General features: G+C 38.0%; 1 pseudogene; it reads left to right on the forward strand.

Moving 5' to 3' along the window:
• The first annotated feature begins 2,869 nt into the window (after positions 1-2,869).
• Positions 2,870-45,394, forward strand: LOC112653501 (probable ATP-dependent RNA helicase DDX10; annotated as a pseudogene).
• Positions 45,395-72,089: the final 26,695 nt, after the last annotated feature.

A 72,089-nucleotide genomic window follows, 5' to 3' on the forward strand; every position in this document is an offset into this window, starting at 1 on the left:
GTAATTTAATTGCATTTGTTTTATGTAATTTGGTAAAGGCACAATAATATTATTCATAGACTTGAGTCCAATTGCTCTGTTTCCCAGGCCACTATTACCTGCTTTTTGCCATCCAGTATTTTACTGTGAGTCCTGCAAGGATTATAGATCCTGAAATGTTCAAGGACTGGAAATACCAAATGAGAACTTGGGGGGCATTATATCAACCAAATCACTATTTTGCTTGGAAAATTTAACTTAGTCAAACCAAATGGTAATATAAGATGAAACCCATGTGTATTGAACTGCCAAAAAGTCTGTTTGTTTTAAATGGCTTTTATTTCCTCTAATAACACTCCTGGAATATCACTTATAGTATTTTCACTTTTTTAATTATAGTATTTTTAGTTTTGAATGTCCTGCAGATATACATATATATATACATATATACTATATACATATATATATACATATATATATATAACTAATTAGTCCTCAGAGTGTATTGATTAAATTCATTTACATTTAATAGTTCTAGAGAAAGAGAAAAAAATATTAGTGGTGGAAAGTTATTTCAAAATACTGCACAAAAAAATGAACAAAAATGAAAAAAAAAACAGTTAAAATGCTCAGTGTAAACTTATTGTCAATCAATTTTAACATATTCTAGGATAAATTATCCTATTTAAAACTGTGCCCACGGATATTTTTCTCCTTTTAGCAATTGCCTTTGATTGTCTCAGTAATTTAAGGTGGTAAATATGTTAATATTACTGATTTAACGTAGGCTTGTCCGTAATCCCTGAACTATCTTTGTAAAGGATCTGGTATGCAAAATATCACTTACAGACCTGTTTATAAATTTTTAAGTGCTATGGGTCAATTCAACAAGCATTTAATGTGAATAATTACTCCAGCTATAATTATGCAGGGGAATTATATGCCAGACATGTCTGATAGACTCAAGAGAGTCAGAAATGAAGTGACAGTCAATTTGAGCTCATTGACATTGGAATGAGATAAGAATTTTGATGATATTGAGGCGGTAAGGCATAAATATCACTATGATGCATAAAGCCCTATGATGGGAGCAAAATTTTTTTGTTTATTTATTTATTTATTTATTTATTTATTTATTTATTTATTTTAAATGTACTTTTATTATTTATTTATTTATATCAATGGGTAGCTTACAATGCCATAGGGTACATTAAGATTGTACCTTAGTTAAAGAAGATTGGATTTTTCCCCTAATAGATCCCATCTCCCTACCAGAGGGGAAGGAAGCCATATTTCTAGGACCTCACCAATAAACGGACATCTTTTTTGTAGCTCCTTTGGTGTCAGAGTTGTTAGTGTTTTTGAAGGAACTCTGGAAGAATTGATGGCAAACTTTTTAAAGGGAGAAAAACCCAATGAGTGTGTTGGCTGTATCTTTCTCAGAGAGATAACTATCTACGGCATTCTGGTGTGGTCATCCATAGGCTAAATTAAATTCCCTGTTGATGGAGCTCTTTCTTTGAAGGGGTTTGGTATTTCCGCCATCAGTCATCAACCAAAGATTTAGAGGCTGCATTCATTTCCTAAAACTGCTGTAACAAATTACCACAAACTTCGAGGCCTATAAAGACAGAAATATATTATCTTATTGTTCTAGGAGTGAATTGTCTAAGACGAGTCTCACTGAGCTAAAGTCAAGGTGTCAGCAGAGCTGCTTTCCTTCCCAAGGTTCTGAGGGATAACCTGGACCTTGCCTTCTTCAGCTTCTAGAGACTAGCTGCATTCCTTAGTTTGTGTCCATTTCTTCCAACTTCAAAGCCAGCAATTCAGCATTTCCAAGTGCCTTTCTGACTCTGATGTCCTCCTATGACAGCACTTCCAAATCCCCTCTGACTCTGATGGCTCTCTTCTATTTTGAAGGAACCATCTTGTGATTACATTAAGCCCACCCAGGTAATACAGGATTATCTCTTTAAGTCAGTTGATTAGTAAAACTAATTACATTTCTATCCTTAATTCCCCATTGCCTTGTAACCTAACATATGAGGTTCTGGAGATTAGAATATGATCATCTTTGGGAAACCCTAATTCTACCTACCACAAATGTTTGATCAAAAATCTCTGGGGCCCCTATTCTTGGCTGTCGTACTGATTTGTTCGGGAAAAGGTTCATTCTTGAAGAACAACTTTTGAGACGGTAGGGTACTGGCATTTGTCTACACTTGCCTTTGTTCATTACTTGTCAGTATTGGAGAGAGAGATGGTTTGATTTTTTTTTTTTTTAATTTTGGCAGCTTCCCTTACATGCAATAGTCTAAAAGTGAATCAAACATGATGTAAAAAGTAACTAACGGCATAGAAATACCTATAAAGTACCATGAAGTAAGAGTAATGAAGCTTTGTGGCAATAAAGATTCCCTGTATGGAAATTTCTAGTGTTTCTCCCTTTAGTTATACTCATGGATACTCTTACTTGATGTACTAACTTAACTTCACTGTCATGATCAATAGGTCCTTGTTTCCAATTGTCTCCAATTTCACTCCCTTCTGTGTATTAAAATTGTCTATCCATGTCCTTTTTCATATGACTGTGTGGTGCTTCCTGGTATGAACAGAGTCTGTGTTGCTGCTCTGTTGATACTGGACTCTGCCATTTTACTTATTTTGGCTAATTAATGGAACGTGGATGGAAATGACAGTATGTGTGCTATGTGCCTATATGTTAAGAGGTCCTGCACATTTCTGCTTATTTTCCTGTGCTCCTGCATTTTTTTTTATGAAAAAGGTAATGTTCCAGATAGCATCTGATCCAAGAAGAATGAATGACATGTGTGACAGGCTTGAGCTTTACCCACAGCCTGCAGCCCAGCTAAGCCAATCCTATGCAAGCATGTACTCACGTAAGCAAGAAAAACACAGGTTTAATTAGTCAGAGATTTTGAAGTTCTTTGTTATGCAGTATTATGGAAGGCCACATCTGATTACTACAACATCCAAAATTGCACCAAACAAAATTTTCTGTTGATTGTATCATCATGTTCTCAGTAATGCAAATCAAAATGAATCATCCTTGACTCTACAATTTTTCTCAACTTCCATATATAATTAGTTAACTTGGTCCTATACATTACCCCTATTTAATTTTTCCATATTTGTTCCTTGCTCACTAATCATCTGCCGCTGCTATAGATCAGATCAGTGTCATTTCTCCGCCTGGTAATAGCAGCAGCGTCCTAGCTAGACTGCCTTCATCTCAAGCATCCCAATCCATTCCTCACAATGATCTAGAGTCAGAGAGCGCCAGAGCCCTGAATAGAATTTGAAACTGCCTCTCTATTCCCTATACAATGAAGGTCAAACTCATTGTTGTGACATACGCAGCCCTTCATCATCTGACTTCTGCTTATCTGATTACCGTGTCATTTTCCCACATTATCCTATGCCCAGCCACAATTGTCAAGTCCCTCAGGAGCCCCTTGATATGTGATTTATCAGTCTCATTCTTGTCCTTCTTCGAAAACAACATTTCCTTTTTCAGAAATGTGCTTACTTGATATATTCAAAATCATCAATTAAGCATGCTCTAAGGTAGAACAAAAGCCCTTCATTAGTAAAATATTCCTTGGCTTTCTCTGTCCAGACAAAATCAAATGTTGTATTCTTGGCTCCTATAACCCTTTGCATAGATTATGACCATAGTGCTTATTGTACTAGAACTGACAGCTCATCCAGAGCCACTGTAACATCCTGAATTTGTTATTCTTTGTGGTCCTAGTGACTTGGACAGTGCCTGATAGATTACTTTATGTATTCATTTAAAAAATACAAATGAGGAGTCTATATAATAGGTGATGCCTTGGGCATTGTGGAAAAAACTGAATGAGATAAACAAAATACTTCTACCATTTCCATGACTACAGGGTGCAAGCACAGTATTAAACACATACATATATTAGGTGATTTAATTTTCTCAAACACTTTGAAAATTATGTAGCATCCTTACATTACATGTAAAGACACTGAAGCTCAGAGAATCTAAAAAACAGTAAGTAACATGATTCTTCACTTCATGTAATTATTCTTTGTCCATTTTTCCCCCTCACCTAATATGGGCCAGTAACAAAATTCTGTGAATGCTATACCATAACTACGAAAGACATGTTTCGATTATTGGTTGTTGTGAAACTACTCCAGGACATAGTGATATAAAACTATCATTTTACCTTTGTTCTCAGTTTTGGGAGAAAGGGAGTCAGATGGTACATCTCCAATCCACATAGTGACGGTTATGCCTAGAAGGTCCACTTCCAAATGGCTTCTTCACTCATGTTTATTTTAGTTCATTTTGATGCCTCTCTTGCTTCCCTTCCCTTCCCTACCCTTCCTTTCTTCTCCTCTTTTCTCTTCTCCTCTTTTCTCTTCTCTTCTCCTCTCCTCCCTTCTCTTCCCTTCTCCTCTCTTCTCTTCTTCCTTCCTTCTCCTCCCTCTCTTTCCCTCTCTCCTCCATCTTTCTCTCCCTCAGCCCCTCTCTCTCTTTCTCTTCCTCTGAGATATCTCAATCTCCAGGCCTCTCACTACCAATTGGACTTTCTCAGAACATGGTAGTTCCTGAATAACAGCACCTAAAATTGATGTCTTCCTGACATGTGTATCTCAGTTTCAATGTCAAGACCTTAGAGAAGTCTTTCATAGCAATTGATACAGGATAAGCCAGTCATTATCAATTCTTTCATTCAGTATTAATTCTCTCCAGAGAATTTATCAGCATCTTACATATTTATTCATTCATTTCTTTCCCATAATTTCCTCTTGTTTATTCATTATTTATTCAATCAATATCTATTGAGAACTACAAAATATCAACCAAGATTATAGAAGTTCAGCAAACATTAGGAGGAAAAACAAAGCAGTAACAAGACCCTTGATGGCGTGGTGTATCCCCACTAAAATGTGTGCTTCACGAGGACTGCAATCCAGGCTGTCTTATTAATAATGATCTATCCAGAGCCTAGAGACATGTCTTCCTTGTGATAAATGCCCACTAAGTATTTTTGACTGACCAAATGAACAAAATCGTAAGCTTAGATCTACTATGCAAAGGTACAGGAGGAATCTTGGGGTGGTATGAGAAGTACAACAGGGAAACTCATTATTCTTTGAAAATCATAGGAGACCTCTTTGTAGAAGTGATAATGAGGCTCAGAATTGGAGGATGAGTTGAAGCGGTGGCAACAGCAACATCAGTGGAGACAGGTTTTTCAGCAGAGTGATCTACCTCCTAGTGATAGAAGTTAGAACTGAGATTCAAGTGAAATGGGGAGAATAATGGGAAGGAATATGCAACTTTCTCTTTGTGAGGTGGGGGGTGTTAAAGTGAAGATATATACTCATTTTTATATTAAAATCATTGTAACTTTATTCTGAACCCCTAACTACTGAAAGCATACCTTATAATTACCTAGTACGAGGGACGAAGGTCTTACCAATCACCATAGTGAGTTGACTTTAAAAAAAAAAAAAGATTTTTAAACTTATTTATTTGACAGAGAGAGAGCAAGAGTAGTGGGGAGGGAATGAAGGAGAGGGAGAGGCAGGCTCCCTGCTGAGCGGGGAGCCCAACATAGGGCTTGAACCCAGCATTCTGGGATCACAACCGGTGCCTAATGGCAGATGTTTAACCGATTAAGCCCCCCAGGTTCTCCTGTGTTGACTTTTCAGTGAAGGCTTTTTAAGTTGATGCTCCCAAATGTTCAACCTGTTTTTGAATTAACATGAATAGTTATTTTCAAGCCACAACTAGTAATCTTCTTTTAATCATGGATTCAAGATGTATTGGAATTTTACTGAGGATCTTCAACAACTCTTTAGTATTACCTTGAATGATGTATGTTTCAGATCCCTCTTTACCCCCAAGCTTCCTTTCTCAATTACCTTATATCCACAATGTCTTTATAGGCCTCTCCTAAGTCCTGCATGGGTTTGCTGATTCTAAGACTCCAATTTCCTCCCTGTCCTTGGGATGTCTTCTGTTTTAAAGATATGACAACCACTCTGACTCTGCTCTTTCAGGATGAGAAAGAAGAACGCTATTTCAAGATTTATCCACATTTGGTTTTGCCTTATGTAACATCTCACTACAATAATTTTTAGTTTCAGAAATAGGTTCATCTATAAATTATGAAACCACCAGGAAATATAGAACTTCATAAATTTGATAAGTACTCAAACACTTGGATATGTTCACGAGAGCGTTAATATTTAATAGCACAGCAAACAAATCAGAAGTTAAAACCAGAAGTTGAAACAAAATAAAACTATATGCTTTTATGTATGATGTCCTCAGATCCCTGCTCCTGGTCCTTCATTAGATGGAGTCACAAGCTCATCCTCCTGATGTCTCATTTTGTAACAGGGGTCTTATATTAAGACAGCACTAGACTCTCATTGCCCCTGTATTCTCATGGAGGAATGTAACCTGGTAAGTTAGGGAGAAGTTAAGTGGGCAGAGCTCGACTCACTACCCATTCAGTTTTAGAGTCCCCCTTGATGTGGGTGCAGGGAATGGTCTTTTGTTACCACACAGTGACCCATTTCTCTAACAGCTCCATCAATTATGTGAATGATATATTTGTCTCCATATGACAAAATCCTTTATATATATATATATATATATATATATATATATATATCTGAACTTGTTCAGAAGTTGGATAGGAGATAAAAAATGTATTTTATTCAGACCCTTCAAATATCAACACAGTAGGACTAATGTAGGAAGACTATGGGGCGAATGGTATCAAAGTTCCACAGAACTGGGGGGGGGGGGTCCTTGTTCTTCTTTTACAATCAAAAGGTCATGTGCTCTTGGGTAAATCATTTAGACCACAGAATGTTCCATACCGTATCCATGTGCAGTTGTCCAGAAAACGTAACAGGGATGAAGATTCACCAAACAAGCTCTACACGCTGGTTACCTACATACCTGTCACCACTTTCAAAAATCTACAGACTGTTAATGAGAACTAATTGCTGATTGTCAAATAAAGGTATGAAATTGCAAAAAAAAAAAAAAAGTTTTTCAGTTGCAAAACTGAGAAGGATAAGCTAAGTTCATGTTTTGAAATCCTAAATTATTGACAATCCCAAGAGGAAAAATGGAGGGGGTCCGAGTGGAGAAGTAATTCTGGAGTTCCCATATCTGCTTTAACAAGGGCAGCCCTACTTCTAGCAAATGTTGAGCTTCCCAATAGGACTTTACAACTAAATATTTGAAAACCATTCCACAAGATGATTTCTATTACTTCTTCCATTTCTGACACAGTGTGGCTCCGTGTAAAATTCACAGGCAATGACTTAGTATAACAGGAATTATGCAGGCTTGGGAACAAAGGTCTAAATTAGAATCTTGACTCTAACATACACAACGGCATTGGACAAGATGAACAATAAAATTGTTGGATGCATGGATAGTTAGCTAGATAGACATATGCTGTTCTTGTTTACATTAAGTGGGGTGGCAGGTGGGCAATCTCTGAAATCAAGGAGAGTGTTGGGAACTCATTCCTATTCTCCTTGTTTCCATCTTTCAAAGGGAAAGGAAAGCTTGTTCAAACAGTACTATCAATATTTATACATGATTTTAACCATTTTTACACACGCGTTGTCTCATTCGATTCACATGGTTCTTCAGTACAAGTCTACATTAACTTCCTCCTTTCTAGAGTGAGGAAACCAGCTTAGTGTTCTGCTCAAGGTCATGTAGCTAATAAACGGCAGGCCTGGGGTTTGAACCTGGGCTCTCCAATGCTGAATCCATGCGAGTGCCTCCGCGCTAATAAGGCAGCTCTGAATGAGTCATACATATTCAGTTTCATCTACCATCATCACTTTTTCTGGTTCAACTCATCCATGTGACTCCTGTAAAATGAAATTGGCAATTGTTTATGGCACCGGCAGTGGGTTGTTATGTCAGCTCATCTACTGAGGCAGCCATTGTGAAATAATGTGTGCGGTGACCCCTCAGTGTGAAGTCTAGCACCTATGTCATACTTGTCATTGTTCAGCACTAATATCTGCCCTGCTTCTTCTTAAATACACTTCCCGAGTATTCACATCAAGGTGTTTGCTCTCAAAGTGATCCGACTTTCAAGTTTAGGAAAATTACAGACCAATAGGCACGGCTTTCTGTGTGCAAGCACAGTACTGCATCTTTACTCCAGGTGAAACACTCTTGAAAATAAAAACATTCCGAAGGAGAGTTTTGGATAGACAAGCTGTTATTACCGCTTTGAGGATGCTCTGTTGATAATTATTGTTGATTTGGTTATAATCGACCAAATTCCAGGATAACTCAGTTCTTCTATTTTCTGTAATTTCTGCCTGTGTGACAAAACTGTTTTCCAGGTGAAAAACGGATCAAGGAATAGGGCGCTGCTTTCTGGGGTGATATTTTTGTTGCAAGTCTGCCAGGAATATAGCTTTTACAGTTTCTTTGAACTGACCCCCCAGTTCCAACTCATTTCGCTCACCCTTCTTACTCTTTCTATTCTTCTTCAAACCACTCACACAGAACAACTAACAAACAGATAAACAATAAAAACAAAGTGAACAACAGCAGCCGGTATCCACAAGGCCGGCTGGGAAAGGAATGAGCATGATGTATGACCTGGTACGTTTTAGACTTGTGGTTTACACTGATCCCTCTCCTCCTTGCACACCCTACATTTGGTCCCAAGTCAAGTCCTATCATCTTAACCTTAAAAAGCCAGAATTTAATCTCTCCTTGGTTATTTCGATGGCCTCCTAACCGACATTCCCACATTTTCTGTCAACAGCGTCTCATTACAATACAATAGACGAGGTGATTTTTCTTATAATGGAAACCAGATATCGTCCTTCCTTTGCTCGGCACCCTGCCATCTGCCCATCTCCCTCAGTCTAATAGCCAATGTCTTCCCAATGCCCTGTGAACCTTATAGGTACTGGCCCGTTGTTACTCTTCTTGTTACTCTCCTCCCATTCCTTCTGCTCTAAGCACACTGATCTCCTTGTTGTTACATAAACATACCCCTGGCCCCAGACTACCTCCTGTCTATGGCCTTTGATCTACAATTGTCTTTATTTGGAAATCCTTTCTCTGAGATCTCAGTGGGGCTCTATCTCTTCTCTCCCACAGGTCTTTAATTCAATGTTACCATTCCAGTGAAGCTTTCTCTGACTACTCTAAAATTGCCCATAATGCCCCTTAGCCCTCTTTCTACTCTATATTTGTTCTGAACCCTGGCTACCACAAACAAACTACGTATTTTGTCATTAAGCTTGTATACTCTCTGCCTCTCACATCTAGCAGATAAGCTCCACAGAGACAGCACTGTGCCTTGTATCGTTGAGTGCTTTATCCCTAACAACTCAGCCAGCACCTGGTGTTTGGTAGGTATCTATCAGGAATTTGTTGAACGAGCAACTCTTTCTGCCATTCATTTTGCAGACCGAGCCCTGATCACTTCAAAGGAGCTAGATCTCTGTAATGCGTCGTCTTCAGAATCTTAATAGTTGAGCACATGACTTCTGGCTACCTCAGCTGTGTGACTTTGCACAGGCCAATCAGCTTTATTTCTCTTTTAGTAAAATGAAAAAAAAAAATCATACACAAGTCATCCGGTATCTGTTAAATTTAAATGAGACAATGTGTAGGAAAATAAGGTTTTAAAGTTTGGTGTAAATATTTATATTGTTATCATTGTATAAAGTTTTATTGCATTAGCTATTCAGGATAATTTTCTGACACAGTGGTATGGATGATCCCCCAGAGCATGGAAAGACTCTTGATTTGGGGTCAGTTTTTTTTTTTTTTTTCTTTTTCCAATCTTACTGATTTTAATAAACTTGTGTTTGTTTTTTCTTCCACCACTCCTCCAATCCACATCCTGGTACATTCAATATCTATTTACTTTTCAGGTTTCAGCCAAAATAAATTACTCCCTCCACAATATCCTCCCTATCTTCCACACAGATTAAATTGGATTTATTTTTTATGTGTTTATAGAGGATATCAAACTTTATCATTCTCAATTCCATAAATGCAGAAATTTTTTCAGTGTATATCTTCTCTATTGAAAGCACCATAAAGACATGAACCATATGTTTTGTTGCCAATATATTACATTCTGGATAGTTTTTTTTTTTTTTTTTGACCGAACAATGCATTTTTAGAAAAATTTAAATGTCACTTACATATCTCAACTTTAAATCCTTATAAGACAACCCACCTCTCCCTAAAGATATTATTATTTTTAACCTATTATTAGACTTTTTTGTATATATGGCTTAACTACTACATTTTTTGTCTGTATGCCTTATCAATTTCATCTTATCCTCCATATATTTAGCAAGCATTCACTACAATAATTTTTTGATCGTATTATGTAGTACAAGCTATTCTAATTTGTTTAATTTTACATATTTTTATTTCATGCTGCATGTAGCAATTCTCATGGTATAACTAACCCGATCTATGTGTAACTTCTCTAATATCTATTTCCATTTTATAGGAGAGAAATCTAAGTTACTGGAAAGTCAAATATCTTGCCTCAATTCACATAGAGGGCCAAAGATTTTAACTCAAATAGTGAATTTCCAAAATTTATATCCTATCAAGAACACAGAGAAATGAGTAAGAAAGTTCCTCAGACACTGAGGAAATAAGTATTTAATGACATGCAAATAAAACTTAATTGATAATTTTTATGTAATTGTTGCTGATGGTTAAACTGCCCACTGAAAATAATAAAGTCTTGATACTCAGTAAATTCTAAAAAAAAAATTGTTTTAATAAATAATGTTTTGGTTTTAGTACATAATTTATTGGAACTATTCATACTCCACCACACACACACAAACTCATAGATATTTGAGCAGTCTTGTTGACTAAAACATCTTGTTGACTAAAAATCATATATATATATATATATATATATATTCAAGTTCACAAAAAAGAATAATACACCACTGTCACTTTGGAACAGACCTGCATAGTTTGTGAGCTACAGCAAAAAATAAATGTGCTATACTCCACTTAGAGACTTCACCTTAAGAAGAAAAGTATTGTCTTTCTTTTCAGTTGTAAGGAGATTCAGTATCTATATCAAGTGTCCTGATAGCTACATCCTGGTTCTTCTATCCTTGCCTCCTCCCAGAGCCCCACCACCTGGGTTTGACAGCAGCAGAGGATGAGAATGGACATTTATAACAGATCTGTCTGCAAGAGAACTGTGGTGCTATTTGCTACTGCTATTTTAGCAAGGGTCTAGACTTCCTGGCTAGGAATCGGGTTCTTCAGTTTGATTGTCCAGAAAATACTAGAACACATATCGAGGGCAGATCGAATGGCCAGGTACAGAAAGGATAGCAAAGCTTTATTAATTTTGCTTCTCTCAAAACAAAAAGGGATTGTCCAGCAACTTCTCCAGAAGAAAGTGCCTGTGAAGGAAATCAAAATCAATCCAGATAAACTTATAGATGTTTAGAGAAAAAAAATGATTGTTTTTTTATACAAAGATCAAGATTTAAAAGAAAAAGCTCAAAGATGTTTTGTCCCCTACATACATTCAAAGTAGCTGATGAAGGATAAAGAGGTATTTGAAGTAAGAAAGTTACCTGTACCTGAATATGGTCTGTCTCTTGGTCCTGCCGTGACACCACAGGTAGGATTTCTTCAGAAAATGCAGAAACAACCCACCAAAGAATTATTCATGAGTTAAGATAATAAAGTTATTGTGCCAAGAATTGTTCCCTCACTAATGATGAAATGAAAGAATTTAGAGTCCACTTCACTGAGAAAATGTCCATTCTTCAGGAAGGTGGGATAGGACCAGAAGGGTCAGAGTTCAGACTGGCTAGTGGTATTAGTGGTGGAGAGGAAGAAGAGAAGGTAGGCGGGAAGAAATGTCAAAAGAAGCTGGGAAAAACAAAAGGGTGTCAATCTCAATCTGTTGCTAACATTGATGAAGTACAGAAGATCAAGGAAGGTCCTACACTGTTCTTGGACAGAGATGAGGAGGAGGAAGAGACTCAATACTGATTTCTTCAAGATGAAGTGGCACAAGGTCTTTCGGGTTGGACCTTAAAGAACATAAAGCATTATAGAAGAAAACAGCTTCTAAATCCGGTGTCAAGAAGAAAGTGACCATGGTTGCAGAAGCAAAAAATATATATATAATGGAGAAATATATATATATTATAATATAATTATATATTATATTATGATAGATATATATATCATAATATAATTATAATTATATTATATTATGATATATAATAATATATAAATGATTATATAAAGCGAAAGATTATATAAAATTACAAAAAATGTATTTGTTTAATCAATTGACATATACCTGCATTACGTGTGCAAATGACTGGGGAACTTATGTGTGCAAATGACTTAGTTCACAATAGCTTCTTAACTCTGTGTGTAGTGTCTGCAAAGTATGTCGAAGGAGTTGTTAAATTTCTATAATCAAAAACATAAATGCAGCATGAAGAGTCCATATTTCACAGCAAATATGGAGCTGGGAAGAACCTTAAAATATAGGTGGTCTCTCCTCAGCTGAGAGAATGGAGGCGCAGAAAGGTTAAGTGACCTCACCAGCATCACACAGAGCACTGATTCCCAGAGGAGTGCTGGGACCATGTTACTTCTCCATTAATTCTCCTGTGAATCATTTTATGGCTTGAAGACTCCCTGTGCAATAAAAGTTTATTATCCGTGTGTCAGGAACTTTGCTAGGTGCTGGAGTTACAGCGATTTATGAGACATAGCCTGTGCCCTAAAGGACACTACAGTCTAATGGTAAAGGTAGACACAAAACATGCTATAGAAACTAATAAGTGAAATGCATACAGAAGAGAAACATGTAACTCAGTCTGGAGGGGTCATGGCAGAGATATTGGAGAGAGTGGCCTCCAATCTGAGTCTTAAAGGATAAGTAGGAGTAGAATTTTTCCAGATGGGATAGGGGAATGGGGGTAGGAAAAGCCCTATGCATTGGAAAGGATTAGCTAGGCAGAGATACAATAAGCAAAAGCAGTTTGATATATTGGGGAAGGGTTGAGGTGTAGAGAAAATATGAACAATTCACCGCTGCTGGAGTTTGAAAGATGAAGAGGAAGTTAGTAGGAAGTAAGTCTGCACGAGAAGGTCCAAACCTTAAAATGCCTAGTAAGTCACAATTAGAGAATGTGGAGTGATTGGAGAATTTTCAATAGGAGTGTCATATTGGGTTGTATTTATGGAACTCCGGTGCCAACATGATCTAAGGAGTCAAGGAAAGCTGGTAGATTAGCTAGGAAATTGGTGCAATAATTCAGTTTTGAGGTGCTGGAGACATGATTTAGGACAGAGAAATTGATATGAGGGCAGAGGAGACAGATTTAGAAAGATAGAGATATGTAGACGTTGTGAAAGGTTGGGGCACCTGGGTGGTTCGGTCAGTTATTAATCATCCGACTCTTGGTTTTGGCTCAGTACATGATCTCAGGGTCATGAGCTGGAGCCCTGCATTGGGCTCCATGCTCAGCTCAGAGTCTGCTTGGAATTCCTTCTCCCTTTCTCTCCCTCCCCCTCCGGGCCTCCCCCTGCTTGCATGTACGCTCTCTCTGTCTCTAAAATAAATACATAAAATCTTTTTTAAAAAATGCTGTAAAAGATTTCTTACTCACATAATGAGGTTTTCTAGGAGACCAGGGTTTGATCGCCCAATGGCACCAAAAGAGAAAGTAGGCTCTCTTATCAGCTTGACTAGATGTCGGAAAGACAGGGACAATGGGGTGTAGACCTGGAAATCTGGCCTCAGTCAAATATTAAACATGGAGCCAGTCCCTTGACTTACAAAGGGATTGCCTCGCCTTCTGTGGCCAAGCATTATACCAATAAGATGAATGGCTAGAAATAGCAGAGTTAAGGCATTTATGTTCTTCAAGCTTCAACTACTGACACAGAGGTTCCAGTGACCAGGAATATTAAAACCAGGAAATCAAGGCGACAAAGGGCAATCCAGGACTCAAGAAAGATTTCCATTCTAGAGGGGTAGTGGGGCACTCAATCCAGAAACTAAACCCAGAGTGCATAAATCCAGCCAAAGGAAGAAACCTAAGAAGGCAAGATCCAAATGCCAGAGCTGCTGGTGATCAGAACTTCAGAAGTGCTCAGGAATTTGGCTGGACTGAGCCTGCAGGTGAAGGTTATTATCCATTACATCTGGGAGACGCCAGAGTCATGTCACATCTTCAAGAGCTTACAACCTTGTTAGTAGAGAGGAAAAAAATCCTATGAAACAATACGTGGTGCACCTTATCACAGATGACAACCGAGGCCATGACTGGAATGAAACCTCGAATTATCAAAGTTCAAATTTTAAGACACCATGCCAAGCTTATAAACCCACACGTCATATCCTTGTGGTTAATCCAAAGAGGAAAGAAGAGAGATTTTTCAGTTTTTAAGGGCAAGCAGCCTGCCCGAGAAGGCTTGAGAAGAGGATAAAGATCCTTGCTGGGTTTTTGACAAGACTCCCTGGATACAATTGAAATTCTGCTACTCAGATTGCTGAGAGAATCACCCAAGTAGAATTTAGTCTTCTGTTAAATTCTTTACTTTTTTTTTTTTTTTCCCAGAAGTCACAAACTGATCCATTAAACTCCTGCTTTCATTTAGCAGTTCTCTCTCTAAGCTGACATCCCATAACACAGGGATATTTTCCAAATATATTTATGCCATCAGTGAAAAGAATTCCCACCATTAACACACTGTCAAAGACATCATCACTGAAACTGCTAAGTGTTTTTACAGAGTCATGGAATCTCGGCAGTTTATTTGAGAGCCTATTGTGCATATTTGTACCTCAAAAACTCAACCATCAGCGGGTCCTTATTAACCATAGGTCTCATAATGTCACTCTGTTCTGGAGGGAATAGGATTGCTGATTAGGCTGGCTTTTCAATAATGGAGGACCAGTGTCATAATAGAAGGCAGAGGAGTTTGGAAACAGGACAATATTTTCTGGGAGCTAGATGATATATAAAACATTTCATTTAGGGGTGCCTGGGTGGCTCAGTGGGTTAAGCAGCTGACCTTTGGACTCAGGTCATGATCCCAGGATCCCAAAATGAGCCCCAAGTCAGGCTTTGCTTGAAGATTTTCTCCCTCTGCCCCTCCCCCAACTTGTGCACATGGGGGTGCGTGAGCACATGCTCTCTCTCTCTTTCTCTCATATAAATAAATCTTTAAAAATATATTTCATAAAAAAACAAAACAAAAAAACAAAAACTAAATTAAAAAATAAAAGTATATTTCATGTATCATCTCTGAACAGTCAACAGTAGGAACTTCTAGGGAACATATTTTTCAAAATAGAGTGTTTTGAAATTCTCCTCGTACAGCACAGTGGTTAAAATCGTAGGCATCAGAACCAGAAATCTTGGGTTCAGATCTTGGTTCTGACACCTCCCACATCTGTCCGTCTCTCATCCATAAAAAAAAAAAAAACAAATACGAAGAAAGCAATTAATAACTGGACTTGCCTCATAGGAAGGTTGGGAGGAATCACTATTCACAACATGCATAGGGCAGGGCTCAGATTACAGCAGCATTGTACAAACATTAGATGAGTGTGAGCTATTATTTTTCTTGGGAGTTGATCCTGATAGGTCATTCTCTCACCTTTCTGTCTGAAGACTGATAATTAGAGTGTCAGACTTTTCGTTGTTTACTCATGTGCTGAAATCAGGGCAAAAACTCTACTGTGAGTACAATAAATCCTTTCAATTGTTGCCACATTACTGTAGCTTTAATTCTTCAGTTAATTCCCCAAATTGGCTCAAATTCTCTATCATCCTTGTCATTTCCACCTAATTCCATAATTAATTCGTGACAGGATTTGCTTCCCAATGCTATTTGCCTTCTAAAACAGTCAGGGATTGGAAAGCAGCAGTGTAATTGCCTTGAGAGCATTTTGCTTGGTTTCCATGAACCTGGTTTTGGATATATTCTAGGAAAAAGGATCCAAGACTTGTAGAATTCAAAATCTCTTCTTGGCAGTGATAGCGTTTGACTCTGCACAGATTGTTAAAGAGGTGAGGTACTTTGCTCAGCAGGTGAGAAAATTATTTCTGTTAGCCATTATGACTGTCATGATTTGGGGAAGCAATTCAGAAAACCTCTTTCATAATACTTAAAAGGTTTCCTTGACTTTCACTAAAATAACAGGGGGCATCAGCAAAATTCATTTAGTCAAAGCAAAGTGATAACCAACGTAATCGTCATTTTGGGGATGCATTATTCATTATGTCAGTCGTTAATTCAACAAAAATTTATTGGGTGTTTTCTATGTGTCTCTTACTGTTTTGGTCTTGCAATAAAATCGTGAATAAAACCTGGGCCTGGCATCCATATGCCATTGTCTAATAAATTTTAGAAATACAGTTTTGAATATTAATTTTAAGTATCTATGGCTATTACTGAGAAAGCATTATTTCTTCTGCTATTACTTCTGACCAGTCCCAATATTATTCTGTGCATAATAAAATGAATGTGCTTAGATTGTAATTTAACCTCAGAAATTTAGAAATAAAGATGAACCTGGGGGAAAATCTCCTCAACCATTGTATATGTATCCCTGTGGGTAATTGTTAGGTCTCAGTGCCTTCTGTAAGAGGGATCGTTATTTTACTTAGTGGTTCATAACTGTTCTAGACTGAAAGACCCTACAGAGACTGTTTTTATTGGTCTTTATATTTTCAGTGCGTAGAAGAACATCTGGAATAATGGCTTTTAATTCTGGCATGTATCATTATTTAATCTCTTATATAGCCATAAGAATATGGTTGTCTGGACCCACAATATGGGTCTACTGATGAAGAATCTTCCAACGTATAGACATGTCTATTTTAAGATAGCCCAAAGAGGTTTTGGATGCTTAGTTCAACTTGAGGGTTGAGTCTCACCATTCATTAATTGAATCAGTAAGAGAACAAATTAATGAAAAATGTCATCACAAATTTGTACAAAAATCATGCCAGCATATTTCCTTGATTTGTGCAACCCAACTCAAAGCTTTTCTATAATAGAATTCAAAGTTAATTAATTAAACACGTCTTCATGCCAATCTTCCATTTGCAATTATCCAATGTGTCAATAATATATCTGTATTTCATAAACTTCTATATTTGCAAAGTAGAGCTGTAAACATTAGAGATTAAGAAGCTTTCTCTAGGCTGACTCACAAATTAAAGGAAAGGTTCCCAAGATGTGAGCTAGTTGGTTTTTCAGGTAAGTAGGGTGAGTGGGGAGAAAAAAATCATGCAAATATCTGGGACCTGAAGGTCAAAATCAGAGATACTAGGAGTGAAGAGCAGCTGGTGTTCAGCGAGCAGCCAACAAGTTTCAAGAGAAATTAATGATTCAAAGCAAGTACTTGCACTAATATTGTATCTCCTCTTTTCAGTATCTATTAACTTTCTACAGGAAAGGTAACATTTTTATAGAATAGATAACATTTAAATATAGGATCTTAAGGAAGAACTGGTAACATTATGGATTATGTGAGATTTACATAGTCTTAAATGAAATCCTGATTCCTTCCCAAACTTTTGCACATTTAGGACATGCCTAGAATATTTTTTTAATTCTAGTAATATTGAGAAAACATATGGATAAGAATAAGCTTTGCCAACAATTTTAAGCTCTGAATAATTGCAATGCAAGAAGTGATTAATTACTAAGTGTTTTAATACTAATTCAATTAACTCCATTCATTTTCCACACCACACTGTCTTTAATTAGCTGATTTGCCATTAAAAACAGCACATTTGTGGCAAGAATTGTACAGGAAAAGAAAAGGAACATGCTGTCATTTGAATTCAAATGCTAATTTACAACTAGAGCCTAGGGAAAGAAATACATTTTGTTTACAAAAAAAAAAAAAATCAAAAAGAAAGAAAGGCAAACAAAAAAAAAAACTACCGCTAGACAATAGTAAACATATATTCATCTAACTCTCAATATCTTTTATAATGTAAGCTTTTAGAATGGATTGTAAGTTAGGAACAACATTTCAGGAATTCAAATTTAATATAATTGTAATGTTTTACAAAAGCATTTTCTCTTCCAGTGTTTTTACGACAGAATACAAACATGTTAATCTAATTGCTCATGACACCACTAATTCCCAAGATTGGATCATTTGATTTTCAGGATAGGTGAGAATCTGATTTCTAGCAGAAAAGAACCATCATTATAGTGGAACTTAATTGAATACTTGACCTCAACTTGATCTGCAAAGTTATTAATGGGCTAGCTTTTATGTAAATTGATATTGCTTTGTCATCTTCTCCTTTCCATTTATATAAAGGGCATTGTGCATTGGTTGCCTGGAAAAATTAGTTACAATTAAATAATAGCACGGAATATTTTAGTCATTTATAACTTACCTTTCTGAATTGCAGATCATTTAATATCAGCGCCAGTGTGCCTTCTCTATTATAATGTTCTCAACGCAGCAGCATGTTCATTAAATACCATTGTTAGAGCATATGTCATTGTTTTGTAATCTTTGAAGATTTCAATGGTGCAAATGTGAGTTGTTCTGTGGCAAAAGAAAAGCAAAACAGAAGCCAGGGTCTATTCAGAAAGGTTAAAATGGCAGACAATATATTCCAATCTGATTTTAATCAAGAAATGAAAATAGCATCTAGTTGTATATGAAAAGCACTACATCAATAGGATAACCTCTATTAGCCCATCATTTTGGTTTTCAATTGTGTTATTGAAACGTTTTAATTAAGGATTTTTTTATTTCCATATAGAACAAAACATACTAGTAAAACATCAACTGATACCAATTTATTTCAATTAACATAAGCAATATCAAGCATATTCAACTTTTAAAACAGATATAAAAACACTTTCATTTAAAAACTGCTACTCTGGGATCCCTGGGTGGCGCAGCGGTTTGGCACCTGCCTTTGGCCCAGGGCGTGATCCTGGAGACCCGGGATCGAATCCCACGTCGGGCTCTCTGCATGGAGCCTGCTTCTCCCTCTGCCTGTGTTGCTGCCTCTCTCTCTCTCTCTCTCTCTGTGATTATCATGAATAAATAAATAAATAAAATCTTTAAAAAAAAACTGCTACTCTTTGAAAATCAAAGAAAAACTTGTTATCAGCTCTTATAATTGTTCATGTTTACTAGAGGCAAGATCAGAAGCTGCAGCACCAAGATAGTTCAGAAGAAGGTATTTCATGAAGATTCATCACTACTCCACCCGGTTGCTTTAATGTGCTGAAAAATGATGCTTAGCTTATGGCCTAGCAAGGATGAATTTTGGAGATGAGTGGTAGCTTGCTTTTAGCACCAGCTCCTCCACTTTTTGTAGCGCCCGTTTTCTTCTTCTTTTCTGATTTCAGCATGCCGTCTGCCATTACAGTCCTTGCTTTTCAAGTCACCAACAGCACGCTGTAGCTTGGAAGGCCTGATGTGATCCGTCTCCCACTACAGCAATAGAGTTGAATTTGCCGAGATCTGCTCTGGGCTGGGAGTGAGTGCTGAGACAAGACAGGGTAATGTGTCAATGACAATTGGGATGAGTGTACTGGCAAAGCCAGCAACAGTTTTATATGAGAAATCGCTCACTCCTATGCCCCATGACAATTCACTCGACCGGAATCCACCACGGTGAATTTAGATCCTAGATAGTGGTCAGAGGACCATGGGAAAGTTAAAGCAACAAGGACAGGGCATTTCATATTATGAGAATTACATTTGGCTCACATACATCTGTGATCTATGGCATAGTGGTTTACAGGAAATCCTCTGAAATCAGATATATCTGAATCTGACTACCAGCTTCAACACTTATTAACTATGTAATCTTGGGCAAAAACATAAAGCCATTAAACCTCTGATTTCTCATGGAAGCATAATAGTACTTTTCAGAGAGGATTATAGAATAGACTAAGTTACATAACGGCTTCTAGGGACTTAGCACAGCAAGCCTGTGGTTATTGTTCAATAAAATTATTGTTATTATTGTTATTAATTATTATTATTGTCATCCAGGATGCTGAGCAATCACAGTGTTCATCAAGTAGTCCTCTCCATCTCCAGCTTCCACTGCAATTTGCTGGGACCATGTGATTACTACCGGTGAACGAAATGTGAGGGACGACGGTATGTGTCACCTCCGGATTGAGGCAATTAAGAGCTGGTGTGCTTCCTTCACCTCTCTCTAATTCCCTACTTGCAGTGACCTTGGATACCACAGACTCCAGATAATATAGCTGCAAGGTAGGTGGGATTATTCTATTTTGCTTCAATTTACTTATAACACAGCCTAGTCCAAACTGTCCAAATACCAGTATTTTGAGATCAAGATGCTCCTATTTTATACTAGGAGAAATAAGGCTCAAAGATTTTAAGCAATTTCCCTGAGACTCCAAAGATAGTGATGTTACCAGGATTAGGTTTCACATCTTTGCATCCCATGGGATGTTTACCAGAAAGAGCTAGAGAACTTGGATTGTGACCACCATAATCAAGGAACATTTATGATGAAGATCTGAATCTGGGCAAAGGCTCTCAACCAGCCAGCATTGCCTTTACAATCTCTAGATTTACCCCTCACCAAAGGAGGCACTTGTAGAATAAGAAAAGCCCAGTATATTAAGCTCTTAGTATGCGTTGTAAGAAAGGTATTTTTATTATAATAGGTGTCACCTGGTGGTAGGTTAATTATTAAAATATCATCGACTTCACTGGGGAAAAAAAAAAAAGTTCCTTGGATTGGTTTTCCACACATGTAGTGTTCCACAGGCTCAGCCTGTCACCTTGAAAAATCAGAGATGTTGAACACAGACCACATTATTCCCTCCAGAAATGCAACTCAGTAATTCAGGGCAAATGAACTAAAATTTGCTTATCTTATTCCTAGGAGGATGTGACTTTTGGAATTCTCACTCTTTCTTTGACCTCAAATAGATTTAATAGTCATTCTAGAATCAATAAATTAAACCAAGAGCCAAAATTTTTACTATCTGAATTGATTGATCTCATTGATGTCTTGCTGCTTCCCACCCCCACCCACCAAACTCTACTCCTAATTTGCCAGGTGGAACAAACACGATCAGGCTCACATCTTGCCTACTATTTCAAGGAAATTGCTTGCATTCTGAGTACTTTCCATTCTTAATAGTTTTTGTAGAGACAAATTGGTATTCATTATGTTTCCTTTGGAAAAAAATGCATTCAAATTTTTTAAAGTTTCAAAAAAAAAAAACAAAACACCTTTAGCTGGTTTTATTTTCTTCCTCAATGTGTACTCAGGGCCCATTCTAACACAGTTTATACAAAAGCATTTGCTTTTTTGTGCCAATTCTAAAGAGCAATAATGTTTCTAAAGAGAAAACTTTGCTTTTAGCAATTACAGCTGAGTTTTAACAGTTTTTGAGTAAATGAATCATACAATGGGCGCTGGATATTTCAACAGACCTAGGATCTAGTTTTGGTTCTTCCAATAACTAGCTATTTGAAAATAGAAAACTCACTTACTCGTATTGAGGTTTAATTTAAAATCCAGTAGTGTGGGAAGACAAAGTTCTCTAGGGTCACTTCCACTTCTAACTCTGTACATCGGCGTATACATGGAGCTTTTAATTTAATCTTACCTGGATTTGGGCAATGTATTCCTAGCTAATCCTCTGTATCTAATCTTTTATCCACCACTCACCAAACAGTTCTCTTCCCTGTAATCTCTCCTTTTTCAGTAGCTTTATAAAGTTATAGTATGCATATGATAAAAGTTCCCCACCGTAATTGCATTAAGTCAACAATTGTTAGTAAATGTAGAGATTATTTATCACCACAATTTAGAATATTTCTGGAAACCCCAAATCTCTTTTGTACCTGTCATGTTCAACCGTGACTGTTGCTAACAATCCTCGGCAATGGCTGACCTGCTATGCATCTTTGCAAATTTGCATTTTCTGGGCATTTCCCCAAATTCGAATTATAAGATATGTGGTCCTTTGTGTTTGGCTTCTTCTGCTTTGCATAATATTTAAAGTTTCTACCATATTTATAGTATATATCAGTAGTCCATTCCTTTGTATTGATAAATAATATTGCTTTACATGGATACTACCACATTTTGTCTCTCCATTGACCAGATGGTGGAAACTTGGATTGTTTCCAAATTTTGGCTATTGTGAATAATGCTGCTATGAACATTTGTGTACGTACTGTTTTGGGAACATACGTCTTCTTTTCTTTGGGGGAGAGTATTAGCGGTGAACTAGCTGGGTCTTATGGGAATGGTAAGTAACTATGTAAGAAATCGATTTGCTTTCCGAAGGGTTGTACCATTTTACATTCTAAGCAGCAATGTAGGAAAGATCCAATTTTTCCATCCTGGTCAAACCTTGGTATTGTTTCTCACTTTGGTTATGCCCATTCTAGTTGGTGTGTTCGCTGATTTCACATGTTAGAATTTGACTGACACTTATACTTCTAGGAATCAACTTCATCCGAGTGGATTCTTTAGGATTTTCTTCAAATAGTATCAATAACATACAGACGGTTTCTTTTACTTTTCCAATATGAATCAACCTCTCTCTCTCTCCCTCCCTTCTCTCTCTCTCTCTCTCCCTCTCTCTCTGTTATTGCCTTATCACACTGCTTAGAACTTCAGTTAACAACTTGGAGTAGAATTGGCAAACCAGACATCTTCACCTTATTTCAAATATTAGAGAAAACATACTATCTTTAAACATTAACTTTGATGTTACCTGTGAATTTTCAAAAGATGCCCTTTAATAGGTTGAGTAAGTGCTTTTCTGTTCCAATTTTTTGGAGGAGCTCTTATATCACAATTTTTTAAATGCTCTTTCTACCTCTATTGAGATAATCATGTTGTTTCTGTCCTTTATTCTACTAATATGGTCTAATCATATTAATTGATTTTGGATAGTTCAACCAACTTTGCATTCCTAGGATAAGCCCCACTTGGCCAAGGTGTATAATCCTTCTATACATTGCTGGACTCTGTAGTAATTCTCGGTAAGGATTTTTTTGTGCATATATTTATGATGGATATTGGTATGTCCTATTATTTTCTTGTGAAGTTTTTGTCTTGCTTTACTTACCAGGGCAACACCAGACTCATAGTTTGAATTAAGCAGTGTGCCCCTCCTGTCTATTTTCTGTAAAAGTTTTCGAAGGGTTGTCATTCATTCTTTAAATATTTGATAGAATTTTCCAGGGCAGCCATCTGGGTCTGGGTTTTTCTTTGAGGGAGATTTTTTAGTTAGTTATTCAATCTGCTATTGAGTCCCACTAGCTGATTTTTGGTTTCAGTTACTGTCCTTTTCCTTTCTTAAATTTTAATTTACTTCTTAATTTTAATTTATAATTCATTTTTAACCATATCTATTTTTGATTTATTGTTGTCATGCTTTCCTTTAAATCCTGAAATATGCTTCCTTTTAGTTCTTTGAACACATTTATAGTTGCTTTGAAGCTTTGGTCTGCCAAGTGCATCATCTGAGACCCCTTCAGAGACAGTTTGTATTGACTGTTTTCTCCTGGTTTAGGCCACACATCTTTGTTTCTTTGCACGTCTCCACATTTTTTGTTGAAACCTGGACATTTTAGAGAAACACGTAACAACTCTGATTTATGATGTTTTTTCTTTCCCTGCGATGATGGTGGTTTTATATTTGTCATTTCATTTACTTTCTTATTTTCATTTAATAGTTTCTTGAGCTAAATCTATGAAATCTGGCTCTTCTTTAGTTTGCAACTATTGATACCTTTGCTCAGTTCTTTTTCATTATTCTTGGTTTGTTTTTTCTTTTCTTTTCTTTTCTTTTCTTTTTTTTTCTTTTCTTTCTTTTCTTTTCTTTTTCTTTTCTTTTCTTTTCTTTTCTTTTCTTTTCTTTTCTTTTCTTTTTTTTAAGAGTTCACCCAGTGTTGGCATACTTTAGTCATCAACTGCTGATTGGACATAAGTTATGCTTACCCACCTCAGTCCAGTGAGCTCTTTGTGTGCTACATATGAGATGGATGTGCATATGTAGAAAAGGGAATTCAAATTCAGATCATTCTCATGTCTGCTCCAGATTTTACTTTCCACTGGGCCATTTTAAGTTTCTTTGTGTGCATGTGAGCATCCTCAGTTTTGGTCAGGAGTATGTGGTTGGTGTAGGTCTTTTCTCTCATCAGCCTTGGTCAAACCTCAAGCATGTTCCTACATGATTGGTCCAACAATTACCCCATCGGGCTAATAGATCCATTGGTCTTCCTTACACTAAGAGTGGGCATCACCACCACTACAAATTGAGTTAGTCCCTTCTGATGGCACCAGAAGCTGCTCACCTTATGGCTTGCCCTGCTTTGGTAGAACTTTCAAGTCTATTAACTTCTGGTAGTATGGATGGTTAGGAAACAACCTTGAGCCAGAATATCACAGATTCCCACTCTTCTGGTGATAAGTTCAGCAAGTTTTATTTTTAAAACAAAAATACTTCTCATATTCTTTTATGCCTTTGGTTTTGTTAATTTCCACATCCCTGAAAAGGGTTTTGTTGTTGTTGTTGGTGGTGGTGGTGTTTGCTATATTTCTCCCTGCTGCCTCCTTCTCCTTCTAGTCTAGTACACTAGCTTTATTTGATGAACTGTGTTCCCCCCTTGCCACATAGATTTCATAGCTGGTGTTTTCCTGCCTGAAACACCTTCTCCCTCTCTCCTCGACGCCACAGTTAACTCTTCCTTTCCCTTATATCTTAGCTCAATCATCATTTTCTTATGTTTCCAACTAGATTGTCTTATTAAAAATTCTTGAGCAACCAATAATTCTATACTTTAGCATTTACCACATTTATTTCCCCCCTTTTTTTCATTACAGGCTGAGAAATAATCTGTTTTGTTCTCCATCATATTCTCAGTGCCTGACAGGATGCCTGGCATTCATTAAAATAAACAGCTGAGGGATTATTTTCTTAAACATTTCTTAAATACGGGGTCTGATTATCCTGAGCTGGTAAATAAAGTTTGACACATAATTTCTTTACATCTACTATGAACCAGACACCTTGGCAGGCATATAGAATACAAAGATAAATTAGATGCATTAATGTCATTTTTGCACATATTAATGCAAATGGACATTTTCTGCTTTAACATTATTACAGTAAAAAAAAAACTATCCCTTGAACGAGGCTGGATAATACTTCTTTCCACAATTTAACTTGACATAGGCAAGGCAGTTTATGCAAAAAAAAAAAAAAAAAAAAAAAATATATATATATATATATATATATATATATATATAATTGGATACAAGGAATTAGTGTTTTGAAGTCAGATTTTTTTTAAGATTTTATTTATTTATTCATGAGAGATAGAGAGGCAGAGACACAGCAGAGGGAGAAGCAGGCTCCACGCAGGGAACCCGACGTGGGACTCGATCCTGGGTCTCCAGGATCATGCCTGGGCCAAAGGCAGACACTCAACCGCTGAGCCACCCAGTCATCCCTAAAGTCAGATTTTCATGTTTTGCAGTTTTCTTGTATTTCATATACAAATTTGTTTCTCTTTCCTGGTGGTAAAAGAGATAAAAGTACAAGAAAGGCATATTCACTTTATACAGTAAATATTTAAACATGATGTTAGAGGCAACTCAATCAAATGACAGAAGTCCGCAGGTTCAATTTTCCTGTAAAATCGGACTTTCCATCACTTACATTTGAGCAACATAGAAACAGAGCAACAGAGCGATTTTATAATATTTTGCTGTCAGAAGAAAAAGGAATAGAAAAGTAGAAGGTAGAAGAAGAGAACAGGGAGAGAGAAATGGGAGAGGACAAAGAAAAGGAGTTGTTGCTCAGGGAGCTACTGCGGAGAAGGGGCCCATGGTTCTGGCTGGCTGCTGCAGGATTGGCGTCACCGGCGGGGACCAGTATATGCCTCTCCTGTTGGCAGCCCTGGAGACAGGACTTGCTGCGACCCGAGGATTCTAATCAAAAGTGATAGATAACTGTCTCGTGTTTTGCACAAGAATAGGCTGGCCCAGATAAGGGCCTTTCCTTTACCCTGAGTCCCTAAATGAGAAAATGTGCAGGCCCAGGCCCCATAAGGCCCACAGCCACGATCAGGAATGGAGACATAAACCACCATTGTTGAAAGCCTCGAGGAGTTTGGGGTTATGACGATCTTGTCCAGGAAAGAAGGACCAAAATAATGAGCATTGTAAATGGTGGAGAGCTTTGTGAAGGGAAAAAAAAAAAAAAAAAACACGGATGATTCTGTATTCCCGCTTTTCAAATGTCATTTTATCCCAATGAAAATAAACCACCTGGTGAGCGTCTCCAAAAGTTTGTGCACACGAACACTACACACCGAGAACAGTGAAGCAAGTTAAAACAGCGGCCACCCCAACGAATGGATTTCTGTTTACCCCGGGAGCCACTGAAGGGAGTTAGCTTCCCAAAGAGGCTTTGATAAAAGAACGTACTGCCCAGGCTTTACCCCCAGGAGGTGGAGCTGAGCTTCCTGCGCTCTGGCTTCCCAGCCAACGTGAAGGGTAACAGCGTTTGAACTTCAAAAGGTGGAAGGAAAAGAAAAGACACTGAATCTGGGGACTCCAGCCGACTAGATGCCTAAAAACTGTGAAAGTGGGGGGTCTTAGGATTGCTTTTTTAGAACAACTCACTGCAAATCTAAGAGCCAGGCAGCTTAGGTAGCCTCCCGACCCACCTGAGAATCTCTTTTACTAGTTTCGCACCTCGTGATTTTATTTTTCACACACTGTGGTTTTACGTTAGTTTGTTTTTTTAAGTTTTAACTTAATTTTCTCAGTCTTCATCATGAAAGGGCAAGGCGAGTCCATTTTCATGAGCTCCTTTTTCCCCAAATGAGGAACGTCAAAGGACAAGGGACACAGGCCTTGATGTGTCCAAGGCTTCTGTTAAAGGAGGTTTACTGGCAAATGATGATACAGAGCGGCAAAAGCCAGGGGGCCGGTTGCTCCTGACTACACCTGGGGCAGGGCCTTCCCAAGGGCTTGCGAAGAGGCCGCACGTGTGGGCGATCACCTAGGCGCTTTGCCCACTGAGGACTCCCAGGTCCTCACCTGCCTGGGAATTACCTGCGAGCTAAGCATTTCCACGACGCCCAGTTCCCACTTGCAGCTCAGGCCGCCTCTCTCCTGCCACGTTCTTTCTCCCCACCCTGTGTCATCGGAGAAGGTAGGGGTCCTAGGGACAGACATCGCCTCTGTCATCCATTCCATATTGTGGCTAGCTTTGGGTTTTCCTCATTTTTTTTTTTTTTTCTTTTTAAAATTTCTGCTCTGAGCTTGCAGGCTAACGAGAGACGTTGGGTAAGTACAAAAGGATCATGCAGGGAGGAGAGGGCTGTGATGGGAGCAGGCGCAGACCCAGGGCCCACAGGTGTGTGCAGGTAAGCGGCTCAGCGGGGAGGCCTTGGGGAAAGCAGTGGGGGTGGCAAGTGCAGCAGGGAACTGAAGCTTCCCTGTTCCCGGTGACACGGCCGGGAGGGGACGACGGACAGGGCTGACAGGCAAGTGACTCTACGGGACCTAAAGCTGCCACGTCCAAGTGGCTCTGTGCTCCTGTGACTCCAGTCTTCCACTCACCAACCACTTGGGAGTCGCACGGAGGGCCCTGCTGCTGCACCCACGACTCCTTCACTGACGGGAAGGCTGATCCCTTGGTGGGGAGGCCTGCTGGGGACATACACACCTGTCTTCTGTTTGGTTGGTTTTTCCTGTGTCTTGCTGGTTCCCTAGCCTGTCTTCTTACCAAGTGTCCCAAGGGTAGCCAATGTCCAATGTCTGTGTTCCCTGAAGAGAGGCTACACTGACCATCTCTAACTTTCCCTGGAAACAGCTCCTCTAGTTAAATGACTTCTCTCCATCCCCAGCACCAACGCCTTAGCTTAGCTCTTGACCTCCTGACTTATTTTCAATCATCCCCTGGCTTGTGTCTCCCTTGCTCCGACCTCTCCACCACCGTATTCAAAGTCAACTTTATCATGTCACCTCCTGGCTCGAAGAATGTTTCCTTACCCCCTGTGTCTGGCGCTCTCTCCTGGCGTTCTCACCCTCCTTTAATCAACTTTCCATGGATCTCTTGTCTTCACTTTCCCATTCCTCTCCCGAAAGCCATGCTCTTCCCTCCAATCTGTTCTCTTGGCTTCCGTCATCCATCTCACCTTGATATTTTTTCTTTTCCATCCCTTTTCAGACAATTTTTACTCATCTTTCAAGGCTTTATTCAATTCATTCATCTTCTTAAAAGCTTCCTTGTCAACACAGAGAACACTGTTTCCTGCCGAAGACTTGTTCTCTGAATTTTTCTTGTGCTTTCAATCAATTCCATGAGACTTACTGCTGAAAGAGATTGCTGTTTTGTATAAATCAATTCTGCCTTTTAAAGGTTGGTATTGTCTTCTCAACTAGATTGTACCGTCCTTAGGGATGGGAGCTGTGGCCCACATGGCTCTGCATTCCACAGCAGCCTCCCCGTCTACTGAGAGCCTAGAGGGAACTCAGCAAATGCTGGTTGCCACAACAGAAGCATTCTTCTTATTTCCACTCCTCCCTTAAGTAAGGACTTTCAATTTGTATTTTAAGTAACTGATGAAATAAGTCACCTTTTACAGTTGCATGTTACCTACTTGTTTTAGGATCCATGCAAACATAAAACACATTGAAAATGTAAGATTTCGAGAATTTGAATTATTTACATTGGCCCTTTTAATTCCTGTGATAATTCACGTATTTCAGTCTTATGTGTCTATGGCACCAGCAGAGTATCATATAAGAAACTTAAGGGATGGCCTTCACCATGTAAGTGTGCATGCCTCTGTGTGTGTGTGTGTGTGTGTGTGTACTTGAGAGTAAATTGCTAAAATGATGGTCACTATTACTAATTTCTCCAGTTTGCATTTCCTAAGAACAAAGATACCACCCTCTATAAACACAATATGCATATTAAATCCATAAATTAACACTGATACCACCTTTAAGCCACAGATCCCATTTCCAATTTGTCCTTATCCAAATAATGGTCTTTATAACAAAAACAAGCAAAACGTCCTCCTCTTAACCTCTTTATATTCTGATCAAGATCTCATTCAGGATTTTACTTTGCACTTAGTTATCATGTCCCTTTAATCACCTTGAATCGAGAAGAATTTCTACTTTATTTATATATCTTGACCTTGATATTTCTGACAAATACAGGGAAGATATTGTAAAATGGCTGCCAATTTAGGTTTTCCAGCTATTTCCTCATAAATAGATTGGGGTTACACATTTCTGGCAGAAGCACCATAGAAATGATATTTTGCTCTCAGCACATCGTATCAAGAGGCACGTGATGTTGGTTTATCCCATCATTGGTAATACTAACTTTCAGCCCTTAGTAGGGATGCTGTCTGCCAGATTTCTCCACTATAAAGTTAATTAATAAATATTTTGCTGCCCCAGGTCCTAGAACTGCTAGAATTGCTATAATTTCCCCACTCCAATTGCATGATTGTTATTAAACATCAATTCATCTGCTTCCTTCATATTCCAATGCTCAGAAACTCCCTGCACATACCTGATTTTTTTAAAAATATTTATTTATTTATTTATTTATTTATTTATTTATTTATTTATTTATTTATGAAAGACACAGAGAGAGAGAGAGAGAGAGAGAGGCAGAGACACAGGCAGAGGGAGAAGCAGACTCCATGCAGGGAGCCCGATGTGGGACTTGATCCTGGGTCTCCAGGATCATGCCCTGGGCTGAAGGCGGAGCTAAACCCCTGAGCCACGCGGCTGCCCTGAATTTTTTTTTTATTAGATTTAAAATTTGATCCACTATCTATGTAAAGAAATTAGTTGCCATATATTTATTTTATTTTAACTGTTTAAAAATATTATATTTATTTATTTATTTGTTTGTTTGTTTGTTTGTTTATTTAACAGAGAGATAAAGAGCAAGTTTAAGCGGTGGCAGCAGGGGAGGTAGCAGAGGCAGAGGGAGAAGCAGGCTCCCATCAAGCAGGGAGCCTGATGCAGGGCTCCATCCCAGGACCCTGGGATCCTGACCTGAGCCAAAGGCAGGTTCTTAACTGACAGCCACCCAGGCCCTTCTTATTTTAACTTTTGAATAATGTATATATATATTCCTTATCTCTTTAATGAAGAAACCAGTGATTATATTTTTAAATTATATGTCTTATAGCATCTAGGACAGTGTCTTACTTTTAATGGATGTCTAATTTATACATTGATTCACTTAAATGGGAATACTAACAACTTCAAGTGCAAGGACCTTGATTCCCTAATTAAATGCTTTATGTACATGTTACTGTTTCCACTGTATATTTATTTTGACATTGAAATTTATTTCTACTTGATAAAGATTCCATTTTTGTCAAAGAACGATGTGTATTTTACATTAGGCCCATTTTCTAACTTGATTTCTCAAACTTCTATAATCTTTCCAGATTTTTCAGCCTCTGGCATCCATTCCAACACATCATGCTTTTCCTATGTTATCATAAAGTGCCATTTTATTAGGAATCTCGCTTATTCATTTAATTAAGTAGAACAAATTAGGCTCAAGTCTAGGCCGTCACTTATTAGTTACCTTATCTTAGGCAAATTGACTTACCTATGTAAGCCTCAGCTTCCTCCTCTGTGAAATAAGGATTAAAGAAAAACTCTATTGTTGATGACTCAGAGTACAAAACAGCTGAAAGAAAGAAGTAGTTTATAGTAGTTCTTCCAGCAGGGAGGCTTAGGCTTCCACTGTACGATTGGAATTCGTTTAAGAAACCAATGTACCACCAAAACCATTTCAACCTTTTGTGTGAAGATGAGATGGCCTATTATATCAACAGGGATACAAAACCAACCTTATAATATGCAAAATAAAAATGTCATCATTTCTGCCTGTAATAATAATGTAGTATGAATATGGCAGCTAAACTGAACAACCACCGCCACAAAAAAAAGTAATAATAAAAATAAAATCATGAGAAAGGAAGTACAGGGCATGTTTCTTTGAAATAGAAGTCAGATACAATGGAGAAATATAGAGAAATAACCAAGAAAGATTCGGAAAGCCAGTAAACGCAGGGCAATATACATATTTTAAAAGAACTGTAAGGTTTAGTACCATACACAGGTATGTAGTGGTGAACTAGAGAAAACTGCATGTTTCGATACAGTTTCTGAGGACTCCACAGTCAAGGTAAACTGTTTGGCCAAGTGTTCAGTTACAAAACACAAAATGTGTAAGATATTCATAAATTTACAACAAAAAATGTTTTGAGTCAATAAAGTGGTAAAATAGATATTTTAACAAAATTCAATTGATGTTTTCTTCAAGACTCCTTGGAGTCTTAAATACAACAATATACATTGTATGGACTGTCAGACAGGGTACACAGTAGGCAGATTTTTCCAAATTTGATATCTTTTATTTTGAAGCATTTTGGGGAACCCATGTCCATTAGAACAGGTTTTTTTTTTTAATTTGTTATTTTTGTAGATTTGAATGAGACTTGAGAATTTTAAGCAATTTTTGTAAAGATCTCTGATGTTAAAACATACTTCCACACACTTCATATCAAATGCAGAAGAACAATGAAGAAAGAACAAATGGGTCACAGAGAAGTAGATCAGCATAGAAACCTGGTACAGGCAAATCTTTGAATCATTTTGGGTGAATAGATTTAGCTAATAAATAACTCTTATAAATTTGAAATAATCATTGGAAACACAGTCCTATAATATTCATAGTTTTCAATGTGCATATATAGTTAAGGCATAGTAAATTCTTATGCAATATCATGATTTTATACATTCTGACTTAAGGCATTCCATTGACTTTGTATAACTCCAATATTTTTTAAGGCCAGAATATTTCACATATTACCTGGATTGGAAAAGATTGGGAAAGCAGATATAAACAGGGTAATATCCATACATCCATAGTAGACTGACCGTATTGCTTGCCTCAATCCTCCAACTGCTCTTGTGACCTTGCTTTCTGCTAAGTGACTTCTATTGCTCTCTAGCTCTGACTTGGGGCTCAGCTGTGTGATTTCTTTCAGCCAGTGATATATTAGCAAATGTGACAACGCAGAAACATGAAGAATAGCAATGTGATTGGGATTGCTCACTCTTGCTTCTCTGCCATGGCCAGTAGAGTACCGCTGGGCTACCCTATAGATAACAGAGCCGAGTCACTCCAGTCAAGCCAGTCTCACAGCCAATCCCTGTCTTTTCATACACACAAGAGCAAGCCTGGCCAAAGCTTAGCTCACCTAGATCAACTGAACTCTGTGTGACACTAAAAGTTTTTTTTTTTTTAATCATTTTATACATGATATTTCTTTGGCCATACATAACCAATAGACTGAATAATTTATTATCTGAACCAGAAAAGGAGATACTACATATTACAATAGACCCCATTAATTGTGGGGGGGGGGGTGTTTGCTTCACTTACAATTAATCTCTGAATCTCTTGAAAATGAAAGTCAAAAAAAAAAAGAGAAAATGAAAGTCAAGGATACCTTTTCTCAGGAACAGATCTCCTGGGGAATGGAGATAAATAAATATAGTCTACATACATAGTCTGTTGGTGATATAATTTTAAGCATAACGCTTGTTCATATTCAACACTTACTCATGTTACAAAAGGAATGAGAGAAGTATCTAAATTCGTACAATGGGCCAATAGTAAAAATACATATATGACTTAAAGAATGATAAATGCCTACTGATATGTGACCTCAGTGTGGAAGATAATAAGAAGGAGTTTGTCCTGAGCTAAATTGGACAATATACCCCCTGTTTTAGAAGGGCAACCACTTACGGGCACCTGGGTGGCTCAGTCAGCTAAGCATCCCACTCTTGATTTGGCTCAAATCATGATGATCTCAGGGTTGTGAGATGGAGCCCTACATTGGGCTTTGCACTGGGCGGGGAGCCTGCTTAAGATTCTCTCTCTCTCTCTCTCTCTCTCTCTCTCTCTCTCCTCTTCTACCCTCTGCCTCTCCCCAACTCCATCTCTCCTTCCTTCTGTTTCTAAAAGAAGAAGAAGAAGAAGAAGAAGAAGAAGAAGAAGAAGAAGAAGAAGAAGAAGAAGAAGGAGAAGAAGAAAAGAAAGAAAAGAAAAAAGAGCAACTACTTAGCTTCCTTTATTGGTTTCCAGGTAAAATATAAACATAGTGTTGCTAGGCATTTTATTGTAATCCAAAAATGCAGGCTTTACATGAACACAGCCAAGTTGTGGGTTTTTAAAATGATAAATGTTTCAATTAAAAAAATAAAAAACAAGATCTGTGGAGTTCACATGCTAAGCATGTCTACAAATCATATTTGGCTCATTGGCTACCATTCTGTGAACTTAAACTTCTTATCAAGAGAAACGGGTAAGTAGAATATTTCCTAAGTTTGAATTTCTAAAAGATATCACTTTCCTGGGGCACCTGGTGGCTCAGTCGGTTAAGTGGCTGCCGTCAGCTCAGGTCATGATCTCAGGATTCTGGGATGGAGCCCCACTTTGTGCTCCCTGCTCAGCAAGGAGTCTGCTTCTCCCTCTCCCTATGTCTCATGCTCCCTCTCTCTCTCTCAAACAAATAAAGTCTTAAAAAAAAAAAAGATTTTACTTTGCTGCTATTTGGAATTACATAGTACTAAATTAAAATAGTGCCTTCTATTGAGATTCTGTAATGTTACTACTCTGATCTTTGATTAGCATGAGTATTAAAGAGTAAAAGAAACAGATATCCAGATATAAGATAGGGCTCCTTAGAAGAGTCATCTATTATTATGTGAAAATATTAACACAAATATGATGGTTTAAAACAACACACAGTTATTATTTAATAGTTTCTATAAATCAGGTTACCTATGTTCTCTTCAATACCAGAATTAAGACATTGGCCAGGGGTGTGGTCTTCTGTGGGGCTTAACAGGAAGAGGATCCACTTCCAAGCTCACTCAGATTGTGGGCAGATTTCAGTTCCTTGCATGTGTAGGAGCAAGGCTCCAGATTCTTGCTGGCTGCCAGTCAGAGGCTGCCCTAGCTCTAGAACTACCCACAGTTCCTTGCTACATGCAATGTCACTTGATTCTTCAAATCTAGCAAAAGAGAGTCTCCAGAAAGACAGATGCCAAGATCCTATGTACAAAAATCTTTAATCCTATGCATCCTATCATCTTTGTTGTGGTCTATTAGTTAGAGACAAGTCACAGGTCATGCCCATACTCAAGGGGAGGGAACCAGACAAGAGCTTGCACATCAGAAGGTGAGAATCGAGAGTATTATCCTAGAATTTACCTACCACACTCCCTCAAACAAGAATGAGGCTTATTAAAGTAGCATATTCCTTTTTTAAAATGACCAAACCAGAGTTCCATTTACTCAATGGTAACACAGTTCAGAGAAAATAATGGCACGATGATCTGATAGCTGCTTCAACATGTGGTCATCCATACAGATGGCCTGCTGCTTGCTGCATAGTAACTTGTCCCTGTTTCCTACTTGAAGCTTTAAGTGATGTGTCTCAGTGATTCTAGACTGTCTTAGGACTTACACATATTTTTACTGTAAGGAGAATTCTACTATCTTCATAATCCTCATAAATGTCTCTCTTTTATAAAAAGCCCTCTTAAAAATGTAATATTTTTATGCGATATCATCTACTGGGGCAACTGAAGACCAAGAAGGCATCTAGTTTTGTCCTGCCTACCAGGTGGTATTACAAAGCCTATTGAGAGCCAGGGAACTAACTATAAGAGCCCAATGTCTAATTCATTGACCAGCTGCCATGATTTCGAAGATTAGATATAAAATGGGTGAAATATATAAATAGCAGTCTACATTTCAGAACATATTGAAATTTCATCCCCTGCTAATTAACCATGGATGGAAGTTACAACTTGGCTCCCATTGAACAAAAGCAACAAACTGTTGTCTGCTGGAATGAAATACAAATGTGGGCTATTGGTTCCTGTAACTTCTTCCACTGCCAAATTAATCTTCCCGCCTATCTTTCATTTATAAGGTGGAAACTCATTACTTTCAAACATTCAATGGAAACATACAAACCTCTTTGGGAATAACTCGACTCTTAAAAACTAAACCAAAATACACAGGTAATAAAAGCAGGCTTTGTTGCTATAGAAAAATTGCTCGAATAAGAATTTTGGTGTATTATTGTTTTTCAGCAAACCAATTATAGAGGGTAAAATTGGAACCTAAGTGAATAGCTATTTCATGTTGCTATAAGTGAACTGCAAGAGTTCTCCATTTCAAAGTCACTTGACATAAAACTTACACATTCCAGACTTCTGAAACTTTCCACCTACTTATATCGCTGCCACTTACACATATCGTTAATCCATCAATAACTCTCAGGGTTGCAACAGCTAAATGGAAAAATGGCCAAGGTTCCCCTATTTCATAAATCTCAGGGTGCTTGTGATTCTTGAAAATACTGAACATATTTTTATTTGCTGTTTCAGAATGATTAAAATAATTTAGAAACAGATACTTTTAACTGGTGAGTGATTTAGTCTGGAGTTGGAATTAATATTCCATATTTTCTCATTTTTGGACAGAGAACTATTTACTAAAAGCATTTCAAGCAAGAGGAATTAATATACTTCTTCTGTTGACTTTCCACCTTATTATTAAAAAAAGGAGAGCATTTATTAGGGAAAATATGATTTCACATTTATTCCAGATAGTTTTGTATATTGAAAGTTTCATGGCTTATTTTATCAAGGTTTATTTTACTCTAGTACATACTGAGCCATTTATATCACAAAGATTGGGTTATTAACTTATTCATTAATCTACCCCCAAAGTGAGGGTCCCTGGTGAAAAATAAAGCAAGTTCCTATAGACTGAAGAGATGAAAATAGAAACATTTGAAAATCAAAATTAATTTTAGATGATAGTAATTAAACTAATTCAGAGTTCCTGAAGGTGTATCGTTTGAATGATTAAGAGCAAATATTCCAGGACTAAGGAAAATTGTAGGGAGAAGAAAAAGAAAAGAACCTTGAAATGAAGTTAGAGAAAAATCATACCTCTAAAAAAGAGATGCAACAAGACATCTTGATTTTGTCATCAGTTTTTTTTTTTTTGAAAGAATGAGCAAATAAATGCAGAATTGAAGAGAAGCCATTAGAAAGAAAAGGGAGAAATGGCAAATCATCCCAATTGAAATAGTTTCATTACAATTTGAGAAGAATAATGAGTGCAAAGAAAATGGAAACAAGTAGGACATCTAGAAAAGTCTCAAGTATGGGTTGCTATTAAAAAAGAAAAGTAAGTACAAAAGAAAACAAATGAATGGAGCCTAGGGTGTGGGCTCTTGCAAATAAAGGCATTTTCCCCAGGGAGCTTTCAAAGAGCTCTTGCTCCAACTATAACTCTCTGCTAATTAAAAGCTTTTGTTCCCATGTAGTTGTCTCTAAGTTCCTTAACCTCTGCTGCGGCACTGAAATGGGGTGTTCAAGTTCATTGTTTGGAGCCCAAGTAGATATAAAAGCCCCTTGGCTTGCTATACACGCAGACGTTCAATGTCGCCTCTCTGGTGTGAAACCCTTGAACGATTCACCTGGCAAACAGACGATCTTGGAAACCTTCTGAGAATAAGGGAAAATTGTCAGGAACAAACTTATTATGAGGACCCTCCCCACAGTGAGTTATCCAGAAGCTTTGTTCGCAAAAGGGAAACTAGTGCCTATATGAGGCACCAGAGTTTTTTAATTTACTTTCTGGCATTGCTGAGTTGGTGTGGCAATGGGTTGTCTGTAGTTTTCAAACCATCTCTCATCACAGCTGATATTTGGAAATGCCTTCAACTGGAATTTTCATTTCCAACCATTACTTTCACACACACACACACACACACACACACACACACACATTATCGTACCTGGCTTTTATTGAACAATATACAGAGCACGTTCCCCATGTTGTTTCTATAGATAACATGTGGCTGTGTGGAATATTTCAAATTCAGTCTGAGAATCTGTATGGGAAAGCTTTGATACATTTACATTCTTCCCCTTCTTCCCCATATCAGATATGTTGGTCTTAGTTTAATTTGACTTTTTCTTGTTTGTTTTATGCTTCCTTTGTGTCCTACCAATTTTTGTTATTTGCTCTTCAATTTTTTTTACCCCTCTAGAAATTTGAAAGATACAAATCCTATTCTCTTTTATACTAATGCTCTCTTTTATTCTTTTTCTGTTTGCATGTACACTACAGTGACATAGATATTAAGTTTGTACTACGTACTGGGCACTAAAGTATGTATTTAGCTCATGGCAAATCCTCTATTCACAAATCCTATGAAATGGGCAACTCTTCCTCCCTTCTTTACAAGTTAGGACTGAGGCTAAGTAAATCTACCCTGATTCAGAAGGTGTGAGGATGGCCATAGGAATGGAATTCAGGTCTGTTGGACATGAGAGCTTGTGTTTTTAACAGTAAGATGCAATATGTCTAATCATCAATGTAGACTGAATAAAAAGCTAGCAAACATGAAGAACATACACAGGAGAAGACACAGAAGGAAACTAGGCTGGGGGCGGGAGGTATGAGGGTGAATGCTGTCTTTTCTCTCCTAGTTTGAAATCGTATTTTATTGTGTATGTCTTCCGCATGTATACTTTAACTACTTCTCCATTTGTCCTTTGGTTTACTTCCCTTCATTGTGGTGGTTTTCTTCATTACAATGGTAGTAATTTTAAATCACTTTACTTTTTATTCGACCTTTGATAATATTTTCAAATAATATTCTAAATCACATTGTTTTTAAAATAGTCCCCTGTAATTTATTTTCTAATGTTTATTGCTTGATATTTATTTTTTATTTTTATTTTCTTTAAAGATTTTATTTATTTATTCATGAGAGACACAGGAAGAGGCAGAGACAGAGGGAGAAGCAGGCTCCATGCAGGGAGCCCGATGTGGGACTCGATCCAGGGACCACGGGATGACAACCTGAGCCGAAGGTAGATGCTCAACTGTTGAACCACCCAGGCGTCCCTTGCCTGATCTTTAAATGAAATATTGAAAATCCTTAACATTTGCTCTACTATATGATATAAGATAAACTTTAAAAATAAGCTGCTATGCTATATTTTTACAAAATAATTTCTCTCTGAATAATACGTACACATACAATAGCATGGATCTACTTCTTGAATCTAGAAATAGTTCTATTAATTTGTCAATAACCTGATATTCCTATCATGCTAACTTTAATTACCTTAGTTTTATAATGTCTTCTAAGAATGGTTAAAAAGTTCTTATTATATTCCATCTTAAAAGTTTTCCTAGGGGTACCTGTGTGGCTCCAGTCGATTAAGGCTCCAACTCTTGATTTCAGCTCAGGTCACCATCTCATGTGAATGAGATCTCCCGTATAGGGCTCTACAGGAGTCTGCTTGGGCTTCTTTCTATCTCTCTCTCTCTGCCCCTAATTCCCTTCCCACCCACCCTACCCCCACTCATGCAAACTCTTTAAAAAAATAAATAAATACATGAATAAATACATGCATAAATACATAAATAAAATATTTAAAAAATGTTTTCTTGGCTATTCCAGATTATGTACTCAACTAGATGCACTCTAGAATATTAATCTGAAAGATCAATTTAGAAATATTATTGCAAATCACGTTTTTAATGAAATATTAGACCCATTATTTTCAGAAACATTAAAAATGTATTTGATATGTTAGTAGGAAAGGCACAAACCTAGAGATTAATTTATTTCATTTTCTTTAAAGATTTTATTTATTTATTCAAGAGAGACACAGAGAGAGGCAGAGACACAGGCAGAGGAAGGAGAAGCAGGCCCTGCTGTGGGACTGGATCCCGGAACTCTAGGATCACACCCTGAGTCAAAGGCAGACGCTCAACCACTGAGCCATCCAGGTGCCTCAAGATTAATTTAGAAATAATAAAGGACTAGGATTTACTTTTCTTAAATGAGAAATGTTATCGAATTTATAGATTGTTAAGTGGAATCAGTCAATATGATTACTTCTCATTTACACTATTGATATTATTAATTTCATGATATCAAACTCCCTTTCCATGCTTCATGATAAAGCCATATAGTCTACTTTTTTTTAATGTACAAATATAATTGACTTATCTTCTTAATATTTGCATCTGTATTTAATTGTGATATTGTCTACTTTTTTTCCTTCTATTCGGAGAAGTTTTGTCACTGGTGTTACCTACATTTAAAAATGAATTGGGGGGCACCTGGGTGGCTCAGCGGGTGAGCCTCTACCTTCAGCTCAGGTCATGATCCTGGGATCCCAGGATTGAGTCCCACATTGGGCTCCCCACACGGAGCCGGCTTCTCGCTCTGCCTGTGTCTCTGCCTCTCTCTGTGTCTCTCATGAATAAATAAATAAAATATTTTAGAAAAATTTTTTAAAAATAAAAATGAACTGGAACAAGTGCTCTAAAGAAAAAGTGGGGGAACCTTTGAGGAATTATAACAGGGGCTCTGACATAGATTAGGGGGTTTTATAAGAGGATACGATATTTAAAACATGACTTGAAACATGCATAGAACCTACACAGGCTAGTGTTGAAGTCCAGGAAAAGCTGTTGGCAAAAGAATCAGCACATGTAGAAAACTTAATGAAGCCAAAACTGTCAAGTTCCAGAAAATCCTAATAGGCCAGTTCTGCTGGAGTATAGGAGATGAAGCCTCAGGACCCTTAAATTCAGAGAAGTAAGAGTGGGATCATGAAAATCATAGTGTGGAAAATAGACAAAGAGGAGGAAAACCCAGGCGCTGTCATGGAGGCAGCCCGAATGCTGTTGAGAAGCATATCCGTAGGGATGTTGTAGACGCTTTAGGAACATTTGGCTTAAACAAGAACTTCTATTGGATCACATACTGTGGGTGATTGATCTAGCATTTCAACAAGGGTATAAAGGAGCATGATTTTTCCACCTGTTTGCTCTGCTGTCTGCAGTGTGCATGTCATCCTCAGGCTGGCTCCTCTCTTGCCAGTAGAAAATGGGGTCACATGAGTTCACATCCCCTAAAAGAGGCTTTTCCTTTCTTTCAGATCTTTTCCAGAGGTCTCCCACAAACAGCGTTTTATGTTCCATCAGCTACGGTTGGGTCATCTGCTTATTTCCGCAGGAGCAAAAGAAGTGGAAATAGTGTTAGACCAATCATGCTGATGTCCAGGACAGGATCAGCATCGTCTAAGGCATGTGGCTAGATGGTGAAGAGTTTCCTGACCGGAAGAGCTAGGATTCTGTTAGAAAGGAAGAAGGGAATGAGATGCTTTAGAGCTAGCTGACGTCGTGCTCCACAGCACTAAGGTTAAACAAAGACTGGAAAATTATGTGTTTGCTTCAGCAACCAGGCCACTGGTGAACATGGCCAAGTTTCAGTAAATAAGGAGCCAGACTGGAGTGGAGGAGAGAGAGAAGGGGAAGTGAGGAACTAGAGTCGGAGAATGAATGACGTGTTCAACAGCTTTTGCAAAGGATACAATGGTGAGGAGAGAAGGCGTAGGAGGGACCAGCAATGGGGCTGGGAGGACAGAGGTGGTATCTAGCCCAGAGGTGGAAGATTTGGCCACTAGCAGGATTCACGGATACCTTCCACTGCAGGGTAGTGGTGACAATATGAATTGGGATGAATGGTTATTTCAGATTTGTGTGGGAACACGCAATTGTTATGATGTGGGGCGAGAATATAATTTTACGAAGTGTAAGGGAGGGTCATTCATTAGCAGAAAATGAAAAAGGCAAAGGGGGGGCAGAGATTTGAGGAAAGCAGAGAAAGGATCAAATGGTCAATGAGAGAGTAGAAAATTTCTTGCCAGGGGAGGTAGATAAGGGATCCAGATGGTGTTGAATGCACAGTTGGGATCGTATGCGATAGGTTTCCATGTTTTGAGCATTTGGTTTTGCTTTTTCTATCTTTTGTTTTTCTATCAATGAGTAGGGATATGTTACCAAGAAAGCATGTTGTGTGTGTGTGTGTGTTTTTAATAATTGTACATGTGTGTACCATTGTGCGGTTTCTAAATCCCCGGAAAAATATTTTTCACTTTCCTAGACATGCCCGTCGACTAGGCTAGACATACATATTTTTTTTCCCTCAAAATTTTCTCCTTAAAACATGAACTTGAAGAGTATAATTTGGAAACAACTTAGTCTTATTCTTTTGTGGATATTTGCTTTCACGTTAATAAGTTAATGTGATATTTGAGTTTTCTAAGTATAGGTCTGCATCTGTTCATTTTACCTGGTGCGAGATTTCTTTTCATTCTGCTTATATTGTTCCTTTGTTAGAAAAGCTTTAATCTGCTATATCTACTATGTTTCAATTTATTCTTCTGTTCTATCAATCATTAGTATGACTTACCTGTCACGTTATTATGGAAGAAGCTATGAGAGAGTGGGAACAATCAGTCATTAGACTGCAGTTCCAAGCCCAGCATTCTTTATACATGACTAAAGTCTGTGCCCTAAACCAGTGCTTCTCAGGATTTGGTGTGTGTCAGAATCACTTGGAGCACTTATTAAAACACAAAGGCTGGATCCCATCCACACTTTCTGATTCAATACGTTTCAGGTTAGGGCTGAGAATTTGCATTTCTAACAAGCTCCCAGGGGTCACTGATACTGTAGATTTGGGGACCACACTTTCAATGCTCAAAGCCATTAAATTGTTTTGCTTCATCAAATTAGAGTAAAGCAATAAGGAGAGGGACTGTGTTGGCAGTATTTAAAAAATCGGGCTGAATAAAATCCAAAGGATTTTTAATTTCTTCTGTATTTGGGATATGGCAGTTTGAGGGAAGCTTCACAGAGAGGGCAAGATTCAAGCTGAGCCTTGAGGAAGACGCATGGCTTCCTTATGTTGCAGATGATCGAAAAATGGTATCATCTGCCTTCGAGGGCCGAGAGACACTTATCTTTGATGATGTTGATGAAGAGATGGGATAAAGTACTGCCATAGAGGTTTTGGGGAGAACACACTCAGGTATCAGGTGTGTTGGACCAGACATCATCTGAGGCTCTTTCCAATGTTGCTGTGCACTGGTTTGAAGAGAGAGGAGAACGTTAAGAGTTAAATAATTGGACTCGAGTCAGGTCAGGATTCAAATCCCAACTCCACAGTTGATTGTCTCTGCGAGGCTGGGAAGAATATTTATTTAATCGTTCTTTTCTCTTTTTTAGTATGAAATAACCAATCTCTCTTTTACATACATATTTTTTTTAAATTGAAGTTCGATTTGCCGACATATACTATAACACTCAGTGCTCATCTTAATTTCCTTCTGTTACTTTGCTAAGGCTGCTGAATAAATGCCTCGATCTGGAAACTTAAATGACAGAAACATATTATCTCACAGCTCTGGAGGCTAAATGTCTGAGATCAAGGTGTTGGAGGGTCTGTGCTCTCTCTGAAGTAAGGGAAGGATCCGTTCTGGATTTCTCTTCTATGTTCTGGTAGTTCCTTGGCTTGTGGCAACCAACATGGTGCTTCCCTTGTATTTCTGTCTATGTCCAAATGTCCCCAATCATATTGGGTTAGGAACCCTCCCCATCCAGTATGACCTTAACTTTTACTAATCATACCTGCATTGACCCTATTTCCGAATAAGTTCACATTCTGAGGGATATGAAAACTTCCACACCTGAATTTTGGAAGTTTACAATTTAACTTAGAATGCTCCTCTTACTTTCTTGCAAAAGAGGGTTAAATAATAATAGGGCACCTGGGTGGCTCCGTCAGTTAAGCATCTGCCTTTGGCTCGGCCATGATCTCGGGGTCCTGGGTTGAAGCCCTGCATGAGTTCCCTGCTCAGCAGGGAATCTGCTTCTCCTTCTGTGCCTCCCCCTCCCCCTGCTCATATTCTCTCTCTCAAATAAATAAATCTTCAAAAATAATAATAATAATAGGATGGTTGTGGTAAATGAGAAAATGTGTGTAAGCTTTATTTCACAGTAGTTTTTCAATACATGTTATTATTAGTAGTATTACCATTATTAAAATATATCCTCTTGTGCCTAATATCCTTGAAGGAGTCATCTTTCTCCTGCCTCCCATCTGCATTAGAGTCATGGCATCATCCATAATTCCTTCTAATATATTAAAGATAGAGAATTTTTGAAAAGATGTACTGGAAAAAAATGATTGCTCACCTTTGTTCATTTGTGATTTATTCCCTCTTGCTTGTGGAAGGTTTGGATATGTTTGAGCCATTTCTATTTAAGCAGAGTACTGATGCCTGTGGGTGGCCCATTCAGAAAGAGCAACTCCAGGGCAAAGGGCTACTCTCTCTTTATACTAGACTAGCACTTGGTTCTTTTTCTACCTCTTTTTTTTATGTACTTATTTAATTTTTGCCCTGTTTGCTGCCAAAGGCGTCCTGGATGATGAGACCCTGTGCTGGGCATGTGACCAGCAGGAACAAAATCAATGCTGAGAGCAGATTCTAACAGTTGAATGGGCAGCTTGCAGGTGGTAATGATTTTCATTTGTGTGAGGCCTGATGCCATGCTGCAGTGGGCTAGTCCATTACCAATCGTCCCACACTCTCGGGCTACTACTAATTTAATTCCCAAAGTTCCCTTTCCCTCTCTCCTGTTTGCTCTCATTCTCCTTGTTATTAAATTACAATGATTTTGGTTAGGGCCTGAATAGAAGTTCGGTGCAGGACAAGGCAAAATTAAGCTGCTGTTCTAACACCATCTGCATCTGGGGCATTTGAGTTGAGAAACAGTTTGACATTCCATAGGCAGGAATACATTTTTATCATGAAAATGCAGTGTTTTGATCAGCTGACCAAATGCCCTGCATTCGAAGGCACCAGGGTCTCATAGCCCCTTCTCAACGTAGGAACAGGCAGACAGATATGCAGGGAACGCTATGTGTTTATTTCTGTGAGTTGTACCCAGCATCCCCGCCTTACCTACCACCATCTATAATGAGAGGGATAAAATTTATCTGACCTGAAAAAGAAAAAAGAAATTACCCAAATCAAGATGGAGGCATATTTTCATATATATAAATTTATATACATAAAATTATGGTTAGGGAAAAGCATCAATCCAAGTATTTATCCAGAAAATAGCTACGACATATTAAGCAGCTATACTGTAAAAGCGCTAACTTTCTCTCCAAACACTGAAAGCTCACATTTTATTCATATGTCTCAGATAGTAAGAAAACAGAGATTTAATACATCTAAGTGACTACCTACAGTGGTCACATCGCTGTTGAACAGAAGAGCTCTCATTTCATCTCGAACCTGGACGGGCTCCCTCTAGAGAGTCTGCAGATATAACCTAATAATCTATACTTTGGCCACATTGAACATATGGTATATTTAGTCGAATCTAATCACTGTGCTTTCCAGGCAGGGCAAAGACGCCGTCGATACAGACCTGCAGTGCTTTTCTTGGTATCTGTTCCTTTAACTCACTCTCCTGTCTGGACGAACCAGAGAGAGGCAGGTCCAGGTGAGATTGCTGGATCCTGTGTCAGTGTGTAACCAAGCTAAGGAGGCAAGCTTTCATTATAGCTTCCAATTTCGTACTTCCAACAGAGCCCAGAATATCCATATCCAAGTCAATTTTAACCTGTTTCCAGCTCAGCTACCCTGCCTCCCACAGTTGACTGGAAACATATTTATGCCCATTTAATTTTATATATTTGTACACATACACACACATACACACACACACACACAACTATATGCATTTAGTCTCCACAATAAATTCTTATTTTTGTCAATCAGGTTTTTAGTCAGTCATATTCTATCCCAAATTTTGACATTTGGAGGGCCCAATACTTGAACATGTATGTCTTGTATTTTATCTTGAAAAGTGCTACTACATAATTTTTACCGTGATGGCATTGGATTATGTCGTATCCTCCTCTACTATTTCTAAAGTTATGGCAACTGAAATTATGGCACCTCAGCTAAATAATGATCTGGGTGGTGGGCAAGAAGTGGATTATCATAACCCTCCTTTTCCTCGTGAAATTTAGCACAGTTATATGTTTGTAAAATTTGCCCAGTGTTTGAATTGAACTTACATAAATATTTTTACTCACATGACCCATATATGAGTCACTCTTCAACAGCTTTATTTTGCTAGATAGTGGAAACAAAGCCAGAGCGGGCTATAAGTGGCATGAAGTCCATGGATGAGGAGGGGCTCTTGGCACCAGTTGCATTTTGCTGGTTTGCAGAGGAGCTGGAGCAACCCGGGAAGCCTAAGACCCTTGGGAACCCCAGTGAGTGAGGAAATGCTGACTACCTGGTGTCTTACGTCAGCCTTTGTACACAGGGGCTTCACCTCTGCCCTCAATCTCTGAGTTACCTGTGGAATTTCCTTCTCTCCTAAACACTTAGTATGATGTGACCTAAGTAACATCTTTGAGTAAATCAAGGCAATAGTCACCGGAATCATCTCTTGGATTACACAGTTTAGATGAGGAATCCCAACTGAGGAGGTGAGGAAAGGTAGAGTATATGTCTATTAACCTTTCACCCTCAAAAAATTATGTGGAGACAAGATCATTTGAAGAGTGAACACAGGCCTTCAATTTAGGGGCAAATGGAGAGAATTCCTTTCTTCCAATCTAAGCTAGCTTTTTGAGACTCTTCCTCTTAGGGAGGGCACTTAGTAGGTCTTCTCATTCCCCAAACAGTCTTTTCTCCTGTTAAGAAATGCCCACATGGAAATATAATCGTATAAATGTGACCAATAAAGGTGGTTATCAGATCCATTGGTCACTGTCCATGATGCTGAGATCATTGTGGGTAATATACATATATTCAAAGAGAAGAGAGGATTTTGGTAAAGACTTCACAGGTGAAAAATTGTCATAAAACAACATTGGCATTTTTTTTTTCAGCTGCAGATTGAGATGTCCCCAGAACAGGCTGTTTTAAAGTGCTTTCTCATTCTGAGAAAAGGTCACAGTTGTGATAGTTACGGTTATTCCCTTCTTTTGTTGTAGTAGATTTACAGGTTTTATTAGGTGAAATGTGATAAATAACAAAACAATGGGAACAATTGATCCTAGACTTGGAGAAGAAGACATATAGTTTCAAGTTTCTAAATCACCTTTTTTAACCATGTGACCTTAGGCAAATCCCTCAATTCCTTTGAGCCTTAGCTTCTAGAACTATAAAATACAAACCCTCAGCCTCAAGGATTATGGTAAAAATCAAGAGATGAGATATAAACCAGTCCTATGTATGCTCTACAAAACAATTATGAATCTACCAAGATTTGCCTATTAAAGTGGGAATATTCTAATTTGTACCTTAGGCTTTACAGATATTTTATCCATTTCTCAACACACCACCCCAAAATAAGCCAAGAAACATTATGTGACTTGCTGGAAGTCAGAAAACAAACACATAGTTGAGCCCAGGCTCCTCCTGTGTGGCAGATTCTAAAGCCCACTTTTTGTCATCTACACTATAGAACTCCTTTAATGACCTGACCTGATAACGCCTCCACCGATTGATTGAACTGTTGTGAATCATTTGCCCCAGAAAGTAGAACTGTGAGGGCCACCAACTGACATGCAGAGTGAGGTATGAAGGCAGACCCTTGGAACCAGAACCTTCTGTCAAAGTCATCTGGGTGAACTTGTCTTAACGTAAAGCTCACCAAACCATTCCAGACACATTGTCAGGGATGGAATTAACTGCTCTAACTCCTCCTCTGCTTAACCATGCTTGCTACCCCCAGAGTTCCTCCTTACATCATTTGAATTCCCTCCAGCTGCAATTTATGCCCTTCTTTTCTTATTCTTGCCTCATCAGAGAAGGAGAACAGCTGGTCACCATCCTCTATATAATCACACTTGGGATAATGAAGGCGGTTACTGAGTCACTCTCCAACAATTCCAGTCCAGGTCTTGCTACGCAGACCTATTTACTGGGGAACTGACAAAGATGGCAAGTGGAGGAAAATACACTTAAAACATATTCACACCTAGTAAAATACTGAATAGGAAAACTGATTTAGGAGCGAATATTGTTCCTCATTATTTCACCACAGCTCATGTTCTGCAATTGTTTAAAATCTGAAGCCCATTCCATAATGGCTAATGATATGATTTTTCATACAATTTGGGTCTGGCTTTATCTGAGTTTGAGATAATTAAGTCAGGAAATCCAAAGTGAAAAAAAAAAAAAAGCGGGGGGGGGTGGTGGTTGGACAGGGGCCAGCAGGATATTTGATCCAAGGCACATGTGTCTGAAATTAAATTTGGGAGTTAGACTGTGCTATCCTTAAATCAAGACAGCAAATGAAGGGGAACCTTCTGTGTGCTAAGAAAAGGGAATATGTAGGCTGCTGCCTTGCGGGAATTGCAGGGAACAGGGATAATTCCCAGAAACTACCCAGATTGACGGAGTGGCTGTTTGGCACCCTAGAGTGGGGGGACGAGAAGGGAAGGCTCCCTATAATTACCTTGTCCAAGTTCCTGAGAGATCACCTGTGTGCCCAGTGGATTTGGGCAGGTACAGCTGCTGGAGTGTGAAGGAAATAAGACGTTGCTTCAGTGGAGGGATTTTTAAGGGGAGGAAGCCCTGAGGTTAGAAATCATTGGGCTATATATTGTTTAATCCATTATGGTTTTATTTTTTGATACTTTAAAAAAGTCGCTGCATCCCAGCATCTTTACTTGAAAGTAATATTTTCCATCAACGAACAAGTCAGTTCATGTCATCCTGAAGAGCGTGATTCTGCAAGGATAGGATTGGCTTGCAGGCTCCATTTGTGACTCCAGACAAAGTGGGCAAAAGTTCAGACAATTTACTCCTTCATTTATTCTTTCACCCAATCAGCCTCCAGTAAAAAAGGAATAAGAACACTTCTGACCAGTATCTATAAGAGCTTGAGCTCACCTGCTTATATTATCTCCCACTACTTTCCCTTTCATTACATTTCAGACATACTGGTTTTTGCTGTCTTTTGGTCAAGCGAAGCTCATTCCTCGGTGCATTTGGACCGTTTCCTCTGTCTTTTCTCTCCCTAGATCTTGTCATGGCTCTCTCTTCATGAACATTCAATATCAACTTGCTATTCTTCCCTGACCATGGATCTAAATGTATTATGTTGACACTTCCATCTTTTATTATTATTCTCTATCCTAATATTCTATTTTTATTTTATTTCCTCATTGATGTGTTTTTTAACCTCTGCAATACAAGTACCCATAAGAGTGTTTGGCTCACATATGGACTCATTAAACATTAATTTATCTCAGTTATTTATGTGTTTATTATCTTTTTCTTCCCACTAGAATGAAGGCAGAGATCTTTTTCTTTTTTATTTTTTTTTTCCATGTTCACTGCAGCTTTCCCAATGTTAGAATGGTTCTTGGAAGAAAGTAACACCTCAATAATCATCTGTTGAATCTTATTGTGGTAGGCATTCACATGCGAAGAATGTAAATGCAGTTTAAAACAGTAGATGGTGTGATTCTGCTTTTGTTTAAGTGCCTTTTATTCTTATGCATCTAAAACGGGGAGCCTGAGTTTACAGAGATGAGGGTGGATTCGTGATTCTCTGTTCATGAGGAAGAGGAGCCACTGTATGAGTCAGCCCTAACTACTCCAGCCCAGGTAACTGTCTTCTTTAAATTATTTCAACACCACTGGCATAAACAAGGCTTGGTTCTCTGAAGGTAAAACTAAAGGCTATGCTTGAACCAGTGCGAGAGGAGTCAGTCAAAATTTATCTTTGGATAAATATTCAAAAGATCCTGAAATGTTGGGGAGGAGTCATGAAAGGATGTGGGTGAAGAGAATAGAGTCAAACAAAAGTTAGTAGCAATGTCTTCAGTGAAGTGTAATAGAAGCCTGCCAAGGCTTGGAGCTATAGGAAGCAAGTAAACTCAAAATGAGAGATCAAATTGATTTTGGCAGATAAGGGCTTCTGGAGTATAATCCCTCTTAAAGATCCAGAAGCTCCTTTACCAGTCCCTCTTTGTCTATCTAAAAGGAGCCAGATGTTTCTGACATATAAACTCTATTATCTAATTAGATGTAGTCATTTATTTTGCAAAAGTTAGTCTTCTGAATATTAAGTACAAAATCAGAGTCAAACATAGTTATGGAAAATAAAAATTATATGTAATACATATACATATATAATTTTATATATATACATATATATATAAAACCCTGTATCATCTTTAATATTATCACAGTTTATTATACAGAAGAATATTTCTTTTATATCAATCTCCACCATTCGGCTATAATAGCATCAGGGACATATTTTAATTGCCATTTATTTTTTGACAATTTTTTTTTAAGATTTTATTTATTTATTCACGAGAGACACAGAGAGAGAGAGAGAGGCAGAGACACAGGCAGAGGCAGAAGCAGGCTCCACGCAGGGAGCCCAACACGGGATGGATCCTGGGTCTCCAGGATCAGGCCCTGGGCTGAAGGCAGTGCTAGACCACTGGGCCACCGGGAACTGCCCTAATTCTTTAAAGTTAATTTAACAAGTATTTATCGAGTGTCTTCTATGTCAGGCACCATAACAACTGGGTAAACATGGCCTCTGCGCCACAGAATTTATGTTTATGTTGAAGGAGGTAAACATTAATATAGGATGATATTAAATATTGCTAAGTGCCTCATAGAAAATAAGAAGCCTTGGGATGCCTGGGTGGCTCAATGGTTGAGCATCTGCCTTTGGTTCAGGTTGTGACCCCGGGATCCTGGGATCGAGTCCCACATCAGGCTCCCCACAGGGAACCTGCTTCTCCCCCTGCCTGTGTCTCTGCCTCTCTCTCTCTGTCTCTCCTAAATAAATGGATAAAATCTTAAAAAAAAAAAAAAAAAAAAGAAAGAAAAGAAAAATAAGAAGCCCTGACATGATCATTACTGGGGAAGGGAGGATGACACCACTGAGATAAGATTGAGATTTGGTCTCAGCAGAATTTAAGTAGAGACCTGAGGTTGAAAGGAAACCTGAAAGATTGCTCCAGTCATAGAGACAAGTACAAAGACCACAAGGCAGAAATGAGCTCGATCTGGTCAAACAATAGTTAAGGAAAACAAGTTGACTGCAGCCTAGTGAGTAAAGAGGTAGCAGATGATATTAGGGAGCCAAGCAATGGAAAAAACATGCTAAGTTTTGTGCACTATTACTAGGAAGTTTGGATCTTGTTCTAAGCACATTGGGAGCTTTTGAGCTGGGGGTGGGGGGAGTCTTCTATAATTCACATTTTTCAAAAGATTCACCTATTTAAAATAGAAGAGATGATAGGAAGGTAAGATAGAAAGACCAGTTTTGGAGACCACATTGGAGGTGACCGGGTAAGAGTTAAGAGTGGTTTTCACTTGGATATGCGGTAAGGTAGAGATAATACTGTGGAGTGCACCAAGATTTAGATGTAGGAATAGGGCTAACTACTAGGTTTTGACTTGAGCATCTGGTTTGACAGCGGCGTCAATTATTTATAGGGAAAAGACTGACCTGAGTGAAAAACAGGTTGGGATGTGAGAGTGGTCATTAATATCATTCTTAATAAATTTCAGAGTTCACTCTACCTAGCTATCTGTCATATGTATATGAAGCTCAGAACAAGTTTGGGCCAGACATACATAATTGGGAGTCATAAATGTATAGTTAATATTTAAAGCCATCAACTTGGAGATGATTACCCAGGGAGAATATGTAGAGGGAGAAGATAGTAAAACCTAGAACCAATCTTGAGAATAATTAATATTTAGAGGTTAGATAAAAATAAGGAATTTATAAAAATTTATAACCAGGAATTCTCAAGTGGCTAAAAGGAGAGCTATAAGAATATGGAATCACAGAAATTGAGAGAATCTTTCAAATATATGGGAGTATTTATTTCTGTCGAATAATGCTAAAAATGTGTAAAAGAGTGAGGACAGGTATTGTATTTTTTTTTGTTATTTTGGAGGTCATTGTTGTCTTGATATGTATATTTCAGTGGATCAGTGAACACCTAAACACATCTGAATCAAAGTACTGAATGATAAATAAGACAAAGAGGCAATCTTAAAGTGGTCAGAGAGGAAGGGTAGGTTTCGTTTGCAAATAAAGGAAGGATGATTAGTTATACTCACCACTGAAATCTCAGAAGCAGCATTAAAAGCCTGAATTCAAAGAATAGTATCTACAAAGTTATTAGAGATTTCAATTCTGGTGAAACTCTCACTTAAGAATGAGGGCTACCCACCCACTCGCCCATTAAGATAGCTATTATAATTGAGAAGTTTTGGTGAGGATGTGGAGAAATAATGCTTGTGCATAGAAATACACAATGGAAATACAAAATGGTGCAGTCACTAAGGAAAACAGTATAGTGGCTCCCCCCAAAATTGAAAATATAATTATGATATGATCCAGCAATTCCACTTTTGGATATATACCCAGAAGATTTGAAAGCATAAACTAAGATATTTGTGTGTCCGTGCTCATAACAGCATTATTTGCAATAGTTAAAAGTTGGAAGCAATCCCAGTGTCCATCCATGGATGGATAGATAAATAAAATGTTGTATGTATATACCACATTTTGCTTGTACATCCTTTTACATGTATTTTTTTTTACCACAATTAAAATGTCTTAAAATAATTTTGACCTTTCTGAACCTCCAAAATTTCTCCAGGATCCCCAGAGGTTTGCAGGCCATACTTTGTGAACTGCCAGTACAAAATATTCTTAATATGAAATATTAGATATAATGTTTACCCTAATAAGGATGTAAGACAATCATGTGCAAGGGACTCTCCCATGTGTTTTCGACATATTTTCCCTTTAAACCTTTACAACAACTTGATAATGGAAGGACCATTGTTCCATCCCTCCCTTCATTTCATAAGCTCCTCCTCTTCAGGGAATGCAGCCCATGCTGGATGTAAAGCATGGTAGCCCATAAAGTGTGAAGTGGAAAGTAATTAGCCTGCCTGACTGCCTGTAAGCAGAACTTGCCCAACCCTCTTGAACTAACTGGTCTCAACATCTTTCCTAATGATTAACAGATCCTATCAGTGCTTAAAAATTCAATATGCTCATTTCTCTTGACTCTGCTGTAAGCGTGGCATCGGGGTCTTTGTTATTTGTTGGCATTACTCCTTCCATTGCTCTAAGAACTCATCAGTTCCCTGTAATAGTACCGAGTCTTCATTCCTTCCCTGCTCAGGTCTTGGGTATTTTTTGTTTTTTCCTTTTGTTTTAGGTTTTGATTTGGGGGTTATTTTTTTGTGTGTGTGTGTTTTTGTTTTTTTTTTTTGTTTTTGTTTTTTTTGGTATCGCCTCCGAAGGTCATGCTGGTGGAGGCTGAAGGAAACACCCACATGCCATCTTTTTTATATTAGTATTCCTCAAAGAGTAGGCTGGACTATTATTATTATTATTATTATTATTATTATTATTATTATTACTAATGTTTACAAAGTCTTATTTACTTCCCTCTTTCATGTTTTAATGTGCCCTGGGGGTCCTAAGGGCTGGGTGAGAAGACAACTGGGAGTGGCATTAAACATCCTGACCAGAGGAATGTGAACACTCCCATGGCAATTCTAGCTGGAAAACAAAGCAAAATATATAAGCTAGACACTTTACAAATACTCAAGGATGGAATCTTTTTTTTTTTTTAATTTTTATTTATTTATGATAGTCACAGAGAAAGAGAGAGAGAGGCAGAGACATAGGCAGAGGGAGAAGCAGGCTCCAGGGACCGGGAGCCCGATGTGGGATTCGATCCCGAGTCTCCAGGATCGCGCCCTGGGCCAAAGGCAGGCGCTAAACCGCTGCGCCACCCAGGGATCCCCTCAAGGATGGAATCTTTATGCAGCTTTAGTGCAGTGCCTTACAATGTGGAGATTTAATAACATTGAGAAACCGGTGCTGTAGAGATTGAAAAAGTCTCGGTCAGTTTTGCTCAAAGTACTGTCTCCAACCCACTGCATCATCTATTTTAACTCCCTGCACAAACAGCGCAAAATATTTGGGCTATAATTTGCTGGAGATACAGACTGAATTGAGCTGAGGTGGAGTTCATAAACTCACAATTTAAAAGTCTCCGCATGCCATTCCTAGGTAGACTATACTTTGAGCCCAGCTGATCTCAAAGATAGCATCTTTGCGGGTCATGATGACACTAGGAGCTCTTATTTACCAGAAAGTATTCTATGTGTTTGAAAATGCAATCTTGCTGGGTAGCAGACTCGGGTGAATCAAAGCAGACTTCCTCTGGAATCTACTCTGAACCACTAAGTCCTATATCCTTTAGCTGCATATAAAATGCCTATGTTATTGGATATCTGCAGTGGAGTAAAGCCAGAGCACTGAAATGTGTTTTCTTACATTGTCTCTTCTAGTACTTTGAATCCATTTGACTGCAAGATATCTTGGGTTGAATCTAAAGCACTTAATAAACATGTTTATCAATCACTTAGAATTGTGCAGGAGCTTTCTAAATAATTTCCAAAGTATTGGCTATGGGAAGGTTTAATAGTAGAGGGGAAATATCCCAAGGGTCAGGGCCCATCATGCAAGAACGCTAATCTCACATATTGAAGGCAGTTTGACAACCCCAGTGACTTTTTGGCCCCAAGAAAGAAACATTAATTGTGGCTGCGGAGAAGCTTCCCACCCTTCCAGTCTTCCAACAGAGAGATGCATCAACCATTTCATTCCCGGTGGAGATCAGGACATTGGAACCACAGTGGCTTTTCAAGAAAAGATTAGAAGACTCTCACTAAAGTGAAGGTGTGTTGAACTGTTGAAATGCTCTTGCAGAGGTGAGCTAAAGTGAATAGAAAACTAAAACAAATCTGTCAAACATACAAAATAGCAACCACCACCACCTCTGAGTTCATCAATTTGTAAAATATAGGATCACTGTCAATATGATCAGTCCCTAGTTTTCTCCTTTAGAGGCACCCTGCCATTCTAACAGATGAAGAGTAAAATCATAGTTAGCCAAAGAAACCCAATTGTTGGAAGATCCTCACTTCCATTTTCTGATCTGCATTACATTCTATTATAGAAGCAAGTTAATTGATTATGGGGCCGAGGGCAGGCATAGACCATTGATAATCTTCTCTGAACATTTAGGGATTGATAGTTTTCAAACAGAATTAGGCAATTGGCCTATTAAATAATTAAAAGTATCCTTGTAGCTGTGATGAAACGATAAACATTTTGCTTACAACTGAAAATAGTAAGGACAATGGCACTTACACCAAAACTGTGCAATCTAAGGCTATTATTCATGCATTCATTTTTGTACTAGTGCACGGGTTCTGGAACCAGACTGCCATGGTTTTATATTCAGGCTCTGCCACCTATTAAATGTGTGGCTTTGAGGTAGTCGCTTAAGCTCTTTGTGTTTCAGTTCCCTAGTCTGTAAAATCTGGATTAATAATATTACCTACCTCCTAGGGTGATGGTGAGGATCTAACTCACTGATACATGTAAAGCTCTGAAGCAGGGCTTGCCATATAGCGAGAATGACATGCGTTCATTATTATTATTGTCTGATGGCCCACCAGAAAGATGTTAATAACCCCATCAAAGATGCAGTGTAGACTTGCTCTTCTGTAAGAATTCAGAAGAGAGGAATGATCACTGTAGGCCTCAATAAAAATAGTTCCACACTCTAAACTTTGGTATAAGCATCAACAAAATGAACAGGGAAGTGCCTGTCCTGCCAGCATCCCAGAATTATTGTGATAATTAAATGAAATTATGTTTAGCAAGAGTTTTATGAATTTGTAAAGCAGGGCAAGTAATGTAATTTCGAAGTATTATTATTGTTGTCATTTGGTAAGAAGCCTCCAGGAGATGGCAGGCCTTGAAGGAGGAGCTAACAAGTAATTTCCTTCCTGCAGGTGGAGGCAAGGTGCCTATGTGCACCCTGGTCATCTTTGCACTGGATCAACAAACAGGCTGAAATTCATTCTTTTTTTTTTTAATTGTTGTAATTCGCTTTTTTTAGGGGGGGTAATTCTGTATGTTTTGTAATATACTCTTTTTGATGATAAAATTAAAAATGAGAGGGAGAAAGAGATCTCAGCCACCCAAATATGAATGGAAATTATTTTCACTTACTCTACTGCCAGCATCCAGGATATGTGACTGTCATCAGCTGGATTACTGAGCTGCCTGTCAAATCCCTGAGGACTGTGGGAGATAGTCCTCTATTTCATTAGTAGCCTCTGAGTGTGATGGTGGGATAGGTTGTCCTTATAATAATCTACTCCCTTGCATTCTTCTCTTCCCAAAATGTCTCAAATGTCAGAGGAAAACAGCATTTTAATATAATTCCCTTTAACAAAAAAAGAAAGTGATTATATATGATATATACATGACATTCCACATGACACAGATAATCCATCACTACCAGCATCATTAGAGTTCTCTTTTTTTTTTTTCATTTATGATAGTCACAGAGAGAGAGAGAGAGAGAGAGAGGCAGAGACACAGGCAGAGGGAGAAGCAGGCTCCATGCACCGGGAGCCCGATGTGGGATTCGATCCCGGGTCTCCAGGATCACGCCCTGGGCCAAAGGCAGGCGCCAAACCCCTGCGCCACCCAGGGATCCCTAGAGTTCTCTTTTTGATGAAAACTTAACTCCCATTACTTCTTTTGGTGCAAGATTTTATTCGTCATAAATGTCCTGCAGTTGAGCATTGGGTTCTCTTGCCTTTTTTTTTTTTTTTTTTTGACATCATCAGGTTTCTGATTAAAAGCATTAGGTTGTTTCATTAAATGGAAATGTTAATCACAAGTTTTAGGATTGTTCACTGAAAGCCCTTTCCAGACTCATCAATGACCCGACGTAGTTGAGGAAGAGTGAGAAATGGAGATGAAACCCCAAGGAGAGATGATTTTGAATAGAAACTTTGTAAATCCCCTGGTACTGATTTACGAAGCCATCCACGCGGGCGTGATCTGGATCCATCGTGTTTCATAACCTCAACAGCTATTTTAAAGAGCGTCGCCTTACTCTCTTGCAAAGGGTTGGAAAGACATGTGGGTATCTTTGCTTTCTGCTACTCTGTTCAGTACTCAATTTCTTTCGGTCTTGGTGGTGGTAGGAGGTGAGAACCTGAAAAAAAAAAATCATAATTTTTAAGGCTTTCAGCAGGATATCTGCGTTTCCCAGGGCACAAACTCTTCCACAGATGCAGACGGGGTGCTTCAGGAGGTGAAATTCACATTAACAGACTGTGTTTAGACATTTTTGGACAGCAAACAGGTTTCAGGATCAGGAAAACCAGGTTGAGTTCCAAACTCCCATCATTCTTTGTTCTTACTAACCACGGGTTTTCTAATCTCTGAACCAGGGTAATAAAAGATTCTGACATCACAGAGTTGCTCTGAGGTTAAGTGAGGAAATGTATGTCAAAATGTCTTCTAAACTCCAAAACACTTTAAAAGCAAAACTTTTTGTTCCTAGGTACAAAAGGCATCCGGAAACCTAACGGCACCGCTTCTGGAGGGTCTGTGATATGGTGTGTCTTGTTTCTCACCAGGTGAGGCACCATAGGCCTAGAAGGTTAGGAGCTCCATCCCTGGGGTTTGGAAAGACCCCCATACAACACATTGGGGGGGCTGGTTTCATGCCCAAGTCTCTTATTAGAACCCCTAGCTGGTTTTGGAAATCACTCACTGTAAGGTTTCTGCTTTTGCTTCACTTTGGGTCTCCAATGAGTTTTTTTTTTCTTTTTTCCTCCATCATGCTTATGCAAATCAATGATATATATTTTTTAATATTTTATTTTCAAACATTTTATTGTTTTTTTTTTATTTTTGGATGGTCATTCGGGGTGTATAGACAGGCTACCACGCCACGGAAATGAAAGTCTGCCACCTAAGTCAGATGTCGACAGAAGAATATCTGCTCCTGCAGAGATCTGTAAAGATGTGCATCGGTATAATTTTAAACGGGGTCAATATTTTACTATTCAGTGGCTGAAAATTGGCTCATACTGAGTGTCACACGTTCTAAGAAATGCGCTTTCCCTTATTTAGTGTTTTACTGTTATATTCCAAGCATGATCTCTACTCTCCGCTTCCTTCACTCCTATATTACAAAGTACTGCCTTTAATACTAGAATATATCTGTCCTTTAAGCACCCTGAAAAAAATTCATTTATATATTTTATGATAGAATATACATAAGTGGTTAAATAAAAACCGAGTTGTAGGCAAGGCGGGGAGGGCAGGCGCAGAATGACCTTGTCCCATTGGGAAACCATCAACAAAACAACAAAACTCCTACCGAATGGGAGAAGATATTTTCAAATGATGCTGCTTTCAATAAAGGGTTAATATCCAAGCTATTTAAAGAGCTTACACAACTCGATACCAAAAAGTCGCTTAATTTCTTATTATTGCTCTTCGACTTTACATAAGTTACTTTGCTAAATATGAGAATGACTTTATATACTTTATGTCTTTGAGTGTCTATGCATATTTAATCAGAATTTCATTATCTCTGCTTTAAATATTTGGTACAAAGATGCGTGCTACATATTTTTAAGTTTGATTTGCATTATCACTTAGGGCAAAAGTAAAATTCCAGAAAGTTGCATTCCCAAATGTTTATCACTGATGTGGGAAATAACACTAGCGAGTCGACTTAAAACGGCATCTTTTTCGTCTTGTCATCCCTGTAGTTAAACAGAGTGAGGAGTACCTGTATGGGCCCCCTGAAAGGCTGTAGCTTTTCCACGTCACTCCGCAGCTTCCTGTCATGTCATTCCCACAGAGAACCACAGCAGACATGTGCTAATGAAAAAAGTCTGAAACACATTTGCTCTTCTGTTTTCCAATGAAATTAATGGGCACTGAATGACAATTTTCCGTGTCCCCAATCTTTATCGTGCCAAGAGTTAGTGCTTGTCATTGTCAATGTCGCTTTTTCAAACTCCTGGGCAGATATGTTGGCTGAGGATGACGAGAAAAGTGATTTCCAATAAATGAGGTGCCTGTCGGAGGAAGAATAGATATCACGGACAGGTGGATTCTGAGGGCCTCTGTGGCAAAGCTGTTCGCTGACTTCCAAAATTATCTCTGCGCTTTATAGTTATTCAGCAAATCTCTTCTCACAATAAATAGATCCCCTGTGCTCCTTTAAAAGGCCATGGCATTCATTTCATTCCATTTCACGGAACAGGAGCAGCTTGTTGATTAGATGAAAAAGAAGTGAGCCCTGCAATCGGCTGCTTTTCACCCTCCATTTATAAGGTGATTGGAAATTTCATAGTAATGATCTCTTAGTACTTTTTTTTTTTCTGATATCACTTTTAAAGTCTATTTAGAGTAGCAACTTTTTGTTCCCTCAAGGAAATCAATTTGGGGTAGTTGTTTACTATACATCACATACACATGCTTTGAAATTCACTACAAACAAGACCTCACTCGATTTCTTTGCTTTCCCTCCCCTCTGGCAGTTTGCCTACAATAAATGGCTTTCAACTCCCTAATGGCCATTTTTTTTCTAGTCTACTACCACTGGAGCTTTGTGTCATCCTGGAGCTATCAGGGAAATCCAAACTAGAAGATTTTATTTTATCCAGCCTGTCATAGTCTGTTTCTGGACCCAGGGGTGCTTTTTCCTTTTCCTTTTTTTTTTTTCTTCTTTTTCTCAGCGTGTGAGTGTGTCTATGTGGGACTTTTAATTCCCCTTTGAATAGAAATCCAAGACCACGCTTCTGAGGAAATCCCTGGCAAATGTTTCTCGTTGGGAGAATTGATAGCTTGCCTTTAATAACAAGAGTCTACCTCCAGATCTTTGTAAGATGCTATCTTGTCATATGAAAGCAGTCATGACAGTGTGTTAGAGAATACTAGGCCTGAGCCGATAACTACTTGACATGGCTCATTCCTCTGCTGACCTGCGGGGGCTGCTAATAGCCTACCAGCAGCTACTGGTGTGAAGGATTAAACCATGAGGACAGAAAAAAATCTACACCCATGATCCCTTCATTTAAAAACTGTCAGGGGTGGTATTGGACCAAATTTCCTAAGATTGACCAGCTGCTCTGTACCTATAATTAAACTTGTTCACATATTTTATATATATATATATATATATATATATATATATATATATATATTATATATATACGCACACATATATGTATATATGCACACTATATTTACTATATACATATATACTATATACACATGCACATTATATATAATAAATATTTTTGTATTATATTATGTTACTATAATAAGAATAATTGCTTTAAGATTAGTTTTGATTTAGACTTCCTTAGTGTAAATATATTTCCTCTCCCTTACGTTTCATACACAGCATACTCAATCAATTTAATTTTAAAAAGTTCAATGTCCTTTAAGAGAAACAAGCTTGACGTCTAAGTTTCTTTTCAAATATATGACATCTTATACCCAAACACACACAAAAGTAAAGGCGATTTGGTGTACGACAAAGCACTGCTACTTATTCCAATTATAAGATAGAATGCTAAAAAGATTGAGGGGTTGGATAAAACTACCAACCTACCCTGTTTTCTTTAAATAGTTGACATTTCAAAAATTGATTGTACTGATCAGTAAAATCTACTGGTTTAAAAGAGTTTGATATCTTATAATAAAGCTTTTTATGCTATACCCTGGTTTTGACTATGACTTTCCCTTCAGGGCACAATGCTTGTCTTTCCTCAGAATCTATTACTTACCTGTGTTTTTGTTGCTGTCGTTTCCTGTAAGCATGGGTGAACACCGATGGAAAATTAAGTGGTCGTAATTAGCATGGATGTTTTCTATTGACTTATTCCACATTGGGAGAGGATTACTGCATTCTAACAAAAATCATAAACTTTTAGACATATTTTCACATATTTTAATGTATTTGTTTCCCCATCTTCATCGAAAATCCAATGGAAAATGCTAGTGTTTAACGTTGTACTATCAATTCAAATTTTTCAATCAGATACGTCGTTCGTTTTCAACTTCTCCTTCATATCAAATAGGCCTAGAGTAGAGCTGCTACCACTATTACCCGAAGGAACGCTACTCACGATGGTGTTTTCTTGCCTTCTCTGCTCAAAGCAAACTTCAAATGCAGATTCCTCCCCCAAAATCATTTTAACCAGCCGAGCACTCAGTGTTGAAATGCCTACTTTGGTCCCTGCCAGGAAGATTCCATCAACTTCTATCTGGATCACTTACCCTCTTCTGTTGACTTAGCATTTCCTGAAATACAGTCTTCACTGACCTAGTACTCCAGGAAACACCAATTTAGCATGGTAAATTACCATTTTCACTGCTGCCTCAGCTTTTCCGGCAAAGACTTTTTTTTTTTTTTTTTTTTCCTTAGCCCTCTGTCAGAGAGCTATGGTTTTGAGGTGGATTTAGAAGTTCAGGACTATTACAGAACATAATGACAGGATGCCCTCAAGTGGTAACATTTACTCTACCCAGAAAGCTCTAAATGGTTTACAACATGGATGCACAATTCATCCTGTGGCCTCCTTAACAGAGGTGGATAGCATCCCGGTAGCTCAATAACCGGATAGCACGCAAAAGCTGAGAGAAAGAAATGGAGACAGAATCAAATGTATCTGGGAGGAGATAATGTGTATTTAACCAAAAGGATTTATCTATATGACTCGAATTACCATTTTTTAAAATGTCAACTGCAACTTCTCCTAATTGTCTAGCATTAGATATTAACAGCATCCAACTGGTTATGGGAATTGTTTAGATATATTTTTTGGGATCACTGACCTCAAAAAATGGCACATTTCACAATTAGGTTCCACTAATTACTGATTCTGAACTCCCATTTTCCCATCTGCAAAATCACTATAGAATAGATGAGACAGATTAAAAGAAATGTATGAATATCACATAGAATATGTGCCCCATACAAAGAATGAGCCAAGAAAGGATCGTTTTAGTCCCATTTCATTACTTACATTTCTCATTATCAGTGATAACACAGTCAGGAGTCTAGCTTAGAATTCAGATGAAAAAAATAAAAACCTATTTATGGGGCACCTGGGTGACTCAGTCAGTTAAACATCTGCCTTTGGCTCAGGTCATGATCTTAGGGTCCTGGATGGAGCCCTGCTTGGGGCTCCCTGCTCTGGAAGAGCCTGCCTCTCCCTCCCTCTTTGCCCCTCCCCCTACCCATTCTCTCTTTCTCTCTCTCTCTCTCTGTCTCTGTCTCTGTCTCTGTCTTCCTCAAATAGATTAAAAAAATAAAACAAAGGATGAACCCCAAATCTGTATATAAATTCCACACAATCTGTTGGCCAATCCCTGAACTACTACAAGTGGAAGAAAAGCCAAGAAGATAGATGGGGGGTGGGGGTGGGAGGGAGAGGGCAAATAAAAAGGGCCAGAAGGACAGAAAGGATGCACTGACACTAATGTGATGACGTAATAAATCCCCTAGAACTCCTGCTGAACACTTTTCAAACTCAACTTTGTTTTACGAGGTTCACCAAATCTCTGCCTTATGTGTTGAAGTCTTCTTTAGTTTACTCTGTAAGTAGATTTTTTCTGGCTAACACCTTCAGTCACTCAAGTCTGTGACCTCAGAGCCATCCTGGAATCATCCTTTTCATTTCCCACTTGAATTATTTGGTTTTCTGAATGTTTCTTCAATCTGTCACCTTCCATTTCACCACCCTCATGACAGCTTTGGTTCAGGGCCTCGGCATTTTTCACTTAACTGGCCTTTCCAACATCAGTCTCCTTGTCTTACTATAACTGTTACAAGTTATCTTTCCAAAATACAAGTATGACTGTTATTCTTCGGGTTAGGCTAGTCATTTTTTTTTTTAATTTCGAACAAGAAAAAAATATGACTTTACAGGTTGTAGAAGGTCCTTCGATTTCTAAAGCATGTTCCTAGTATTTCTTTCTCTCTCTCTTTCTCATTTCCCATCTGTACCTGATGACTGACAAATCTCATTTTCTCCCACTTCTCTCTTCCTTTGGCAAGCTATTTTCCATATTTGGAATGCCCAGCACCCTTAATGTACTCACTTTGAAAACTCACATATCATTTCATTCTATTCTGTTCAAATTTTACCTCTTCTTTGAAGCTTTCACTACTTCTCTATTTATTCTGTTTTAATGTTTTCACTATGTTTCCATAATACTTGGTATATATCTTTTATCAAATCACATTATTGATCCCTGAATATAGTTATTTTATCTTCTTGACTATATCTATTTAGCTCTACACACTAGATCTTATCTGAATGTTTCTGCCTCAACATCACAGTATCTTAGAAACTAGACAGCCTAGAAAAATGTTTAATCTATAAATGATTTAATGGACAAATGCAAAGCATTAAATATTTTTAAATGGTACAATGTGTAAATATAGTATTTAGGAAATGGGAGTTCAATTGGTTATGAATTCAGTATAAATCTAAGAGATAAATACTTCAGTATTAATTTAATCAAGAGTTTAGAGTTTAGAGCAGCCCAAACAGCTACAAAGTGAGAAAAAAAAAAAAAAAAAAAACACCTTGGATAGGAGGACTACACAAAGGATGAACCCCAAATCTGTATATAAATTCCACACAATCTGTTGGCCAATCCCTGAACTACTACAAGTGGAAGAAAAGCCAAGAAGATAGATGGGGAGTGGGGGTGGGAGGGAGAGGGCAAATAAAAAACTGAGGTAAATGAGCAGAGAACTTTGCTGCTGCTTATCACAAGAAAAAGTTTCAGTCTAACCAAATTTACTGCCTGTAAGATAAAATATCTCTAGAAGTTGACAATAGTTCAAATCACTGCAACACACAATCTTTGATTTCCAGCATACAATCACAAATTACTAGATTTGAAAAAGCAAAAGCAAAACAAAACAGGAAAAGAGAAACCATTGTCAACAGGACATACAGTCAATATAAATAATTTCAAGATGATCCAGATGTTAGAATTATGAAATTAGGGCTTTAAAACAAACATTATGATATATTCACAGTTTTGAAGGAGAACATGGTTATAATTAGTTAACAGGTGGGGACTTTTGGCAAATAGATGGAAAGTGTAATTGATGGCCATATATAAATCCTAGAACTGAAAATGAAATAACTGAAATTAGGGAAAAACAAGTTATTATTAAGTATGCATAACAGCTGATTGGAGAAAACAGTAGAAATGGTCAACTAATTTGAAGATTTATGAATAAAATTTGCCCAGTCTGAAGAACAGAGATATAAAAAAATGTATTAAACAAAACAGAACAGGATCTGGGTAGGACAGTATCAGTCTGAAATATGGATTACAGAACTGGAGTTCAGGGAGAAGAGGAAAGAGGGAATAGGAGAGAGGAAAGAAAAGATAAAGAAGAGAAAATACATAGTTCCATAAGAAAATGTTCTTGATTTTAGAAAATTTTCTCAAATATTTAGAGAATATATTAGTTTTCTAGGGCTGCTATAACATAGTACCACAAAATTAGTGGCTTCAGCAACAGAAATTTATTCTTTGAAGTTCTGGAGACTAAAAGTCCAAGATTAAGATATCAGCAGAGCCATGTTCCCTCTGAAGGCTCTAGGGAAGTTATCTGACCCAGGCCTCTTTCCTAACTCCTGGTAGTTCTTTGATTTGTGACAGTATATTCTTCCAATCTTTACATGGAGGTCTCTCTCTCTCTGTGTGTACACGTGTGCCATTTTTCTCCTTTCATAAGGATAACAGACATCAGATTAGGGCCCACATTAATGACTTTATTTTAACTTGATTGCCTCCATGTAGACTATTTCCATATATGGTCACATTCTGAGACACCAGGTTTAAGACTTCAATGTATTCTTTGGGGAGGACACAATTCAACTCATAATAGTGATAAAAGGTTATTATGATTTGTCTAACTTAGCCTCAAAAGATTCAGAAAAATACACAGAAAAACATCATACAAACACACATACACATATATACATATACATACACATATATGCGTGTTTGTATATGCATATGTATATATGGTCAGAGAGAGGGAGAAAGTAAATAATAAGCCAATGGGGAAAATGCAAATACAATTAGTAAATCTGGATTTAGAGTATGTGGGAATTTCCCATACAAGTTTAAAATCATATCAAAAATAAAAAGTGACAAAATATTAAACACTGCCTATCCCTTTGGAAGACCCACTGGGATGGGAGGAGCTGTCATTTTGTCTTCCTTAAGCAACACAAGAGGGTTAGGAAATGTCAGAGTATGCATGCTTCATGGCTTCAGCATTCTTGCTCTTTTCACAGCAGAAACAAATTGTTTTTCCTCAGCAGTCTCAGCCATATTGCAGCCTCAAGGACAAACAACTGTTCTGAACAAAAAGTATTTAATGAAACCAAATGGACACTTGAGGGCTTAGCGCTACCGACCTATTGTCTTGTATCAATCTGTAAGCCCGGGTCCAGTTATAACATCGCGTCCGGGCTTTCCTCCAGTCCTAGAAACTCTCGAAGTCCTCCTTGTCTTCTAGGTCCCTCTGTGAGTGAAATCCCATCTCCATATAGTCAGCCCTGAGAGAAAAGAATCTGACCCTGAAGGTCCATTCCAGTGAATAAAGAAATTGCTTTTGTATTTCCCCAATATTCATTGTCTATTTTGAATATTTTTTTGAATAGAGTTGACACATATTACATTAGTTTCAGGCATACAATTTAATGACTCAACAAGTTTATACATTATGCTATGTTCTCCATAAGTATAGCTACCACCCATCCCATGACATCACTATTATGATATCATTGACTGTATTCCTTACGCTCTGCTTTTTATTCCTGTGACTCACTCATTCCATAACAGGGGACCTGAATCTCCCTTTCTCATTCACCCATTTTGCCCAACCCCTCTCCTCTACTTTGTGGCAATAATCAGTTGGTTCTCTGTATTTACAGTTCTGATTCTGTTTTTTGTTTATTCATTTTTTTAGATTCCATTTAACAGTGGACTCACACGGTATTTGTCTTTCTCAGCCTGACTTATTTCATTTAGCCAGCCTCTAGGTTTGTTCATTTTGTCTCAAATGTCACAACCTCATCCTTTTTATGGCTATGTGATGTGTGTGTGTGTGTGTGTGTGTGTGTGTGTGTGTGTACCACATCTTTACCCATTCACCTATCAGTGGACATCTGGACTGTTTCCATAATTTGGCTATTGTAAATAACACTGTAATACACATAGGTGTGAATATATATCTTTTCAAGTTAGTGTTTTAATTTTCCGAGGCAAAACATCCAATAGTGGAATTAGTTCTAGTTCAAATTTTTTGAGGAGCCTCTACACTGCCTTCCACAGTGGCTGCAACAATTTACCTTCCCACCAACAATGCACAGGGGTTCCTTTCCATCACATTCTCTCCAACATTTGTTATCTCTTGTCTTGAGTTTAGCCATTCGAACAGGTGTGAGGTGGTATCTCATTGTGGATTTGATTTGCATGGCTCTGATGATCAGTGATGCTGAGACCTTTACATGTGTTGGCCATCTGGGTGTCTTCTTTAGAAAAATGTCTATTCAGGTCCTCTGCCCATTTTTAAATCGGATTTTGGTGTTGTTGTTGTTGTTAGAAGTTCCTCATATATTTTAAATATCAACCCCTTACCACACATGTCATTTGCAAATGTCTTCTCCAATTCAGCAAGTTGTCTTTTTGTTTTGTTGATAGTTTATTTGCTGTGCAAAAAGCTTTTTATTTTGATGTAGTCCCAATAGTCTATCTTTGCTCCTTGTTTTGGAGACATATCTAGAAGGATGTTACTATAGCTGATGTCCGGAAAATTACTGACTGTGTTCCCTTCTAGGATTTTTATGATTTCATATCTCATGTTAAGCTCTTTAACCTATTTTGAGTTTATTTTGGGGTATGATCTTAGAAAGTAGTCTAGTTCCAATCTTTTACATTTAGCTATCCAGGATTTTTTTAGCACCATTTATTGAAAATACTGTCTTTTCTCCATTGTATATTCTTATCTCTTTTGTCATAGGTTAATTGATCATATAAATGGGAGTTTATTTCTGGGGTCTCTAGTCTGTTCTTTTGATCTATATGTCTATTTTTATGCCAATAACATACTGTTTTGATTACTACCACTTTGTAGTATAACTTAAAATCTGGAATTGTGATACCTCCAGCTTGTTCTTCTTTCTCAGGATTGCGTTGGCTATTTGAGGATCTTTTATGGTTCCATACAAATTTTAAAATTCTTTGTTCTAGTTCTGTGAAAAATATTGTCGGTATTTTGACAAGGATTGCATTGAATCTGTAAGTTGCCTGGGGTATTATGGACATTTTGACAATATTAATTCTTCCAATTCATGAGCATGGAAGATTTTCCATTTGTTTGTCATCTTTACATTTTTTTATCTGTGTTTTACAGTTTTCAGAGTACAAGTATTTTACCTCCTAGGTTAAGTTTATTCCTAGATATTTTATTCTTTTGGGTACAATTTTATTTTATTTTATTTTATTTTATTTTTTTTACTTTCATTTTTTTTTATTGGTGTTCAATTTACTAACATACAGAATAACACCCAGTGCCCGTCACCCATTCACTCCCACCCCCCGCCCTCCTCCCCTTCTACCGCCCCTAGTTCGTTTCCCAGAGTTAGCAGTCTTTACGTTCTGTCTCCCTTTCTGATATTTCCCACACATTTCTTCTCCCTTCTCTTTTGGGTACAATTTTAAATGGGATTTTTTAAATTTCTCTTTCTGCCACCTCATTGTTACTGTATAAAAACAGTATTGATCTAGTACTGTGAACTGTATGAATTCATTACTTCTAGTATTATTGGTAGAGTTTTTAGAATTTTCTATGTATAGGGGCACCTGGGTGGGTCAGTCGGTTATGTGCCCAACTCTGATCTCAGCTCAAGTCTTGATCTCAGGGTCATGAGTTCAAGCCCTACATTGGGCTCCATGGCCGAAAAAAATTTTTTTTCTATGTACAGTATTATGTCATCTGCAAAGAGTGAGAGTTTCACTTTTTCTTTACTGATATGGATGCCTCTTATTTCTTTCTCTTGCTGGGGCTAAGAGTTCTAGTACTATGTTGAGTAAAAGTAGTGGGAATAGACACCCTTGTATTATTTCTGACCTTCAGAGGAAAGCTGTCAGTTTTTTACCATTAGAATGGGTAGCAATACTTATATTAGACAAAATAGACTTTAAAACAAATAATGTAACAAGAGACAGAAGAGGGCATGTTATAATGATACAGGGATCAATCCAACAAGAGGATACAACATTTGTAAAATCCTATTCACCCAACACTAGAGCACCTAAATACATAAAGCAAATATTAACAAGCATAAAGAGAGAAGTTGATGGTAATACAATAATAATGGGGGACTCTGACACCCCACTTACATCACTGGATAGATCATACAGATAGAAAATCAATAAGTAGACAATGTCTTTAAATGACATGTGAGATCCATTGGAAATGACACATATATTCAGAACACTCCATCCAAAAACAACAGAGTACATATTCTTTTCAAGTGCACATGGTACATTTTTCCAAAACAGATCATATATTAGGCCATAAAACAAGCCTCAGTAGGTTTAAGATTGAGATCACACCATGAATATTTTCTGATTCTTCATCTATTTTAAGTATGATTATAGTCTGCCAACTTCTAAGACTACTTATCTAGTTTTGACTTACCTGTTGCTTAGTGTTTTCTCAAGGTATACAGAAACAGAACTGACCAGTATATGCCTAAGAGAGCATATCTCTGTTTTACCCTTTCGCCTGGATTTCTCACATCATCTTACTCCACCGGTGTCACTCACCTCAGCTCTTGAGGACGGCCCCATATGATGGAATACCTCAGTAATTGCACCAAGGTAAGGTGCTCCCTTCCCCCCACATCCATCTCATAATCTTCCCCTAACTTTCGTGAATTTACCCAAGACAATGTGGCACCTAACAAATATAAGTGTCTACCGGGCCATTTTCAGTTGAGCGTGGTTATACATGCTCACAGAAAGCACAGTAGGAAATCAGTAAACCTGAAGAATAAGGTAGAGGGATGATGAGGGATCGTAGATACACTGTGGTGAGCACAGCACACCGGACAAACTTGCAGAATCACTGTGTTGTACACGAGGACTAATGGAACATTGTGTGCCCACTAAACTCAGACTTCAAAAATTAATCAGTTAAAAAAAATTAATTACCAAAATGTATATTAAAAAAGAGTAAGGTGGGGCCCCTGAATGGCTCAGTGGTTGAGCAGCTGCCTTTGGCTCAGGGTGTGACCCCGGGGTCCCGGGATCGAGTCCCATTGGGTTCCCTGCATGGGGCCTGCTTCTCCCTCTGCCTGTGTCTCTGCCTCTCTCTGTCTCTCAGGAATAAATAAATAAAATCTTTAAAAAAAAAAAGAGTGAAGTGGAATACATTGAAAGTGCTATGGGAATAGCACAGAGTAGATGGTCCTAAATGCATATTTAGTGACTGGAATTTCTGGCCCTTTGGTCAGAATGTAACTACCAAATCATATATGTCGATAGTAGTTGCAGTGAATATTGTGTTGGGAGAGATTCTGTACCTATTAAGGGTTCAGATAAATGGATCAGTTAGCAAGACCTGCCAGGATGTGGAAGACTTGGCTGTATAAGTACAGATGCGCCTTTCCTAGTCCAACTCCCGGTCTCTTCACAAAAAGAATAGTGGGATATCTTTAATATAAATGTGGACCAGATGACCCCTAAAGTGCCTGTTCTATTCCCATATGTTTTGCTGCTTATTTACAACAAATATTAAAGAGAAGAATACAGGGTTTATCATTTATAGATGCTTACTCTATGCCAGGCACTGTGTTAGATACATCAGTAGCTTTCACTTATATTTTTTATAATCTCCTTATAATTGTATTGTTAAACCAATGGCATATTGCATTGGATGATAATGGGACACATGTTTAAAAATGTCTCTCTAAGACCCCCTAACTCTGGGAAACGAACAAGGGGTGATGGAAGGGGAGGTGGGGGGGGTACAGGGGGACTGGGTGATGGCACTGAGGGGGGCACTTGACGGGATGAGCACTGGGTGTTATGCTATATGTTGGCAAATCGAACTCCAATAAAAAATATATACAAAAAAGTAATAATAAATAAATAAATAAATAAATAAATAAATAAATAAATAAAAATGTCTCTCTAATCTTCCAACCTATTAATGACAAAATTTGACACTGTACCAAAAGAGACCACCTTGCTTTTTACTCAGGTGTTCTTTGGTTAATTTTGTGTGTCACCTTGGCTGGGACACAGGGCCCAGATTTTTGGTCAGACATTATTCTGTATGTTTCTGTGAGGACGTCTTGGGTGAGGTTTACATTTTAATAAGTGGATCTTGAATAAAGCAGCTTGCCCTCCACACAGCAGGTGGTCCTCGTCCAAACAGTTAAAGGCCTGACTGGAACTAAAACGCCTACCTTTCCTGGGAAAGACAAAATTCTGCCAGCAGACTGACTTCGGACTTTTTCTGCAGCATTAATTCTTCTTGGTTCACTAGTAACTTGGGACTCAAAATGCAACTCTTTCCTGGGCCTCCAGCCGGCCCCCCACCATCAGATTTTAGACTCACCAAGCCTCCGCAGTCATGTGAGCCAGTTGCTTAAAATAAGTTTGTTTCCACATCTCCCATTGGTTCTGTTTCTCTGGAGAACTCACTAAGACAGGTAAGTTGTATAATTAAGTGACTCCTTAACTCCACACTCTTTTGAGACACTATATGTAATCACACATTGTTGATTGTGAGATCCAATGACAAAAAAGAAGAAAAACGAACAAAAAAGGCACATGTTCTAGCTATCATTGTGTAACAATTCGCTGGTGACTTGAAATAGCAGCCATCATTATATTTTGTGCAATCTTGGATTTTGTAGATTGGGAAAATGGAGTGTTCCAATTTGGGCTTTCTTTATTTTAATATCATATCTAAATTCAATTTGCCTGCATATAATCTAACCCCCAGTGCTCATCCCATCAAGGGACCTCCTCAGTGCCCATCACCCAGTCATCCCATCCCCAGGGCCACTTCCTCTTCCACAACCCTTTGTGTTTTTTTCACAGAGTTAGGAGTCTCTCATGGTTTGTCTCTGTCTCTAATTTTTCCCCACTCAGTTCCCCTCCTTTCCCCTATAATCCTTTTCACTATTTCTTATATTTCCCATATGAGTGAGACCATATGATGATTGTCTTTCTCCTATTGACTTACCTCACTCAGCATCATACCCTCCAGTTCCATCCACATTGAAGCAAATGGTGTGTATTTGTCATTTCTAATGGCTGAGGAATATTCCATTGTATACAGAGACCACATCTTCTCTATCCATTCATCTTTCGATGGACACCGAAGCTCCTTCCACAGTGTGGCTATTGTGGCCATTGCTGCTATAAACATCGGGTGCAGGTGTCCTGGCATTTCACTGCATCTGTATCTTTGGGGTAAATCCCCAGCAGTGCAATTGCTGGGTCGTAGGGCAGGTCTAGTTTTAACTCTTTGAGGAACCTCCACACAGTTTTCCAGAGTGGCTACACCAGGTCACATTCCCACCAACAGTGCAGAGGGTTCCCCTTTCTCCACATTCTCTCCAACATTTGTTGTTTCCTCTCTTGTTAATTTTCACCATTCTCACTGGTATGAGGTGGGATCTCATTGTGGTTTTGATTTGTATTTCCCTGATGGCAAGTGATGCAGAGCATTTTCTCATGTGCTTGTTGGCCATGTCTATGTCTTCTTTGGTGAAATGTATGTTCATGTCTTCTGCCTGTTTCATGACTAGATTTTTGTTTCTTGGGTGTTGAGTTTGATAAGTTCTTTATAGAACTTGGATACTAGCCCTTTATATGATATGATCTTGGATACTAGCCCTTTATATGATATGTCATTTGCAAATATATTTTCCATCTTGGACTTTCTTATGCAGTTACAGTCAGAATGGAGCTGGAGTTGGAACATCCAGTGACTGGATGTGTGTGTGTGTGGGATGCATTTGTGTGGTCTCTAGGCCTTCATATGTTAGTCTCTCTATGTAAAACTTTGGGATACTTTCAGCTTGTTCACAGCTTGATAGCCCACAAGCTGTTAACAGTGTTTACATGGCATATGACATTTTTAAGTATGAGTATTCCCAGAATCAAGGCTGAACCTACGTCATACTTTATGATAAAGCTTCATGTCACATAATATCACTTTCTATTGAATTTTATTGATTGAAACAGTCACAAAAGTCCATGCTGTTTCTAGGAGGGGGACATATACAGATCCCTATCTTAATAAGAGGAGTGTCAAAAAACTTGCAGACATATTTTTTAAAACGTCCATGCTGTTCCTTTCATTTCTTACATCACTTCGGTCTTAAGAAATGTAGCCAAATTCTGTCTCTAAAACCAGTAAACAAACCACAATCCCTTACCCAATCAGTACTGGTTACCCAATTAGTACATATTATAACTACTATGTACTAATCAAGAAGCTATTCTGTTCTGAACACATTGTAGGTAATGTCAATGTAGAGAATAGAAGATAGTACAAAACTCGTTCCCTGAGCTTTTTAAAAGCTTAGCATTATTTGTAAAATATAGTTTCCCTTTTCTTTCTGAATCTATTTTTTGATAGCTGTGGGTGTTCTAGTGGTTATTTGGTTACTATGTTCATGACTCTACACTCCCCAAACAGAATTCCCAAAATTTTCCATGTCAATAGTTTTATTAATTTTTTTTCTTCACTGTGAAAGAATGAGGTCGTATTAACTTGAAGATATCAAGCAATTACTAGGCTTCCCACTCAATGGCACATTCTAGAAGGTAACGAGCAATTTTAAAATTCCACACCACAGCTGAATGGCAAAACAGATTCTGATTATTTTTTTTGTTATAGTAATTTCATCCTGAATAAACTGAATTTTTGATCATATGAAAAAATTAATTATGTGAAGGCTATAAAATG

The sequence above is a fragment of the Canis lupus genome, chromosome 3 (genome assembly GCF_003254725.2).
Source record: "Canis lupus dingo isolate Sandy chromosome 3, ASM325472v2, whole genome shotgun sequence".
NCBI classification, from domain to species: Eukaryota; Metazoa; Chordata; class Mammalia; order Carnivora; family Canidae; genus Canis; species Canis lupus.